General features: G+C 45.0%; 2 protein-coding genes across 2 annotated transcripts; one reads left to right on the top strand and one right to left on the bottom strand.

Annotated features, from left to right (window-relative positions):
- Window positions 1–14,369: 14,369 nt before the first annotated feature.
- Window positions 14,370–35,068, top strand: SERPINC1 (serpin family C member 1). Its single transcript, XM_083157285.1, has 7 exons — window positions 14,370–14,526; window positions 20,915–21,294; window positions 22,914–23,129; window positions 26,676–26,813; window positions 28,033–28,429; window positions 30,132–30,196; window positions 34,819–35,068. Exons 2-7 carry the CDS (start codon window positions 20,917–20,919, stop codon window positions 34,993–34,995), a joined length of 1,371 nt encoding a protein of 456 aa, XP_083013411.1. The 5' UTR covers window positions 14,370–14,526; window positions 20,915–20,916; the 3' UTR covers window positions 34,996–35,068.
- A 13,666-nt stretch (window positions 35,069–48,734) lies between these two features.
- Window positions 48,735–62,836, bottom strand: ZBTB37 (zinc finger and BTB domain containing 37). The gene is made up of 4 exons (XM_083157284.1): window positions 62,697–62,836; window positions 54,989–55,944; window positions 53,582–53,681; window positions 48,735–51,733 (listed from the first exon to the last, which is right to left on the bottom strand). Exons 2-4 carry the CDS (start codon window positions 55,915–55,917, stop codon window positions 51,206–51,208), a joined length of 1,557 nt encoding a protein of 518 aa, XP_083013410.1. The 5' UTR covers window positions 55,918–55,944; window positions 62,697–62,836; the 3' UTR covers window positions 48,735–51,205.
- Between the last annotated feature and the right edge of the window lie 9,253 nt (window positions 62,837–72,089).

Raw genomic sequence — 72,089 nt, 5'->3', positions numbered from 1 at the left:
ATAATCATACAGGCAGCCTGTAATAAGGCTAGAAAACAAGCCTAGAAAACAAAATCTCCAGTTCTGTGAATTGATGCACAACTACTGGGTATTACAGGGGCTCATTAATGTCCTCTGCCCAAGCTCTTTAATCTTGCCCTGTTCATTCTGTGCCAGTAGGACTTCATACAGTGAATGAATTGGCTGGGTTTGTCTGTTCGGTATGGCTTATCCGAGTAGGCCCCGAAGCTCTCCACATTTCACAGGTTGCGCTCTGTACCTATTAATTATTCTGCATTCTATTCTTTCAGGCTGGATTCCGTTTATGATTATTATTATTATTAATAATTTCTTTGTTCTTTTGGCTCATACCAGTCTCTCAGAGACATTCTGCAGCTATTAATCACCTTTTTGGGTGGAGTTAAAAATTTGTTTTTGTTTTTTTTTTGTTTGTTTTTTTGTTTGTTTTTTTAACTTTTTAACTTTTTGATGCATTTTTGCTTGAAAAAGAGCTTGTGATATTCACCAATCTTATTGATTGTTCTGTGACTGTGCCCTGCAGAGGTTTAATAAAACATATAAAAATAGTCTTGTCTTTTTTCTTTCTTTTTAATTTGGGAAGGAAAGCGGTTACCAGTGTATTGCAAAGATTCAAAAGAAGTATTTGATTGTAGCGTGTGTGTTCAAAAGGTTTGTCATTAAGTGATCACAATTCAGGACCTTGCTTATCTGATCTTAAGCATGATTGCAGAGTGGTTCTGTCTATCATGCAAACTGATCTTAGCCAGATTGGCCACAAGGCTGCAAGCAATATCTGTATATTACTATCTTAAAAGAAATCCGCAAAACATGAGAAGACCTTGTTTTCTGAAGTACGCTAAAATAAGGTAAGCCGGTCATTTTTCTTAAGTGTTGTATTTTTCTAATAGTGGGCCAGGGGATGCAGTGTAAATTCCGGCGGTCAAATTCCCGACGCCGGAATCCCGACACTTTCTCCCTCCATGGGTGTCCACGACACCCTCGGAGGGAGAATTAATTAGTGTGCCGAGCGTAGCGAGGCACCGGGCCCACTGCGTGGTGAGCGCAGCGAGCCCGCAAGGGGGGGCGATCCACGTCCCCGTCCCCCTTGTCGGGATTTCGGCGGTCGGGATTCAATAATGAATCCTGGGCCAGATGTATCAAGCTTAAAAAATTGATAATGGGGAGTGATAAACAACCGGCCAATCAGCTCCTACCTGCCATATCAAACTCAGCCTGTAACATGACAGGAGCTGATTGGCCGGTTGTTTATCACACTCCATTTATCACTTTTTGAACCTTGATACATCTGGCCAAGTGTGAGCTACAGAGGACCTGTCTCCTAGAACCAGAGCCACCAAGCTAAACAACCAGTCCATGACTGGTTTAATCCATAACTATGAGAAAATTCTTCATCGGTCTAAGGTTAATGTGCAGCGGAGGATGTACTCCAGATCAACAAGAGTATAATGGCATCTTTCTGCAATGGCATCAGACACATTAATTTTCGCTTTATATAATTTATTTAACTTAACGAGAAAACCGACTATTGCATAGCCAAGCGGCATTCCAAGTAAAAGTGCCACAACTTTTGCGGTTCAAATGGATCTATAAAAACTATGAAAGTAGCGGTTTTCTGCCATTTTGGCTGCAAACCTCTAAAGAGCTGTTGCTGGAACATAAAAAATATGGGTGGCATAATATGGTTAATTCAGCATGAAAAAGTGTAGTTCTCCCTCAAATGTTTCTGTACTTGAGACATTACTGTCAAAAGCCTGTACTAGATCTACTGAACCAAATTTCAGTCTAATTCCTAGCATTTCAATCTATCAGTTTTTGTTGTGAAGCCAGTGTCAAAATACTTAACCTTTCTAAAGATGTTTGAATCTCCTCTTTGTATTCCCCCTGTATTAGATGGTGATATTCATACAGAATTATAGTCCTCTCATGAGCTCCACCGTGCACGGATTTAGAAGTAGAGTGTTTGTCTCCTGTAGACTGGCAGGGAGATCATGGCCGCATCTCTCACCTGCGTTGCTGTGAAAGTGACGCCATCTGGTAATCTAGTTGCCCGTGAATCCGTGCCGCTGGAATTACAGGGGTGTTTCCATGACTACCTCTGTGGTTGTCGTGCACAGCGATAGATTATAAAATGTTCACTGTGGGGGAACTGGCTCTATCTTTTTGCTGAAGGGGTGCCATGTGGTCTCCTGCACGGCTCGCTGTGTACACAGATGGTTTTGTGAAAGACACAGGTGATATGGATGGTTGCTGGAGCTGCTGAGGTACAACCCGGCTGTATAGATCTGCCGGAGCGGTGCTGGTGTTAGAGGCCGGAGATTCTCCAGATGGTGCAGTTTGCTGTTTTCACGGTTGACTGTCAATGTGCCCGTTCTGGAATGTAGACAACCCTTCCAAAGGCTGCCAGGACCAACTAACGCATTTCACTCGATCTGAGCTTTCTCAGAGAGAGTGCATATCAATTTACACAGCAGGCTGGCCAGGCCCTGGTAAAGTTTTATGGGCACGGCCTAATTGCAGGAGAAGTGGTCATGCCCCCTTAGTGATAATAACTTAATAAAAAGTTGTAGAGCAGGGTGGGGGCAGGAAGCCTCTCTACCAGGGGCATCTCTGACTCTGCAGCAGCCTCTAGAGTACAGGAGTGGATGCGGCAGACCAGGGCCCTTGCCAGGCCCGGCCTGCGTCATTAGTCGTCGCCGTTCCCCTTCTCTGCAGCCATGGCAGCAAAAAGAGGTGCCCAGAGCAGCAAGCACTCTCCCCATCACCCACTGCACAGGGACAACAGCAAGGTGGCTGCAACAATGAGAGCAATTCTGGGCACTGCACAGAGGGCCTCAGATGCCCCATGCACACAATTTGCAAAAAATAGCTATTTTTTGTAGCAGTAGCAAAGCCTAATAGCTTTGAAATATCCGTGCAGCATAGCAGCTATCGTGTTTTACTTTCAGCACAATCTAGTTTTCTAGAAACCTTTTCTAGATTCTGCTCTGACCGCTATGAAGAATGGATTAACGCCTTCGCTGAGCAGATACAGGAAAATAAGCACTCCTGTGTCTGATAATTGTGGTATATATATTTGTATTTTTCATAGAAATTCACTAAAAATGGGTTTGGATTTTTTGTACAGAAATTTTACCCCATTATCATTCATACAAGATGTCTGTAGATTGAGGTCTGACAGATTCCATCCTTGCCACCAGGTAAGAAAATTGTCTTGGTGAAGGGACCATTTACTAAGATCAAGATCCTTCCAGCTGAGAATATCTGTTTCTAAAAAAAGGCCTACACACGGGGAGATTTAGCTGAGCAATCTGAGTGATGGATAATTAATTCCAACAATATAGCCAGAGAACATAAGTTAGGGGACTAAATTTAATTTGTGCTGATTTGTTAATCACTTTAGGGGTGTACATGTGTTCAGATTTTGGCAGGAGATTTTGACTAGGTAGGAAATCTCCGAGTAGTTTCCCTGCTTGAGACCAAAGCGTGGGTCCCTTTAAGCCAGTATCTCCTTGCATAGATAGACTTTGCAGGCAAGGTAGTTTTGGCTTGATCATAGACTATCGCTTATTTCAAAATTGCCCATTAGCCAATATCTCACTGTGTGTATCCAGCTTTATAGAGAATAGCAGGTAAGTGTCTGAAACTGAAATAAGTTCTCTGTAGTTTCTTAAAGAACCATAAGAGGGCAGCAGTTCTATGTTAATGAATATTATAGACATGGGGTGCTCAACGCTGTCCCCCCTCCACAGGCACATTAGCCTGATGATCAGCAACATAGTCGTGACCCCAGGCTGAGGCGGTTGGGACCCGCTGTTATAGACTGATTGTTAAGCCTTTTGTTTTGGTGTGCCATTGACAACTTGATTGTTGCATCAATAAACTTATGGAAAATAAAAGTTAATCAGTGTAATTGGTGCTTGAGGATTGCTGAGAGTTTAAATGGGGAAAAAAACATACACATAAGTGTACAGAAATCTATATATCCTGATGGTATCTTATCAGAAAAAGTCTCTTCCTCACATAAGTAACATAATGATATGATGTTTTAAGATCACCAATTTACTGTATGATGCTTCTACAAGAGAAAAAAAAAACACCTGGTACAGAGAACACATTTATTCACACATTGCACTCACAATTTTTACATTTATACAGTACAAGCTTATCCTCACCATCCGCTGATAAAAACAAGGTCAGCTGTGGGTTGGTCTTACCGCGCCACTCCTGTGGCTCTCTCCAGGACCTCAGGAGAACATCAGGGTGGAAGGGAACAGAGACTTGACCGCAGTTTTAGACATACAAATTGGTTGGTTTCCTCCTGCCACCAGCTCAATGCATTTTCATCAGAAGCCTGGTGCACCCTGTGGCAGCAGGTGTTTAAATAGCAGGAGAAATTGGTGCTGCAGCTGGAAACCAGATGGTTAGCAGTGTTTGCGTGTCACCATGCGTTCTAAAGGCCGATTTGGACAATTACTGCTTGGCCTTTGATTGCAGCCAAGAGAGTTGTGCTAACCAAGTGTTTTTTTATTGCCTGAGTAAGTGAGTTGTGACATGCTGGTTATGAAGTGTCTGGATTCTGTATTGTTAGGGGTTATTACTGCATCTACCATGACAGGTCACCGTATGGCAAGTCTGATGCCGTCACTAAGCTCAATGGCGTGTTGCTGGACTTTCCTACTGACACTTGATCTACAAAGAGGAAGTGTCTTCTATAGGAGGGCCTCGGTCTTACATTAGGGGTGGCACTGACCCTTGTTAAGCATGGGAGTTGACAGAGTAGAGAAAGACAAAATGAACAGATGCTGCATAGGCCAGTGTCATCCCATCTATGTCTGATTGGCTTGTTGCCTTTAGTGCATCACCTTACACATCTTGTATTTGCCACTCCACACACAGATTCCTTTCAAATGAAATGGCGAATGTGATCTTAACCCCTTCCCGACATTGCCTTTTATGGTAATTTTTTTTTTTTTTTCCTCCTTGCGTTCAAATAAGCGTAACTTTTTTAATTTTCCGGCTATATAGACACATGAGGGCTTTTTTTTTGCGGGACAAGTTGTACTTTTTAATGGTACCATTTACTATACCGTATAATATTCTGGGGAATCAGGAAATAATTCAATGTGGGGTAAAAAGAAAAAAAAACGCAATTCCACAATTTTGCGCTGGTTACGGTTTTTTTGGAGTTCATAGTTCGTTTAAAATGATGGGTTATCTTTATTCTATGGGTTGTTACGATTCCGGTGATACCAAACTTATATAGTTTTCGTTACATTTTACCACTAAAAAAAAAAATAGAAAATGTTACGGTTTTTCGAATTTGCGTCGCGTCGCCATGTTCTGCGGCTTGTAACTTTTTTATTTTTCCACCTACGGACCTGGGTGAGGGCTCATTTTTTGCGGGCTGAAGTGTACTTTTTAATTAATACCATTATGGGATATGGGCGACTTTCTGATCTTTTAGCTATTTTTTTTTGGGTAGGCGATGCAACCAAAAAACGTAGTTTTGGCGTTGGGGATTATTTTCCGTTTACGCCTTTAACCGTGCGGGATAACTAATGTTATATTTTAATAGATCGGACTTTTAGGAACGCGGCGATACCAAATATGTTTATTTTTTTATTTTTTATTTGGGAAATGGGGAAAGGGGGGTGATTTGAACTTTTAATATTTTTTAATTTTTTTTTTATTTTTAAACTTTATTTTTTATTTTTTTTTTTTACTTTTACTACAAGGCCCCCTAGTGTACTTGACCACTAGGGGGCGCGATCGCCTGTACTAGGTTCAGCCATAGAGCTCTATGGCTGAACGTAGTGATTTTATGCACTTCCTATTACATCCTGCCTCAGGCAGGATATGATAGGTATGCAGACACGGCCAGCACAGGGGTCTACATTAGACCCCTGGCTACCATGGCAACCGATCGGCACCCTCCGATCTCGCTGCGGGGGGCCCCGATCGGCGCCGGAGGGGGGCGCCCCCCCTCCGATCAGCTATTTAAGCACTGCGGTCGCTTTGCCCGCGGTGCTTAAAGGGTTAAACGGCCACGATCGGCGAACTCGCCGCTCGTGGCCGTGAGAGCAGGGACCTGGCTGTAATATACAGCCATTACCTGCTCTCTTTCAAGCCAGCTCACTCCGTGAGCTGGCTTGATTCCCCCGCAACCGACATATGACGTAAATGTACGTCATATGTCGGGAAGGGGTTAAAACAAAAGCAAATTTTGTTGTGTGGGAACTGCACCCTGCAGCCACTATTGCTGTGGCAGTATCACCCTGAGAATCCTTTTTATACTCGCAATGTCATCTTTACAGCCGAACCATGTATATCCTTCAGACGCTCTGGCCCGTTCTGTACTTTAAGTTGCCCCTGCCTCCTCTGCTACATTAGAACGCCAAGTGCCTAGGACATTCTGCAGCATGGCCCTTGTTAATGGATCAGTCCCTCGCCTGTAGATGCTCAGATGATGGAGGGGGTAGTTAAGCCGCAGGAGCGTACATTGGCTGTCTGGTGCAGCATATACACTGGATGAAAAAATTAGATATCTCTCTCATCTTATTAGCCAGTGTGTACAGGGCTTAAGATTCTCTGTAAGGGAAATGTGCAGGCTTTATTACATTGGGCCAATTTATATATTTAAAAAAAATATGTAACTCCTGTCCACCTTTTATTATCAAGGACTAGTCTTATGGCACTTCTGACGGATGGGTGAAAGTATATGCAAGTCTTGTTTCACATACCCTTTCCAATCACAGCAGGGCAGAAGCTGCTGTAGTAGCCAGAGCAGGTCTCCAACTATCCACCTTCCCAACCACAGCAGAGCAAAGGCTGCTGCAGCAGCCAGAGCAGGTCTCCAACTATCCACCGTCCCTTCCTAACCACAGCAGAGCAAAGGCTGCTGCAGCAGACAAAGCAGATCTCCAACTATCCACCTTCCATTCCCAACCACAGCAGGGCAGAAGCTACTATCCACCTTCCCAACCACAGCAGGGCAGAAGCTGCTGCAGCAGCCAGAGCAGGTCTCCAACTATCCACCTTCCCAACCACAGCAGGGCAGAAGCTGCTCTCCAACTATCCACCTTCCCTTCCCAACCCCAGCAGGGCAGAAGCTGTTGCAGCAGCCAGAGCAGGTCTCCAACTATCCACCTTCCGTTCCCAACCACAGCAGGCCAGAAGCTGCTCTCCAACTATCCACCTTCCCAACCACAGCAGGGCAGAAGCTGTTGCAGCAGCCAGAGCAGGTCTCCAACTATCCACCTTCCGTTCCCAACCACAGCAGGGCAGAAGCTGCTGCAGCAGCCAGACAGTCTCCAACTATCTTCCTACCCTTCTCAACCACTGCATGGCAGGAGCTGCTGCAGCAGGAACACAAGATCCTGAAAACCCTCAATGAATAAGCAAACAAGAGAAAAAATTACTGGGGATCGATCGCACAACGATCTATACAATGTTGATAAGTCGCTAATTTCAGTTTGTGAAAAGTTTTGCAAATGTATGGCAGGTCTATGAGTAATTTGGCCATATCGTATTACACCAATTTACAAGGTCAGATAGATTGTTAAATAAAATGATGAATTCATAGCAAATGGCATACTCTGTGCCAGATGTATCAAGCTTCAGTGATAAAATGGAGAGTGATAAACCACCAGCCAATGGCAGATTTTGGTGAGTGCCCCTTGAGCATAGTAGTATTTAGTTATGTATCCTGTGTGTTTACCACCTCACCTCTGTTACTGAATAACCAAGCTTTGCTTATTTACACTGTCATTGTCCGATGGGATGTGTTTGGTAAGCGTTAGGCAAATGTGCAGCGCAGTAGTTCTACAGTGCAATAACTGGAATATGGGATACTGGGGCATTACTATTGTAAAGCGCAGCGGAATCTGCTGCGCTATATAAGAAACTGTAAATAAATAAATATGTATTAAGCCTTAACAAGAGATAAATGCAAGGGTGATAAAGAGAGATAAACGCCCAGCCAATCACCTGCTTACTGCCATGTTACAGGCATGTGTTGGAAAAAGTCAGTTAGGAGGTGATTGGCTGGACGCTTATCTCTCTATCACCCTTGTATTTATCTCGTTAAGGCTTAATATATCTGCCCCACTGTGAGGTAGCTGTATGAAGCAGTGATAAAGTTGCTCGTACTTTATCACCAGCCAATCAGCTCCTGACTGTCCCTTTTAAACTCAGTCTGTAACTTAAGAGTAGTAGTAGTAGTATGTTTATTTATAAGGCGCCGCAAAGTGTCCGCAGCGCCGTACATAGCAAACAATTTACAAGGTAACGTACAGGGTGTGTTGAAAAATGCAGTATAAATAGGGGTATAGCTGGTAGATCTAAAATCAGCATCAGTTCAGAAGTAGGTGTCAAAATTGTCGAGGAGACTGAAGATGAAGTAGAGGAAGGGAAGAACAGGACAGGAGCACAGGTGAGGTAATGAGGTAGGGTGAGTACGTGAGGAAGGAGCACCCTACTCATAAGAGTTAACATACTAAAAATAGGTGGGTGGACGAACGAAAAACAATAGGATAAGTAGGAACGGAGGCAGGATAGGAGGATCAAAAGAGGTTAGGAGGAGGTATAGGCTAGTCGAAAAAAGTGGGTTTTGAGGGAGCGCTTGAAGGAGGTAAAGGAATCAGAAAGCCTGATGGGTGGCGGGAGGTTGTTCCAGTGCAGGGGGGCAGCGCGAGAGAAGTCTTGGACACGGGAGTGGGAGGAGGTGATTAGGTGAGAGGTCAGTCGGCGGTCAGCGATGGAGCGAAGAGGACGGGAGGGAGTGTGGATAGAGATCAGTGAAGAGAGGTAAGGAGCGGTCGAGGAGGAGAGAGCCTTGTAGGTGGTGGTGAGGAGTTTAAAGAGAACTCTGAAAGGAATGGGGAGCCAGTGAAGAGATCGACAGAGGGGGAGGCGGAGGTAGAGCGGCGGGAGAGGAAGATGAGCCTAGCAGCAGCGTTAAGAATGGATTGGAGAGGTGCGAGGCGGGTGAGAGGTAGCCCAGAGAGAAGGATGCTGCAGTAGTCAAGGCGGGAGATGACGAGAGTGAATGAGAATTTTGGTTGCGTCAGTGGAGAGGAATGGTCTGATGCGTGAGATGTTGCGTAGGTGAAAGCAGCAAGACTGTGAGAGAGCACGAATGTGGGGGGTGAAAGAGAGGGAGGAGTCAATGATGACACCGAGGCAGCGCGTTTGGTCGGTGGACGTGATCTCGGTTTCACCAATGCTGATGGAGATAGTGGGAGAAGAGGGGATGTTCGGGGGATGGAAGATTAGAAGTTCAGTTTTAGCCATGTTAGAGTCAGGAGCTGATTGGCTGGTGATAAAATGGCAGGCACTTTATCCCTTATCACGGCTTCATACATCTACCCAAGAGTCACTAGGTTGACCCTATAAGGGTCAACATACTGTACATTAGGTTGACAGGGTAGGAAGGTCGACACAAGAATTTGGTTGACAGTGGGAAAGTCGACAGTCACTTTTTTTTTTTTTAATAACCGGCTTGTGCTGATAGGCATTGCATACCCTACCATCCACTACAGCTGTGGTTCTCAAACTCGGTCCTCAAGTACCCCCACACAGCTCACGTTTTCCAGGTCACCTGACAGGTGCACTCATTATGACACAATTTAAAAGATCCACAGTTCCAGCTAATTACTTCACTTGAGGACCGAGGTTGGGAACCACTGCACTACCGCACGGAGGGAGAATATTATAGTGTGCTGAGCGCTGCGAGGCGTAGTGCCTGAATCATGGCGAGCAGATGCGGTACACTTAGATGGTGACTGTGTCGACATTTGGGACAAAATATCATGAAAAACTAATGTTGAACTTTTGACTGTCAACCTAGCCTTGTGGACCTATTTCAGGTGCCGACCTAATGTATGTTGACCTTCATTGAATCAGCAGTATGACCTATACCACTGTAATACAGGGCCACCAAGTTATGTCCATGTTATTTGTATTTATAAGTCAACCACACGAGTGTCGAAGTGATGTCGTATCTGGTCACATTATCGACAGTTGCCAGGTAAACGTTCATAGTATAGACCAGTGGTTCCCAAACTGTGTGCCATGGCCCCCTGGGGTGCCTCGGAACACCTGCAGGGGTGCCCTGGCTTGGTGGTCCAGGACCAATTCAATATTATGTATGGTCAATGTAATAGACAACCAGTGCTTGTGGCTTCCAATCATAATATATGTGGACCAACAGAAGCAAATCCTGTTCCTCACCACACAAGTGACCCTAAAGGTGACATATAATCACAATTTACTTAATTTAATATATTTTTGGCCTAGGGGTGCCACGACAACATTTCTGATACTATAGGGAGCCGGGATTCAAAACAGTTTGGGAACCACTCGTATAGACACTGGAATGTTAACACGCACCAAGTAACTTCATGTTAATGTTGGCATGTTCACATTGTCTGTATCTGAAATGTTGCCATGCGAAATGCTGACATTCTCAAAATGCTGAAGTTTAGGTTTTGCCGGGAAGCTTAGGGTGTGGGGGTGAGGTCAGAGGCGGGGACTGGCATTAGGTATAGGGTAAGAATAATTAACCTCTTGACAGAATCCATGTGCTTGGATTCTTTTAACAGATGTTTATTGACTTTACAGTAAACACTAGAAAGACAAAGCAGTGGCGTTTGAAGGAACATCTAGTTTTCCAAATGAGCAACTTAAGATCCATACACACTGGGCGACTATGCCCAGCGTGTATGGACAGCATTGATCACATTCACCGCTGGGGGGAAAGCCGCTCAGTGAATACACACTGAGCGGCTTTCCCCCTGCCAGTTGCTGTCAGCAGGGGGGCAGACAACTTTGCATAGCGCATTGCTATGCAAAGCCGTCCTCAAAGCCGCTCATCTGCTGGTATTACCAGCAGATGAACGTCTTTCCCAAAGATGCGGGAGCGCGCAGCAGCACTCACCGCTCATCCCTGGGGCACACACACTGGGCGGCTTTGAGCTGAAAGCCGCTCAAACCTGCTGAGGGGCTTTCCGCTCAAAGTCACCCAGTGTGTATGGGCCTTAAGTCCCTTAGGGGCAGATTTACTAACACACCTTTTAATGTTTCGCCATTTTCATTTCCCGCGGCTAATGTATTATTTTCTGGTTAGTCTTTGTTAATTGTCATGTCTCCTCTGTTCCGAAGACTTCTTTACCTTTTTGTTCGTATTTGTACGTCCCTTTCCCTCTGTACTGTGCATGTTTTTCTTTTTTTTACATTTCATGATTACCCGTGGCCTACTGGTCATGTGTGGCTGTGATGTGATTTCTATTGGCTGATCGAGCTTTGTGCAGCTGCCTCATCACTGCCACGCTGGCTTCCTCTTCCTGGCGCATTATTGTGACTGCGATGTGCCTATCAGCTTATCTGCACAACCCATGTGTGATCTAACAGCCTTGCCTGCAGGCTCCCCCCAGCCATGTTAACCTACATCATGTAAAAGTAATGTGATCACTCATACATTCACTCTCAGGCACCTGCTGCCTGAGAGTACCCTACTTTACATACCCTGGGGAAGATGTATTAATGGGCCTGTATTGTTTTAAAAATAACAGGTCCTGCCTCTCCTGCATAACAAGGTGAAGTGGGCACCTGTTACAGCCTGATGTATTAACACCCCCCCACACCTTGCATCGATAAGCCTGTGTCCACGGCTCTACATATTGGTGCCTCTGTCAGCACTGCGCATGCGCACTTTTAATTACGAGATCTTGCGAATGGCCGGCTGTAATGGGCATGCCCTTGTTATGCAAGGATCTCGCTATTATGCAGGATCTCGAGTGCAGCCCAGAGCCAGCAGCAGGGCTAGCATTGTCCCAGAAGTGGGGATAGGACAGCACTAGCCCTGGGCTGACGAAGCGGGCGGCTTAACAGGCAATGTATGCCTGACAGGCAGTCATATATTGCCAGAGCCGCAAATGGCTGGGGGGGATTGAAGGGGACAGTCGCGGAGAGCGTTAATCTGCAGGCTGTCCCCAGCGCACAATAGGTCTGCTGATCATACATTTAAAAAAAAAAAAATGTTATCCCACCAGCGTTAAATGCAGCATATACACTTAATGCTGGTTAATACATCTACCCCACTGCCTGATGATTACTCATGTACTATCTGAGGGTACCGAGGAAGGATCCTAAAGATTCCTCTCCTGGTAACTTTTGCTAGTCAACCAGAATAAGGGCCATTGTTCTGTCCTTTATTTACATAGAAATAGGTCACTGGCATTATCGTCTGGTATACCACACACCCACACATCGGGTACAGATACAGAAAATATGCCCATTATGTTGTTCTGAATCATGTATCGTGTGTACCAGGAATGACTAACTCCATCTGATGATGACATTAGCTGCCAAGGCCAGGTGATTTTCTTTCTTCAAACAAGACTTCTTTTTTTTTTTTAAACGAGTAATAAAATCCTTGGAGACGTGGATAGGGGTTCAGCAAGCAATGATGCCGTATGTTTATAACACTTCAACTTTCAAGGCTTCATCTAGGATGAAAATCATTAAGTTGAGCAGTATCTATTAAAAACTGACATGTGGTTGGTGTGGGCGACATATCATGATCATTGTCATACCTGGTCATTCACCCTACTCGTGTTGTTTTGGGTGTTGGGATGAGTAATACAGTTTGTGGGCGATTTCAGACCCACTCGCACCAATGTTTCATGCTTTTGCCATCGATGGGAGAGAATCAGATGGATTCCCTCCATCAATGCATGCTCCATACATGCCAACCACAGGGGGCCCCTAGCTAGAGGGGGGGCCAGGGGCACTGACCCCTTGTGCCCCCATTATAATCCGGCCCTGGTGACATTGGAGTGGTTATGCGTGCTGTGATCACTGTGCATGCTGGAGATGGGACCATTAAGAGATTATTAGATTATCTAGTCAGTGCAGGGGCGTTTTAAGAGAGGAGGAGGCCTGTGTGCAGCCTCCACCAGCTGGACCTCCCCTCTGTTGGGAGCAGCACAGTGTGCAGTAGGGTCTGAGCACTAGTGAGCAGACTCCACTGTGCATGCACAGATCACTGGAAAAATGTCTGCCACTCCATTTTTCTGGTGATTTCAGCAGCACTCCTGCAATGGCCATGGGTAGTAGACTTACTCGGCACTGTAATGGCTGTGGGGACAAGGAGGCTGCTGCCAGCATTAGCTGCCCTCCTTCTCAGAGGCTGCGCAAAGCCTGTGCTTTCCAGAGCACTCCCAGAATAATACCTGGCGCCTGTCACAGAACTTGCAAAAGGCAAGTGATGGCTAGACATCGCTGGCTTTGTTCATAGACATAGCGCTTGCACACTGCGGACCGTGCGCACGCACGGTTACCCAATAATCGGTAGGCTGCAAATCATTGCGATCAGGGCTCAATCAGTGCCTTTGGCAGGTTTCTCAGTGCTTAGCACAATACAGGGGATTGTGGACTTTGCATTGGTTGTTTATGTCCTGTGGATGAGGCACCGTTAAGGGATATTGTAGAGACAATATGGTTACAAAGTGCACATCTGTCATTCTGGAAAAATGGTAAACAGTAGTTTTTTTGCACATATAATAGTACCCAGACTGAGACAGACACAGAAGTAATGTAATTCAGTTTTTTGGTACAGTACGGTAAATGTATGAAGCAGTGAAAAGGGAGAAGTGTCCCATGGCAACCAATCAGCACTGAAGTAACATCTATAATTTGCATAATATAAAATTATACAGAGCAGCTGATTGGTTGCCATGGGTCACTTCTCTTCTGGCTCACTTCCCCTCCCTTATCACTTCTTCATACATCTACCCCATGTTGGCACAAGTCCTCATGAAATGACTCAGCCAATGGGGAGCCACAGTAGTGACAAGCTCCACTACTCACTAACCCCTCAGCTGCGGTTTTCCAAAAGAACCTCTGTCAGGAAGACTTCTTTTGACTTTCATCTGAGTAGATTATTATTAGTCCTTGGTGGATTTGAAAAGATTTGGGTATCTGTCCCATCCAATGTATACAGCACAATAATAATATTACAATACTGAACTAGGGGCTCTATTCATGAACAGTGAAGAGACATGAGCCAGTGGCAACCAATCAGCATTGAGGTAACATTTATCAAATGCATGCTATAAAATTCTACGCAGCAGTTGATTGGATATCATGGGCAATGTCTCCACTCTTTTCACTGCCTCATGAACAGACCTCTAGGTGTAGGCACCTTTATGCAGCGTAGCACTACACATCACAGCCAGTTTGAGAGCGTGTTCCTAGTTTATCTGACTTTTGTTCTAGTATCATCCAGCAACACAACAGTTAATTATACGGCCCACCCAAAGCAAAGAGAAAAACTGTGGTTAAGATTTCAACTGGCTGGTCATCAACCTTTCATCTGACGTCCTTGTGCTTCCTGACCCCGGTGGGGGAGTGGGACATTCTGTACCTGTAAGACTGGGTTACACTGGGTACTGTGTCTCCTACAGCACGAAGAGTATCGCTGAGGAACAGAAAGTCCAGAACCAGGTGAGCCATCCAGCTGTACAAAATGATGTATTTTCTGCCAGGGACATATATATATACATTAGTGGTATTTACAAAAACATGCAGATTAATAGGAAATGTAAAATGACTGCTCTAAAAATTGTTGTTTCCTCGTTCTATATCCCTATGCATTTGTACTACTACAAAACAGACCATTTTTGTTAAGTCTGGATTAACAAATACTTTATTTTATTATTTATTACCAGTTATTTATATAGCGCACACATATTCCGCAGCGCATTACAGAGAACAGATGAACATTTACATCAATCCCTGCCCCAGTGGAGCTTACAGTCTATATTCCCTACCACATGTACAAACACACACACACACACACACACACACACACTAATTTGTTGGGAGCCAATTAGCCTACCAGTATATTTTTGAATTGTGGAAGGAAACCGGAGTACCCAGAGGAAACCCACGTAAGCACAGGGAGAATATACAAACTCTGCAAAGTCAGGGCCATGGAGGGAATGGAACCCATGACCTCAGTGCTGAGAGGCAGTTATGCTAACCATCAGTGGTGGATTCAGGGGGGGGGGCACCTGGGCACGTGCCCCCCCTGTCATTTCATTTTGTAGCTGAGGACCAGGGCTTTCCAACAAGCCCAGCTCCGTGTCTCTAGTCCCCCGGGAACCGGAAATATCGCCTGGCAAAGCTGTAACGGTTTTTCCCCATAGGATAATATGGGACCCGGCAATTCCGACCCCCACCTGGTTCTGACAGCTACCAGTTCCCTCCCTGGCATCACATAAATTTGTAGATACCAGGCTGGTCCATATAGGTCAATCGGTTCCAGAGATATTGCGTGTAAACCGATTTTTTTATTTTTGAAATGTAATTTCATTGCTGTGATTACTCTGGAACCAAACGTTCCAGTTTCACTGGACCAAAATCATTCAAAGCCCACTCAAAATTCTTCAATATGATACTTGTCTCATGTAAATGGGTCAGTTGGTTCCGAAGACATAGCCGGTTAAATGAGATAACTGGTTAAAGAGGGGGAGGGGTGGTCTTCTCTCCCCCTCACACCATAAAATGCATGGACTAGGTTGGTGTAAAAGGGGCCAACCTGGGAACGCATTTTCTGGTGTGAAATGGGTATTATTTCAAATAGCCGGGACCTGCAGTGCTCTGAATACAGCCAGGCTCTGCCACTGTCAGTGGCTATCACTTCTGCCTGGCAGCGGCTGTCCCCCAATTACCACGAGCATGTATTCCCCCTTGGCAATAAGCATGTAATCCCACATGGCAACGAGCATGGAACCTCTGGCAATGAGCATGGAACCCTTGGCAATGAGCATGTAGATAAGCAGCACTTATGTAGCATAATTTTTAATAGGCATTATGGTGTTCGGCATAATACACAATGGACATAATGGCGTGTAACTTAACGTGTAATGGACATTACGGTGTAAATGTTTAATGCGCGCCTTTGGTGGACAATGTCCCTGTTTATGAAGCGTATTGTGAATTTTGGCACAATTCATGTGGCATTATGTGAATTCTGGCTCAATCCGTGTGGCATTATGTGAATTTTGTCTCAATCCATGTGGCATTATGTGAATTTTAGCCCAATCCGTGTGGCATTATGTGAATTTTGTCTCAATCCGTGTGGCATTATGTGAATTTTGGCTCAATCCATGTGGCATTATATGAATTTGGCACAATCCGTGTGGCATTATGTGAATTTGGCTCAATCCATGTGGCATTATGTGAATTTTGACACAATCCATGTGGCATTATGTGAATTTTGACACAATCCATGTGGCATTATATGAATTTTGGATCAATCCATTTGGCATTATGTGAATTTTGGCTCAATCCATGTGGCATTATGTGAATTTTGACAAAATCCATGTAGCATTATGTGAATTTTGGCTCATTCCATTTGGCATCATGTGTAAGGGGCAAGTATAATGGGGTCTAGTATTTTGTTGCATAATGTGTAGAAGTTGTATATGGTTTTGTACACTACACTCAAGGACATGTCCCTTGTTGAGTGGCCACACCCCCTTTTCCGGAGCACGCCTTCGGCGCACGCACAACTGCATCCTTCACTTTTGTCGCCATGGTGAGCCTGAGTACTTTAAATGCCAGCGCCTATTTTTAATCCCATTCCCACCCTCTCTCTGCCGCTCTCTTAGCATGTACACTGGCATTACTAACACCGCCCCTCCCCCACCTAAACCCGCTATTATCATGGTGCCCCCCCTGTCATTTTATCCTGGATATATTTCTAGACCCCTGCTTGATTTTCAAAACCAAAGTATGGTGCCTAGGCTTAAGATGAAATGGCCTGAGCTACCTCAGATCTTCTAGAACAGTCATTTTCAACTTTTTTCAACTCGCGGCATACCAAACAAGATGTTAAAATTGCACACCATCAGACCCCCACAGGGAAAAACACATTGGCCCCCACAGGAAAAAAAAAATCACACTTGTTCCCACAGGTAACAAAAATGAAATACATTGGTCCTCACATGAAAACAAGAGGCCGGTGAATAACAATTGAACTGGGGGTGGCTGTAAACCAGGGCTGGGCAACACCGGCCCTCCAGATGTTAATGAACTACACATCCCAGGATGCTTTGCATTAGTTTGCTATGTGGCCATGCTGAAACTGAGGCAAGGCATGCTGGGATGTGTAGTTCATCAACATCTGGAGGGCTGTTGTGGACATCTCTAACTCTAGTAGGACACTTGAGAACAGCTCAAGACAAACTATTGCACCACAGCACACTGGTTGAAAAACACTTTTATAGAGGAACCACCCTGAAGTTGTGGAGTACTAATAACTGCTGTAAATAAGAACATTGTGAACCTGTAACATCATTTACAGTGGGGAAAATAGTTTGAATACTGCAAAATTCTAATATTTTGCACCATAGCTGCCATTAGATGGTGCCATTCAAGTGTTGCTTAGATCGGGCATGTACAGCTACCAGGGCTGACGTGACTGTTATGTTGTTTCATCATTTCTCCAGGCTGGGTACAAGTTATAAAATAAATCACTGCATTTTATAGTGAAATTTAGGGAAAGAGTTTTGCTGCCAAATTTGAAGTTGCAAAGTCCAAAAATGAATGAACTCAAACAAAAGAGTAACAGCAAATAGCATCCGTCCGCAGGGAGGAGGGAGATAGGTAGAAAACCAGAAATATTTCAACTTTGCTCACCCTATAAAAGGGCGTGTGGCATTCGCCTGGTGGAGCCTCAGGAGGCTGGCTGGTGGGTCATGTTACACTGGGGGGTATTCTGGTTCATTCGCTTGGATGTGAGTTTGCATCCTTGCAAGTGACCCAGATCCCGCCTTGCGAATGGTGGTACACCGGCCCATCATTCGCAAGTCACGTACTTATGCAATGGCTGCGAATGGATGTTTTACATAAACATCCATTTGCATGCCACTGGAACCCTCCCACATCTTTCAATGGTCACCATGTATTCTGTTCTCAGTGATTGTCATTGGTCAGCACCCTCTTATGGCACAAGCAGTACATCATTACAGCCTCAGCAGCACATGTCACAGCAGTGACCAATACTATACCCCTATTCTGTTCTCAGTGATGGTCATTGGTCAGCACCCTCTTATGGCACAAGCAGTACATCCAATACAGCCTCAGCAGCACATGTCACAGCAGTGACCAATACAACACCTCTATTCTGTTCTCAGTGATGGTCATTGGTCAGCATCATCTTATGGCACAAGCAGTACATCCAATACAGCCTCAGCAGCACATGTCACAGCAGTGACCAATACAACACCTCTATTCTGTTCTCAGTGATGGTCATTGGTCAGCAACATCTTATGGCAGAAGCAGTAGGGGTATGGGTCATAAGGTCGACAGTCAAAAGGTTGACACATGAAAAAGGTTGTCATGCATTAGATCGACATGGTCAAAAGGTCGACACAAGCAATAGGCAGACGTGTAGAAGGTCAACATGAAAAAGGTCAACATGAAAGAAGGTTGTCGTGTTTTTTGTGTCTATGTTGACATGGACACCGTATATGTGTACCGCTTCGCTTGCTATTCTCAGCACACTATTATATTCTCCCCCTATGTCCATGTGGATAGTTCAGTATGAAAAACCGCCTGTAAAAAAAAAAAAAAAGGTGAGAGTCATGTTGACCTTTTCCACATCGACCTTTTGACCATGGCAGCCTTTTTCATGTGCCTACATTTTGTCTTTCAAATAATAGTGGTCGACCTATTTACTGTGAACTTAATTACAGTGGGTTACACTAGATCGCTTAGAACATGCCCCTACGTTGCTCCGTGTGTAGGGGCCATAGCGATGAACACTGGTCCTGACAGAACGCTCAGCACACATCGCTGTGTGCTGAGTGATCTTGCTGAGCGTTCTGAGCGATCTAGCATTGCGCAGAACGCTCAGCAAACCGCTGTGTGTGTAGGTCCCTTTAGAGGGAAATCCAGAGGCAGAGAATTTTGTCCCTTCTGGGGAACCATAAAAACCGTAGGGATTGGTTTGAAATCCCGATGGTCAAAATCCCGACCGCCGAAATCTGACAAAGGGGGGACGTGGATCGCCCCCCCTTGCGGGCTCGCTGTGCAGCGGGCCCAGTGCCTCGCTACGCTCGGCAAACTAATTTATTCTCCCTCTATGGGTGTTGTGGACACCCACTGAGGGACAAAGTGCCGGAATTCCAGCGTCGGGATTTCAACTGCATCCCAAACCATGTAGTAAACACAAAGAGCACTAAAGGGCAGTTATTTGATATATAATTTATTGTACATTGTGTTCAACTGCAAGTACTGTAAAGTACAATATACTGTAAATATAATGCAGTGAGCAACGGCATACTGTAAGTTTTACATGTCTAAGGGCACAGTCGCTCGTGAGTCTCATTACACTAGCGAAAACTCGGTTATGGGGACAAGCGAGGTCCATAGTATGTAGCAGGCCTGACTCGAGTGCCAAGCAACTTAACAAAATGGCCACTGCCCGTGAACCTGCTGCCTTGTGGAAGCCACGTTCCATGGAGCGAGCGACGGCATCAGGTTTACATGTCTAAGGGCACAGTCACTCACAGGTCTCATTGCGCTAGTTAAAGCTCAGTTTTGGGGACAAGCGAGGTACATAGGGGGTTATTCTGTATTGTTCGGAATGGGGCAAATTCGGTTCGGTTGGGATACTGCGCGTGGTCTTTTATGTGAATGGCTTCGGCAACTTGCATAGTCGCCCAAGCCATTTCTCAGGGAGCAGGGTGGGCTGTCCATGGGAACTAGCTCCATAGATGTGGGCTCACATTAAGCCCTGGCTGAAACCTGGTAGCATTTGTTAACACACTCAATGCTCGAGTGTAGCCTGCTTGTACTGTATGTCATTCCTACTGTAGTGTAATTCTGTATTTATCTAGTGTAGCGTAATGAGACGCACTTACAGCAGTACCCTTACACAAGTGTAACCTATACTGTCGCTAGCTCCATAGATGTTCCCATGAAGCCCTAGTTGAATCCCAATAGCCATTTTGTTAACCCGAGTCAGGCCTGCTACAGTACATACAACTAATCAGCACCATTCCAGCCACATAATACCCATTCTGTACTCCCTTCACTGGCTGCCTATAAGATGGCGAATCATTTTCAAGATTGGCTTACTGACTTTTAAAGCTCTACACGACCAGGGCCCAAGGTACCTGCAGCAGCTTCTGATCCCTTTATTGTCCCACTCGATTCCTGTGATCGGTTGATGAAGGACTACTAACAGTACCCAGAATTTCCTTGAATTCATCTGGGGGTCGAACTTTCAGCGCTCTATGGAACTCACTTCCCCACTCAGTTCGATAAGCTTCCACTCTGGAAACATTCAAAAATAGACTGAAGACTTTCCTGTTCACCCAAGCATTTCACTAATGTCCCTAGTTAATTTGTTAAGTTTGTTTTGTATTTTGTGCTGTAAAAGGCTAATGCAAGCACTTTGAGTGACATCTGGTGGATAATTGCTGGTATTGCACTCATCCAGTAACGCCATACAACATGCTGTTCAACTTATTGGGTCTAGAGGGAAGACTTTGGTTTAGGCTGCAGAGGGGGTAGGTTAAGGTTAGGCAGCAGTTGCGGGAGTTACGCACTAGTGGGGCAGGGTAATGGTCGGGGGGGGGGGGGGTGTAAATATATTTACCTGACCCTTGTTGGGATTCCTTTCTTCGAGATGCCAACATTTGTATTTGGACCACCGGCATCCTGCTGACCACCACTCATCCGTAGGTATCCCTTTTTTTACATTAATTAATCTTTGTTGTTATTTTTACCAATCTAAGTAATTTTATGAGGGGGATCATCATGGGAACTGGTGTTTGGTCATCCAATCCTGAGTCTTGTCCTTTATCTTGTATCATAGATATGAATCTCGTTCCATTATTGCTATGCTGCCTGCTGGGCTTGGTGTCCTCCCAAACACAATATCCTGACATATGCATAGCTAAGCCGAAAGACATCCCTCTGGAACCCTTGTGCATTTATCGCAAAGAAGTTGTAGAGACAGAGGAGAAAGTGGAGGAGAAGGAAGCAGCCACTCAAGAAAAGATTCCCGATGCCACTAATCCACGAGTCTATGAACTTTCAAAGGCGAATTGTAGGTTTGCCATGGACTTGTATAAATCTGTTGCTGACTCCAAGAGCAACGCAGCAAATCTCTTTATGTCACCCCTCAGCATTTCCCAGGCCTTCACCATGGCCAAGCTTGGTGCTTGTGATAACACTTTAAAGCAGCTTATGGAGGTAAGACATTCATATACCAGTACATCCCCTAATCTTACTAGGGGGAGGATGCACTAAACCTCACCAGTGCTTTCCTGCACGCATCGCATGGACATCGCACTGATACTAATCGCATATGTACGAACATATGTGATAAGTACCGCAAATGACAGCTATTCCGATTAGAGCTGCCCTTTGCGATGGCCGCATGTCCCTCGACTTCCGGGTCTGTGATTTGAGAGTTCTACTGCGTATACCTTCGCAGAGTGATGCCAGTGGCCACAGGGAATGCTGGGATGGATCAGTGTTGTATCCCTAACACAATGAGAGAAGCTCATAGTCTTCTATGGGGTAAACATGGAAAAAAACAGGGTATGCAGCGCTCAATAATAATAAATTTAATAAGCCATCTGGCTATACATAATAATACATTACTGTAAAGGATTAAAAAGATGCGTTAATGCAGAATATTGGTAATTATAGCTCTGTCCTTACTGTCCGTTCCTATATGCCTGGAGAATTATACGGACCAACTCTGTGTTTCAGAGTAAATATAGTTACCGTCCACCTTGTTGGATTCGTGGGGTGATAGATTCTAATGGAATGAGGAATTTCCCTTTATGTCCAAAGTCCCATATTTGTATATCCAAATGTGGAAGATACCACTTGGTGTCGGCTGGTGTAAAGGTTTTATCAGTCCGTCCAGGCTGGTTCGGGCAGATTTGGGTCTCAGAGGTTTGGCTGGAGCTAATAGTCCACTTCTGCTGAAGAGTAGGTGTCCCACTTACGCGTTTCGCTGTTAAAGCTTTTTCAAAGGTAGCATGGATTACCATGCAACCTTTGAAAAAGCTTTAACAGCGAAACGCGTTAGTTTGCTATGGACAACTTATCCGCTCTTTTTCCAACTTGATACGTAAACCTGTAAGTCTCAAGGATCTTGGACCGAAGATCCTGTTGTGTAGTCTCTATCCCACAACCCAATTCAGCAAATTTGCTTAACTTTATTTTTCTTTTATTAGTGGATGTCTTAGCATGGACAGAATATAACACATTAATATCTGCCACTTTATTTCCATCATGGTTTATTTTTGATGCTCAAATCAAGTTGGTTTATCCATGTAAATTAGTATAAGTTCCTAGGTTAGACATCATCACATTTAATAGACTTAGGGGGTATGCAATCCAGGGTCACGGCTGTCAGTCCCTCCCGACAGCCCTGATCCTGGCCTGTTAGCTGTTTGACAGACAGCAGATCGGCAGGTGGGATTCAATGTCCCACCTGCCAATCGGTGAAAAGGGGGCGTGGCCACAAAAACGCCCATGGATTGTTGATCTGCGGCCGGGATAGCGACAATCCATGTCCGTTATCGGAAGAACGGGCCCGACAGTTTCTAAAGTCGGGCTCGTTCTGCCGTGATCCCTCTTCAATGCTGTCAGCATTGAAGAGGGAGCCAACGCTATTACCCCCGTTGGAAATAGTGGCGGTAGATTGCATAACCCCACTAAAAGGTCTATTGATTAAGGAATGGAAAGAGTGGAGTCACATCTCTGGTCTTTTCATTGCTTCATGAATGAACCTGTCTGGTTTTTAGATCTGTTCCACAAATAACCATGTCAGTATCATCTTCTCTCTATGACAGGTTTTCCACTTTGACACCGTTTCTACAAAGGCATCTGATCAAATCCATTTCTTCTTTGCCAAACTGAATTGTCGACTTTACCGCAAAGCCAACAAATCATCAGAGCTGATATCAACCAATCGTCTATTTGGGGAAAAGTCTTTGACCTTCAATCAGACTTATCAAGAGATTAGTGAGGTGGTTTATGGAGCCAAATTGTGGCCTCTGAACTTCAAGGTGAGTCTGCCTCCATTTCTTGCGAGTATGTGTGACCCCTGTCTACATGTCTGTAGCATGACAGTGTGTTTTCCAATACTACCTGGGACTGCTTAAGTTTGTCACCTGAATGTAGCTCAGTCTTTTCCATGTCAGGGTCATTTAAGTGTGCTAGAAAAGGCAGACTGAATCGATGTAATTTAGACATAGCAGGTGACATACTGCACAGATGTCACTGATGGAATATAATAGGATCCAGGATCATAATAAAATAATAATTACTTGTTTCCTAGCACGGCGCCCAAGATTTCCATCTTATGCCACTGCATGCATCGCATGACATATAGCCGCATGCGATGCGATTTTTAATTGTATAAGCACCCTAATGGGTGCTTACAATGTTAAATGCACCCCCATGCCACCCCCACTATCAACGCGAACCTGAAGCGTGCCGAGCGCAGTGAGCCCGCGAGGGGCTGCGGTACATGTCCTCCAACCTTTTCATACCCCCACTATCCATGTTGGCGTGGAATTGATTTTATATAGTGTGGCGAGCACAGCGAGCCCCGCGAGTATTCCGCGTCCCCTCGCTGCGCTCGCCACACTATCTAAAATCAACTCCACGCCAACGTGGATAGTGGGGGTATGAAAAGATTACCGCCGCCGCTCGCCACGCTTCGGGTTGGCGTTGATAGTGGGGGGGGCATTTAACGTTGTGAGAACCCATAAGGGTGGTTGTAAAATAAAATACCATCGCATTGTATGGCATACAAAGCCATACAATTTTTATTGTACAACATCGCGTCGCATCGCATACCATATTTAGTCTTATGGTATACGATGTGATGGGCGCCGTGCTAGGAAACAAGTACCATTAAAACATATATTATCTTCAAATCTCAAAACACTGACTAATAAATGATTTGTCCACACCTTTATTTACATCCTTCACCATCGCATCCACCATCAGACTGTTTGGGTGACAACAGATTCTGTTTTCTCAAAAGCTAACACTCACTGTGGAACTGCCATGAACCTCTCACAGATTGGGTTCCAATGCGACCGCTGTATAGGGATGTATAGGGATTTTTTTCAATTCTGGGATTCATGATTTAAAAATTCTCATACCCAGGATTGAGTTTGTCAACATAATGACAAACTAACCCCCCTCCCCCCCATAAAAAAAGGGTACCCCACAGTGTTACATATCTTATGCGGTGTGGGCCCTGTGGCGGTTGGCAATGGTGCACTCCCTATGGCAGTTGTGAGTAGTGCGGGTAGCATGGCGGTTGGGAGCGGTGCTGCCCATATGGCAGTCAGGCTGTGCAGTGTGACCTCTGATTACGTTGCGCTGCACAGAGCCACTCAGCAGCATCTTTGCATGCACAAACTAATCCCGGAATCCCAGGATTGGAAGCTTCAATCCTGGGATTCAAATTCTGGTAATTTTAGGGATAAATCCCAGGATCCCAATGATTCCCAGGATTGGCCAACCTAAAGGGAGTCTTCTGTGTTTTTTTATCTTAGACCATTCATCCCAAACTCCAGGCGACCAGCGCTCAAGAACATTTTCTCCCCCAATACCGCTACCATATTACTTTCAAATATGTCCTCAGTCCTTTTCTGATTGCATCATGGATCTGTGCTAATGGGCAGTCACAGCTTGTGTCATCTGCAATGGCTTTCACATCCCAAGGGCTAGATTAAATATAAAACCTATAATACGATATTAATGAGGCAGTTACGCTACAAAGCTCACAGCTTACCGAGCGCCTATAATGCTGCCCTGCCGAATACCCCCTGCCGCTATTTCCCCTCGCAACTACGCGAGGGGATGTGTAATGAGCCGCCACTGCAGGAGAAATCATGCAGGTGCCGGGACCACCCCCTGACAGGCATCGGCCAAACCGCATACCCATGGGAACGTCCATAAAATACTGGGTGTTCCAATGGTCCAGCGCCGTCACCGCCCCTCCCTCCAATCTTCGAACTTCCCGGCGAGTGAATAACTCGCCACGGCCGTTCACAGTTGAGGTTTGCACATGCGCAGAAATGTGCATACACAAACCAGACCATTGGGGCAGGGGGCAAATTCGGATCCCTACGAGTGATCCTGAATCAGCCTCTATGTGCAGAACACAGCGCCTAAAACAGATAAACATTGGCCAATAACTATTTTTGCTCTACACAATTCCATTCATTTATAACCGGTCATCAATTTTCATCCGCATTATTTTTTGACATAGCCTACATGATAGAGAACTCTGGATATATCCTGATCATCTGGTCCTGAGAAATCAACGGATCTGAATGAAATTAGTTAGAAATTGTTTTTTTTAAGATAAAAGTCTGGGCTTTTACATCACAACAATAAACCTTTGGGCCTTATTCAGAGGTGGCCAGTTATCACGCAGCTGCTGTTGTACCTTTGTACTCATCAGCTGTGCGTGATTATGTATAAGCCGGAGTAAAAAAGTTAAATAGTAAGTGAATAGACGTCTCCTGCCAGGGATGTAGCAACATATTGAAAGGGGCCCTGTCCAACTGCTTCTTGAGCGACACCTCTCAGCAACAGTTATTCATTTTATGCCCTATCATTTTCTGAACCACAGTAGTGTTTTTTTTTTTAAATATGCCTCATAGTAGTACACCAGTTATAAATGTGCCCCATAGTAGTACTCTAGTTACAATTATACACCATAGTAGTACCTTATATAATATTATGCCCCATAGCAGTGCTTTAGTTAATATTATGCCCCACAGTAGTGCCTTAGTTTATATTATGCCCCATAGCAGTGCTTTAGTTAATATTATGCCCCATAGCAGTGCTTTAGTTAATTTTATGCCCCATAGTAGTGCCTTAGTTATGCCCCATAGCAGTGCCTTAGTTATGCCCCATAGCAGTGCTTTAGTTAATATTATGCCCCATAGCAGTGCCTTAATTTATATTATGCCCCATACCAGTGCCATAGTTAATATTATGCCCCATAGCAGTGCTTTAGTTAATGTTATGCCCCATAATAGTGCCACAGATATTATGCCCCATACCAGTGCCATAGTTAATATTATGCCCCATAGCAGTGCCTTAGTTAATGTTATGCCCCATAATAGTGCCACAGATATTATGCCATATTATGCACTAGCTTATTATATGTAATAAATGTAATTCCATAGTTTATATGATATCACATTGTAAGGCTACCAGTACACATTGTGCCACACAGTATCCTTAAATCAGAACACAAGGTGACAAACTGATCACTAGAGTTTACAATCTAGAACTGATGGAGCATTATTCTTAATTTGCTACAATGACAAGTTTGGGAAACAATTGGGCCAAGTTAAATACAATGTATGAATACCTATAGATCGCATATAAGATACAAAGTGTCACAATGGAATGTTATTATAATAGATGCCAAACACGACACTGCTTTATGACATGGCATGCTTGGCAATGCCCTGTTCCTGAGATACCTGCACAGCATGTGATTCCAGCCCTCTCCTGTGATCTATATAATCTGCACGTTCTCACTAATCTCATCCTATTTATTCCTGTGGTTTCAGGAGAAGGCAGATGAATCTCGGGAAATTATCAATAACTGGGTTGCGAATAAGACCGAGAAGAAAATCACTAATGTAATCCCAGAAGGAGCGATCACAGAGAACACCGTCCTGGTCCTGGTGAATGCCATCTACTTCAAGGTGTGATCAAACAGCATAAAATCTGCCCGGAAGGGTCTGAATTCGTCCCGTTACGATTGTTGAGGAATGCCTTCGGCGAGTATCACACGTGCTCAGGCGTACATAGGGGTAGGGCTTATGGGCGTTCCGCCAGGAACGCATGCAGACCTATGCCTGTTCGGAGTAGACGGCTCAAGTCAGCATCCACCACCTTTTCGGCCACCTCCGGCTGAAATAAAAGTCAGTTTTTACTGACTTTTATTTCTGATGGGGAGAGAAATCATTCGATGGTCAGTGACCATCAAATGATTTCTCCTGCCTTCGGATGCATGCGAGGGGATGTATACCCAGGCACATCCCCTCACATGTTACCTAGGGAAACATAGAATTTGACGGCAGATAAGAACCACTTGGCCCATCTAGTCTGCCCCTTTTTTAAACATGTTACCTCAAACCATATTTGTTCCTTATTTTTTTGTAAGGATATCAATATGCCTATCCCAAGCATGTTTAAATTGCACTAATGTATTTGCCTCTACCACCTCTGATGGGAGACTGTTCCATTTATCCACTACCCTTTCTGCGAAGTAATTCTTCCTTAAATTTCCCCTGAATCGTCCTCCCTCTAGTTTAAGTCCGTGTCCTCGTGTCCTGTTGCTCCTCTTCCTGTGAAGAATGTCTCCCACCTGTACCTTGTTAAAACCCTTGATATATTTGAAAGTTTCTATCATGTCCCCCCTTTCCCTTCTCTGCTCTAAAGTATACATATTAAGATCTTTTAGTCTTTCCAGGTAAGTTTTGTGATGTAGGCCATGCACCATTTTAGTTGCCCTTCTTTGCACAGTCTCTAATTTATTTGTATCCTTCGGGAGATATGGCCTCCAGAACTGAACACAGTACTCTAGATGAGGTCATACCAATAACCTATACAGTGAATGCTGGTGGCGGGAGGTTGCAGTTGCGGTGCTTACACGCTCATTACGCAGCAAATATACGCTGTCTAACGAGTAGGTCTGAATTAAGCACAATGTTGCCTCCACTATGTATAGATAGCTGTCACACTTTTAAGGCTGGCAGATAGGAGACGTATAGTGCGAATAGTTGGAAACGGGAGACCAGTGGCTACATTTACAATGGTTTGAAGTGAACACAATACATATTTGTATAAGCGGTTAGGAGTCAAGTTTAGAGAACAAATCAAGCTACAGAAAGTTTATACATAAGATCTGATTGTTTGCAGGGACTGTGGAAGTCGAAGTTTGATTCGATAAACACAATCCTGGGAGAATTCCATGTTCCTGACAGAACCGAGCCGTGTGAAGCCCCAATGATGTATCAGGAGGGTATGTTCCGTTATGGTGCCTTCAAAAATGATGCCGTCCAGGTCCTTGAACTGCCCTACAAAGGCGATGACATTTCCATGGTATTGGTGCTGCCGTCAGAGAATACCCCGCTGGAAAAGGTGGAGCAGGCACTGACTCTAGAGAAGTTCACGGAGTGGATACATAAAGCTCAAAGTGTTCAACTGTCCGTTCACCTTCCTAAATTCAAGATTGATGATTCTTTCAGTGTTAAGGAGAACTTGGAGAAACTGGGGCTCGTAGACCTGTTTGATCCAAACAATGCCCGGCTTCCAGGTTTGTTGCTTCATCTTTAGTTATTTTAGAAATATCAGTGAACTCCACAATATGCTATGAACCAGGAGCGTCTCCTAGGTCAGTGGTTCCCAAACTGTGTGCCTAGGGTCCCTGGGGTGCCTCAGGACACTTGCAGGGGTGCCTTGGGCTGGTGAACCAGGATCAATTCATATTATAAATGGTCAATGTAACAGGTAAAACTAGTGTTGGTGGCTGCCAACCATAATATATGTGGACAAACAGGAGCAAATCCTGTTTTTCTAAATTTCTCAATAAGAAACATTTGGCCTAGAGGTGCTTTGAAAACATTTTGATGCTCTAGGGTGCCGTGATTCAAAAAAGTTTGGGAACCACTGTTCTAGGTACATAGAGCAGACTACAAATCCGTGAGATGTATGAGAGTACACATGCTTATGTAGTTACTAGGACTGATACTGAATTATGAGGCCTACACATGGGGGGGTTTCAGGGAATTTTCTAAACAATCTCACTAACTTGCTTAGATAATGCCCCAACATCGTTCCGTGTGTATAGGGGCCACAGTGTATGCTGGATAAATCTAGTTAATCGCCTCTCACAGGAGAACACTGGCCCTGACAGATCACCCAGCACACATCGCTGTGTGCTGAGCGATCTTGCTGAGCGTTCTGAGGGATCTAGCAAAAGATGTGCTAAATAATCAGAGCCTGTCATTTTTCAAACGGGTTGGGATTGTTTGGTCATTAGATGGACACCGTTGTGTCAACAGGGGTCTAGGTCAACATGGGTCAAGGTAGACAAGGTCAACATGGGTTAGGTTGACAGTCAAAAGGTCGACATGTGTTTTTTGACAGTTTTTGACTCACATGTCGACATGGACACAATTTGAAGTGCACCGCATCCCCTCCCATGGCTCTCTGCACTCGCCATGCTTCGGGCACAGTGCCTTGCTACGCTCGGCACACTATTTTATTCTCCTGCTACGCCCTAGTGGATGGTAGGGCATGAAATACCACCTGTCGGCTAAAAAAACCCCAGTAAAATAACCCATGTCGACCTAATGCATGTGTAGACCTAGACTCCTGTCAACCAAACGGTGTTGACCTAATGACTGTCGACCATCTTATGGTCAACCATTAGACCGTATCCCTTTCAGATTCTGTAAAGTGACAGACACTGATTAGATGGTACTTTATCTTTCTCCATTTTATCGCTCTCCAAGATTTGATATTTATGTGCTGTGCCAAACAAATGATTCGGCTCCCAAATGGTTGTCGGTGCACACCTGCCAAGGTACCTTTGAGATACCGCACGTGGTGATGAATCAGTCACAGAGTGATTGACAGTGTGACAGAAGTAACGTCAGACGTGACCATTTCCAGGGCGCCTCGTCTGTCACATACTGGCACTCAGTTGATGTTCCTCGCGGTTGCTGCAGAGTACACAGTTGCTGAGCATGTTGTGATGGCTTTGGTGGGTGGGGCTTTGCGCTTCCGATGCCTCGGGGTTCCATTACTGAGAAGGATTGCTACTGCATTGGCATTGCAACCACAAAGGGTTGTGTGCTTTGTATGGACTCCCTATAATTCACTGGGAACTCGCAACATAAAAAATGGCTTCTTCATCTCTGTGAAAGAGACAGGGCCACTTTTTAGTGTGATATATATTGATCAGCTGTAATCAGTAAGAGATACATGCATTTTGCATTTTCTATTTTTTACAGGAATTGTTGCAAGCGGAAGAACAGACTTGTATGTGTCAGATGCATTTCACAAAGCGTTTTTGGAGGTGAGAACTGAGAGTAACTAACACTTTAAGTAATGTTCAAATCTGATAAATAACTGATTTAATCATTGCCAATTCCCATACGTGCGTCCACACGGTGCATTCCTGCAACTAGCCTGATTCTGAATCACATGCAAATTTAAATATGACTCACTGTAAAAAGCCCTCGTCCACTACAGCGAAGCATTGCATGCCGTACCCCGCCATCTCACGCCACAGGATCGCATACGATGTCCTTTTGCATACAATGTATCATTTGTAATCATTTTCCTGGCTGCTGGATCCTTGGTGCAGCAGTGACTATATCCGACACCAATCCAATGCACACAGGACCGCACATTGGATCGGAAATTGGAAGTTAAACACATGCGATTTGGACCTTTTTCATCCAAGTCCTCAGAGTCAGATGAAAAGGGCCCAAATCGCACTAGTGGATGGGGGCCTTTACAATGTAAGATAAACGTTCAGTGGGTGTGTAGCCAAATCCTACTTATTTTAAGTCATGTATATGCAAAGTGGGTGCTATATTCACCAATATCTCTTGAATTTATGGCCTAATTCAGACTGGATGGCAAAGTAAATTTTTTCTCTAATCAGAAAAACTATGCTGCACTGCAGGTGGGGCAGATGGAACATGTGCAGAGAGTTATATTTTGGGAGAATTATTTTGTTTCTGTGCAGACTAAATACTGGCTGCTTTATTTTTACACTGCAGTTTAGATTTCAGTTAGAACCAGTGGCGTAACTTCCCCAACATTTAATTATTAAAAAGATCCCGCTGGGGCTCCTGAAGGCTGGGAGTCAGGCAGGCTGAACATCGGGTGCGGATGGACGGATGGGTGGGGTGCCATTACCCACTGCTGCTGCTCCTCCACCATCTTCTCTCCCCTCTCGCATGGACGATCCCACCATGCCATGCGTGATGTCGTCATGCCCTCACTACCATCCTGAGCAGATTGAAGTGATTATGGTGCTGGGTACAACCCCAGAATGGCCAAGGATGTGGTGCAGCAGGGAGGTGTAGGGCAGTAGAGGTGCTCTCTCCGCTTAGCATCTTCCGCTGTCCCACTGCTGCCATACAGGCAGCAGATCAAAACACCTTAACGACATATACTTATCAGGCAGGGTTAGGTATTTTAAGGGTGCCCCGCAGACCCCGCCGGCGCTGGCTCCCCCAAGCCACTGCGGGGTCTGCGGCACCATAGTTACACCACTGGTTAGAACACACCCCACCTAAATGTAACTCGATCTGCACGTTACATTTGCTCCGCCTGCAGTGCAGCAGGATTTTGTCCATTTGAGAAATAGTTGGCTTTTGCAATCAGCTCTGAATCAGGCCCTCAGTTGGGTTAGATAAGTTTGTTTTGTATATTATTGGAATTGCATTACTCATTCACATGATTGTGCAAAGGTGTGCAGAAAGATTCCTGTTTGGGTAAGTGAGAACCACACGCACTGTCACTCATGGGCAAGGTATGATCTCATCAGCGAAACACAGGCAACCTCTGATAATATCCCTGCTCTCCAGTCCTTCCTGTCACTACACCCAGTGCCAGATTAAGCCTTCGGGGGGCCCGGAGCACTTTAGACAGGGGGGCCCCCTTGCACTTGTCATTACTGGCCGCAAACTGCATGGGGGAATATATCACTGTCAAAACACAGAGTAAAGGCAGTATAAACTTGGTCAATGGGTAACTTCAGGGGATATATATATATATATATGTATATATATATATATATATATATATATATTTTTTTTTTTATACATACATACATACATACCACATGAAAAGCCTGTGTTTGTCCCTCTGCACCTTACTCTGTAGGAGACCTCACAGTCCCAGTGCTGCCTCTGATTAAAAACCCTCCCATGACTAGGCTGCTGCTGCTGTTATCCATGGGCCTGAGAAGCATGTAATGAGCTCCACCAATCAGAGCTCAGCACAAACGTCTCAGCCTCTGCCCTCTGGTGCAAAGTGTCTTGGGACTTAGTCAACTCCCAGTAATGCACTGCACACTTGGCTCCCAATGCTCAGCACCATTAATCATTGTCACATTGGCAGATAGGTGAAGCTGCAGCACTACCCCACTCCCATGCACAAAACCTTTAGCTAAAAAAAATAAAAAATTAGTTTTGAAAAATACATGCCAACCACAGGGGGCCCCTAGCTAGAGGGGGGCCCAGGGGCACTGACCCCTTGTGCCCTCATTATAATCCGGCCCTGACTACACCCCTAGTCTGGCACATGAACCATTGATATTGATCTGGAGTTCCCACACAAATTTGCAACATGCAGGAATACATTGCACAAGAGCAACCTATGGAAATGCTAAAGCAGTGCATATGTAACCCTGCTGGAATCTTTCTTTCCACTTCATTGACGCCAGGAGAAAAATGCAGAATTTCTGGAAGAAGACAGGCTTCTAAATGCATAGTTAGCATGTAATGAGCTCCAGTCTGCCCCACACAAAGTGCAGTTTATGTAATAAAATACTTTATACAGATGCAGGCCCAACGGTCACAATAAGCCACTTACCAGATTCTCCCCCCGACGACTGAGCACTCAGAGGATTGTTTTTGGTCCCTCAGAATTTCCTACAAAGGGACAAACAGGCACTGGTGTGGGTTGAAATCCCAGCTGCTGTGCAGAGGTGGGGTAGTTAGTCCCACTGTATGGAAAAGGAGCAAGAAAATATAGTAGCGTAGTGCCAATTTGAGGAATGAGTTCTACTAAACACCATGGGATGTAAAACACAAATATTTAATCTTATTAAAAACACACTTTAAAAAGGATAATTGATAACAATCAGAATTTTAGAGGCAATAATAATAGCAGCAATTGTATGGCAAGGTTTCAATTGGGATAATACCGTATGGACTGTCCAATCTCTCACAGGGTAGGCAATACCTGTGTGGATTTCAGTCAGGTTCCTATAGTGACCTCCAGTCCATATCAAGGGGGTCTCTCCAATGTTGATCCCAATCACTCACTAGTTATAGATCCACACTCGCTGGGTGTTGGTTGGAAGCAAGGAGTTCCTGGAGTGGAGGGGTGCTTTCTGCAACCGGAGATCCTGCCTCTGGGCATTTGCAGATCCATCCCACTCCTTATACTGCAAGTAGTGGCCCCCTGGCCAGGCCAGGCTTTGGGGAAGGGTGGTTCCCGAGCAACTGGAACAGCTCCCCTTGCATTTGCCTATATGATGTAAGCCGCAGTGGATATAGAAGTACACAGAGCTGCAGCAAAGTGCATCCTGTTCTTCTAAAAGGTTCTATGTAGACCAAATGCTTCAGTATCACCTGTGTATGGCAGATGGGATGTAAATGGGTAGGTCTAAAATACTCACCAGAATCTGTCAGATCCAGACCATTGGTTTCTGCTATGGGGGATGGGTGTGCAGTACTGAGCCCCCTGTAGACAGGAGCCCGTGTGCACTACTCACCCTGCACCCACTGTAGGCGAGACTATCCTATGCATGACAGCAGAATGCACTTAGCAGGTATTAGCATTTTCTGTTACACTTAGGAAGTGATCAAAAATTTTGGTAAACATTATGTAATAGTGGCCTTAGGAGCGCCCTCTCTTTTTTCCACTTTTTCCTTAACTATGTAACAGATTATTCAGCCTCATAATCAAAAATTGCCATGTCAGCATTCACAATGTAAATATGGGTTCAATCTGTTCCCAGACACCAAGTCAACATCAAAATGCTGATATGCCCAGTATGCCAACAGCTAGGGTTAGGCTGCGGGGTAGGAAAAGGCTAGGCTGCAGGGTAGGGGATGGGGTTTGGGTTAGCACTAGGAAAGAGGTTCCTAAACTCTGCTATTACGGTCCAGGTTTTAAAGCTATCCATGTTTGAGCCCAGATGGCTGACTTAAATTGACTGGTGTACTAGATGGAGTCACATGTGCTCAAGAATGTATAAACTCTAAATCTGCAATGTAATGGTGGCATTACGGATATTCTGCACTAGGGGCGTGGCCAATATGAATCACTATTATTCTACTAATACAGAACTTTCTTCAGTAGGATTCAAAACTCTGAACAGTCAGAATGAACATAATACAGTACAGAAACAGGCCAATAGGTTGCAGACTGGGGCTGGAGATGGTATAATGCAAACTGTAGCTTTAAATCCTAAACTCCTTGCCCATGCAACCCTATAATGATGTAACCCAGTGCAACTATCAAACAAATCAGTAGGGAAAAGAATGAAGACACAGGGGAACGTGAGGAAGGGAACCCATTATCCCCGCACCTGCGGAAGAGCAAAGGATTCAATACCACTTTCTCTAGCAGCAAGTGGACCATGGGATGGTCAATAGCTGCCCTCAGGCAAATTCCAAATAATGTTAAGATAACCTAAATTACAACCAGGGCGACATGGGGGAGGAGTTCAGGATTTAAATCGTTAACATTAAGTAACTTCTCTAGCCCCAACCTGCATACCCATATCCCAGTGTCCCTCAGCCTTGCCAAAGAGAGGGCAGGCTCTGCTTTGTCATCAATGGTACATTTACATCCACTGGAGAAATGACCGAAGGGGCCAAATTATAATCTTATTAAAAGTATAGTTACTTGTTTTTAATTAACTCAAACTAATATGTGTTTTTACCCCAGGTCAACGAGGAAGGTAGTGAGGCAGCGGCAGCAACATCTGTAATTATGTCGGGGCGCTCATTTAACCCAGTGCGGGTCTCATTTAGAGCCAACAGGCCTTTCCTGGTCTTCATCCGAGAAGTTGCAATCAATGCTATTATCTTCATGGGTCGAATAGCCGATCCCGGCTGTGAATAACCCCAGCATAAAGATCACGATTAAAGGCATTCGAAAGTCTGTCCTTGCGGCTTATTAAAGGCTCATGATGGTTTGTCTCCTTTCTGTATTTTCCTAATGAAATTAATGTCCAATAAAAATCCTGTTGCAGGGTTCACAAAACGTCAATAAGTGCTTCTAATGCTGCTTAGCTTTTTATTACATACAATACACAGAAGCCAGAGATGTTGGAACTGGGAGCCAAAATAAATAAAGGTGGTATGGGTGAGCACTCACCTCCAGATCCCCATGGGTGGCGTCCGCTGCTTCAGGGTGCTGTCCCATCTTCTGTCCTAGCGATCGGTCTCTTTACTGATGCATTACTGGGAGGAGGTGTAGCTGGGATCTTTTGATGTCCCAGCGGGCTAAGCATGCCCACACCTGTTTCCAGTAATTCATCAGTGAAAGTTCAGTGCCGTATTCAATTGTTGTATTGCAGCAGAAATTACATGGAGCCCAACCGGAGCTATTCAATTGTTGCTCCTAGACGATCCAAAAATATTGTCTGATGTATACCCTAATGAATATTGCTTCCTAAATTATGTTTTTTTTTTCTTTTTCAAAACCCACAATGGTTAATTCAAGTAAACACTAAGGGGGGTTCAATTTAGCCGTGGTAACTTAACGCGACTGTTTGACACCTCCCTCAATTTGCCACATTAGTCTGAGGCTGGTGGGAAACAAATCCCAGATACTCTGCCCCAGTTCTGTAATGGCAAAGCTGGATGTCAGTGTGAAGTGCTGGTTTTGCCTGCGACACCATCCAAATGCACAAGGAGGAGATGAAAGCTTTATGGACAAGAACCTGCCAACAGCATGTAGCTGGTACTCTATAGGTGCATACAAAGCATGATTATTTGCATTTATGTGGACCTGGACTGTTTAGACCAGGCATGTCCAACGTTGGCCCTGCAGATGTTGTGAAACTACACATCCCAGCATGCTTTGCAACAGTTTTGCTATTCGAGAATGCTAAAACTATTGCAAAGCATGCTGGGATGTTTAGTTTCGCAACATCTGGAGGGCCAACGTTGGACATGCCTAGTTTAGACCCACTATGGTAAAAAAAAAAAAAAGGTATTGTCTCTATCATACAGTTATAAAATATATGGAATAAAATTGCTTCACACTGCCCATAGCTTCTGTCTATAGGGTTGGTAGCAATTGAACTGTGCGAGTGGCACATCTAAACCCTCAATCATGAACAGAAACAATTACATATTGGCCCTTATTCAGATCTGATCGCAGTACAAATTTGTTCTCAAAATTGGCAAAACCATGTGCACTGCAGGTGGGGCAGATGTATATAGAGAGATTGGTTTGAGTTTTGTTTCTGTGCAGGGTAAATACTGGCTGCATTATTTTTACACTACAATTTATATTTCAGTTTCAACACACTCCACCCAAATCTAACACTCTGGACATGTTAACATCTGCCCCACCTGCAGTGCACATGGTTTTGCCCATTTTGAGAACAAATTTGTACTGCGGTCAGATCTCAATAAGGACCATTGCCTCATCACTGGGATTGATCAAATTATCTACTACATGTATCAATGCCATCGCCACGCCTTCATAAATTATGTATTCTCACCGTGTGTGCGAAGATACCTACACGTGTATTTGCACACTGCATAAATCACTCATGACGCACTGGATCTTGCACTCACATATATCTTTTATTCATTTTCTTGTGCCAATTTAAAACTCCTTGTGAGACGCCTGGATACAAAGCTCCAAAGTAATCCAATAGGGATAGTGAAAATACAGTCTTCGTTCACTCCACATGGACATGATTATCAAAAGACATCTCCCCCCCCCCATTTAAACGAGACCAGTATCCTGATGTGTGGAGTTATTCCGTTTTCGGTCAAGGTTACAAGAAAGCATACATTTCACAGTTGTATAAGAATCTAGGAGTCCGATAAAAAACGTGTTCATTATAAATATGCGATAAATGGATGTAGGGTTCTTACAAAACATACTCGTTACTCAAACACAAAAGCATCAGTCAGGCAAACAAAATATGTCGTGTTTCACTTGAGTAGTCTTAATGCTGCAATAATCATCATTAATGCTGCAATAATCATCATTAATGCTGCAATCATCATCATTAATGCTGCAATAAAGGGTTCTCGTTTCATGGACTTGCATGCAATGTCAAAATAGTCAAACAAGGCTTTAAACCGATATGCCCGATAACCCTTGGATCCAGCGATGCAGCCACTTAATACGGGCCAGCTTACAACAGATCGGCGTGATTTTAAAAGAATTCCAGAAGAAAATTATTACTTGGTTTTATATTTTTATAGAACGGCTATTCCGCCTTGTAGTCTTTCACCCCTGTCTTTACCAGTCCAATGAAGGACTCCCTCAATGGTCAGGCCACCACGAAGGAGAAAAACTGCCATTAAATTGATTACTTGTTATTGGTTTGAGACCTTAATGGGATGTACACACGGTACAAGTACTGTGAGATGCGATCAGATCGTATCCCACAGCATGCATGCGATCTCCATACAACTTTGACTATATAGTACAGATCTGCACTATATAGTCCAGGGCTGGGCAATTACGGCCCTCCAGAGGTTGAGGAACTACACAACCCAGGATGCTTTGCATTAGTTTTGCTATGTGGCCATGCAGAAACTGATGCAAGGCATGCTGGGATGTGTAGTTCCTCAACATCTGGAGGGCCGTAATTGCCCAGCCCTGATATAGTCAATGCAGCCAAGACTTTCTGCTTGCGATACGTGAACGTGCATCGGGATCGCAAGGGTTAAAAACCATTAGAGCCCAATGAGATTTTGACTATATAGTCAAAATCTCATGCTGATTGTATCCGTGTGTACATACCATTAGTTATCATTACTTCAGTGAGAATAGTCAGCGATACCCAGTGCTAACTAGGTCTATGCACAAGAGTCCTATGTAGTGACTTGGTTCCAACAGGTGTCTTAATCCAACCCCCCCCCCCCCCCCCCCCCCCCCAATACTGGTTAAAGGGGGCCCCAGGCATAGACTTCGGCATCTGTATTTTCACCCAATAGGCTGTTTACCAGTTCAAGTGAGAACAAAGTACATTTTATGGATAATAATTTTGTCTGGATACATATAAATATGAACCGTAGTCTAAACTTCACCCAAAAAAACAAAAAAAAATTAATACACAAAATCCAAAAATGTAGTAATGGAAGTTTCGTTTTTTTTTCAGCCAATTGCAAAATACACCAACTTAAAAACTTAATTTCTACCCAAATATGTTACAAAAGTCAGTAATGGATTCCCATTGTAATAAGTATGTGGAGCATCAGCTGTACTTACATAATATGCTTGCTCAGGTTTTTGAACTGTGCTAATAAGAGTTATTAAAAAAAAAAAAACCTGTAAAAGAGGTACATTTAAAATATTACATAAATAAAACCTCATTCATTTGGCACCGCGTCATCATCCAATCACTACGTAGGTAGGCATCTAACCAGCCAATTGAATAAGTGCCTGTGAGCGGCACTGCCTGTCTCCAGAAAAAGAAGTAGAAGATTATAAATATGCTGCATAAATAAACAGGCATTAGCAGTGCCATATTTCATTCACATGAATGGAAAATGGAAGGATAGATTTTGCTAAAGAATAAAAAAAAAAAAAAAAAAGTGCGGAAAAAAAATCCAAAAGATGCAATACAGACAGAATAATGACTATGGTGCCAGATCAGGTCTCTATTCCCTATGCACACAATTCCCACAGACAAGTATAAATCCATATGAGTTATCTAAGTTTGTCTCAAATCTGTTGTTGACGATAGACGAGAGGCAATAATCCCGGCCAGAGGTCAGCAATTCCAATAATGTGACTATGGCAAAACACACCACAGTCTTAGCAGGTGGGATGATGAAGCAGAAACAGAGTAAAGTATAAACAACCCCTACCTCCGATCTGTCATCTGCATTGGTAGGACAGCAGTGTGTACTGCCCACATTTCTCACCACAGGGATCAGCAATGTGTCTCACTGGCGATCTGACTATATTTATCATGCATGCAAGATCTACATCACCCGGCGTCAGAACACATGGCGCCGCACATCGCTATGGCCCCTACACACAGAGCAATGTAGGGTCATTTTCTAAGCGATCTAGTCAAATTAAGTCCGGTCGCTTAGAAAATGACACAAAATCACTACATGTGTAGGCCCAATAAGCCCACATCTTTCCTCTGTTTACTGGATAAGACGGGACCCATCGGACAGATTCACATAATGCTTGTGCGTACACACCCCTTCCGCAATCCAATAGAAAACCGCTTTCAGACCTCACTGTGGGTTGGGGCTGTCTGTGTCTTGTAGCTCATTTATTGTGTCACACCAAGACATTGTTACTCAGTGTGGACTGACAAATACATAACACGGAACTAATACTTCTGCAACAGTGAGAGGTAAGACAGGAACTGGATCCAGTGTATTCTGGCTGAAGGAGTGGGGTTCCCTTCCACTCTAGCGGAGAAATGTATCTGGACTATTAAGAAGGTCACAGTGGCTAAATTCACATACTTTAATGCTACAAGTGTTTATAAATGAGCTAGAAGACACCCAAAATATCTATTGTTCACCTTCACTATAGCTTATAGAAAGGAAGGCAAATAAACACCCCCCACAGTCCCATTGCAATCCATGGAGAAGCTGCTCTCTGCACATGTCGGATGAAGACTGCCGGACACACTGCTATCTGAGCAGCATCCTGCATCATTCCATCCTAGTGGAGAACGCCACATGGTCTACAACAGCAGTATAAACGTATGGCATATTTAATAGCCCCATCGATAAATTTTCACATGGCAAAAAAAAAAAAACCAACCGTATTATCGCGATTTTTGACCGAGGTTTCGGGCCTACAGGTGTGGTCATTGCAGACTTTTCGTGTAACAAAATACCCAATCACTGCTGGCACCGGGGACAAATGAATCACCCTAGAAGTAGGTAGGCCCCAGTACTTGGCCCCTATCCACCCATTCCAGGAATAGATCTAAAAAAATAAATAAAAAAAAAAACCATAATCTTACCCCCTCTTGTGGTCCATGCTCCATCTCTCCACATGCTTCAACACAGTGAATGACTCAGCACTGTGACTGGTGGATAGCTGGAGCAATCCACCAATCAGTACGCAGACAGCCATTCATTGTGTGGCTTCAGGAAGAGAATGCTGCCTGGCAACTCTGAGTGTGTGACCACCACCTGCCCTTGCTCAAGGCCCCTAGAATAATGAGGCCTTGGGCAGCTGCCCAGTGTGCCTATAGGTAAAGACATGCTCCCATTCTTACATAGCTGCCAACAAGGCAGATTTTTGGGTCAGTAGCCTCACCTGTAATGTGTGCAGTGTGAGTGGTCATAAATAACCCAATGTGAAGTGGGGAATGTTGGCAGGCATGCTCATACTAATAGCGTGTTTTCATTGCCATTGATAATTATCAGTAATCACTATTACTATGAACCATACAGTTGGACTAGTCTGACAGGGCCCCACGTTACTCTATACTGCTGGAGGCAATGGGGCAGATGTATTAAGTCTTATAAAGAGATAAACGCCAGGGCGATAGAGTGATAAATGCCTAACCAATCAGCTCCAAACTGGACATTTATCATTATCACCCTTGTGTTTATTTTTGTTAAGGCTTAATAGTATTCATTCTAGTACCCTGCACCTTTCAAAAACCATGCAGTTCCTCTTTCCAGCCTGGGGTGTCACTGTCGGCTGTAGTGCCTTCCCACATTGTAGCCTGTATCTCAGTACAGACCAGACTATACTAGAGGCACCAATGCAGACAGCGACACCCCAGGCAGGAAAGAGGAACTGCAAAGGGGAAACAGTCACAGCGCTAACACTTGCATATAGAATTGGATTAATCATATAAATATTCTTTTTGCTACCCAATACCAAAAGGAAAGATGAACTGCACAGGTTTTTAAATGTGCAGGGTGCTAGAATGAACACTACTTAATACATCTACCCCAATGTTCCATCCACCATGAAATGGTAAGCCTGCGCCTTCACGCTATCACCATTGCACATCATGGCACTGCCCATTGGCAGGTACAGCCTTTATTTCACTTACACAATCCAATGAATGCGCAGGTTACAGATGCCCACAATACAAATACACTGTGCTGCTGCGGCCATCCCTGTGATCTGCTTACACGTTTATCCCATCCCTCCTATTTCACAACCAACTCACAAGAACACTGATGTATAATTACAATAGGTAAGAAAACTAGTGTTCATTCTAGTACTCTGCCCTGTCACAAGCCTGCAGTTCCTCTTTCCTGCCTCCTGTGTCACTCTCTGCTCCGGTCTTCTACCACACCCTGGTCTGTATCTTAGCAATGAAATACAGACCAGAGTGTGCCAGAAGCTTCAGAGCGACGGTATGATCGTTCGCTTGACAAGTTTTAAGTCGACAGCCATTCGGTCGACCCCATTTGGTCAACACATCAAAAAGGGTGACCTGCAGTAGGTTGACATTGTCAAAAGGCGGACACAAGCAAAAGTTCAACATTTTAAATGTCGACATGAGTTTTTTTTATGTCGACATGGACACTGAGTAAGTGTACCACTGTGCTAGCCATTCTTCAGGCACACTGTTATGTCCCCCCTCCATGTCCACTGGGATGGTAAAGCATTAACAGGTCCTTTTTTGGAAAGAAAAAAAAAAAAGTGAAAAATTCATGTCAACATTTTTTAGAACAACCTTTTGCTTGTGTCGACCTTTTGCGCAAATCTATGCTGTGAGCTCTGTTCCTAGCAACAAGAAGATGCTATTATCGATGTTCTCTCTCCTCACTGATGTATGCAGCTATTGCATGTCAATGTGTGTAAAGGTACCCACACACTGGAAAGATCTGCGATCATAAGATGTGTGCAAAAAATTAGCCTTAAAATCTTTTGTCTGTCCTGGACCAAAGATTTCCGGCAAGAGCACATCTTTACCAAAGATTTTTCTCAAGATCCCGTGTGCGTTCCTATGGATCTTTTGTTAAATCTTCTGATCTTTCATGCAGCACGTAAGATCAGAAGATTTTGCAAAAGATCCACGGGAGCGTGCATTTGCGACCGATTATCGGACGATATATCGGCCGATTTATCGGAAATCGGACAAAAAAAAAAATCGTTCTAGTGTATGGGCACCTTAACTAAAATCTCATCATGTGCCAGTGTTGGAGACCCACAGCTGATAATACGCGATCGTGCTCTCTGTAATGCTTTGTGGTTACAGTATACTGGTAAATAACTCTATAAAACAAACATTGGCAGAATGATAACAGACTACTTAGCAGTAATAATATTCACAACAACTTTGCCTTGCAGTTCCTTGCATTTTGACCTACAGCTCCAATGTAGATTATTGCAGTTCTGAACAATTTACTTTGGACAATACAGTATATTAGGTCTTCCAATGCAATGAGTATAACAACATAGTAACTGTGCCCAATCTATTGTGATTACAGGGATGTTACATGGGCATGTAAAAAAAGATCCCTCTCAGTCACTGCAGCTGTTTTGTGCACAGAGCCCATTCATGGAAAGGTATTTTATCCATTTCAAAGAATACCAGTTTAGTCCAGTGGTGGCTAACCTTGACACTCCAGCTGTTGTTGAACTACACATCCCAGCATGCCCTGCTATAGTTTTACTATTTGGTCATGCTAAAACTGATGCAGGGCATGCTGGGATGTGTAGTTTGACAACAGCTGGAGTGTCAAGGTTAGCCACCACTGGGTTAGTCCATTGGGAAAATATTTCATAATCCTGGGCAGCTTATTACAGCTAGAAAGCAGGTTTGTTTTAGCTTGTACCTCTATGAGATACAAAACGTAGAACTGACAACGCAGGTTAAATCACAGAAGGAAGCCATCTAGAACAGGTGATAAACTTTAATGTTACGCTGTCCTAGTTGTGGTTCTATTAGGAAATGGAGATCAATGTGAATGCTAGGAACGATTTTCGTACATTATGTCAACATGTTCAGCATGTCGGCATTTTGTCTTATTCAGGTTCAGAAGAATTTGACAAAGTAGGAGTGAAACTAGGCAAGCAAAACTTTTTTTTTTTATCAACACTGAGTGCCGACGTTGCTGTGAGATCCTCAAAATACCCGTTGAAACTGCCATCACCAGTCACAGCGACTGTCTTTTTGTTGGGTGCAATACTTTAACTAAACTTCAATCACCTGACTTGGCTGTATTTGTATTTATACTAAAAGAACAGTCGCTGTGAGTGATGCTGGCATTTTTAGCGGCTATTTTGAGGATCGCTCACAGCAATGATGGCGCTCAAAGGAGTAAGATCAACATTTTAACCATCCTGACGTTACAGACGGAGCAGTTCTCGTCGGAGCTGCTCCTGGACATCGAATCGCCAATCGCCGCCGGAAGGGGGCATGGGTGCGCATGACACGCTTGTGCTCCCCGTTCCAACAGAGCCCTCTGCCGGAGCGCCCCCGATGCCCGCAGCTCGTCTCACTGAAGCAGCAACGAGCAGGGAAAGTGCCCCCCGCCCCTGTGTTGCGTGTCCCTGTCAGATAAAGGAGTGCAGGACAGGATCCAGACAATCATTAACCCGACGTCGGGATCCTGACTGCCCCTTGTGGGGCTTTGTTACGCTGTCTGAGTCCGGCCAGTCGGGATCCCGACTGTCGGAACCGCATACCACACCCAGATAAAGAGCCTCTCCGTCGGCGATTCCCAGCGCTGGCTGTGCGGCGCTCCATCTGTATGATGGCTGATGATCTGGTGTCCACAACAATCGTCAACAGTGTGACTGCATAGCCAATAAACTATAGGAGCTGGTCAACGTGTAAGGTGTTACATGCCATGCAATCAATACAGTCAAGTTACCTCTGAGCGCCAAGTGAATTTGTCAAAATAGGTGTGAAAATTGATAAGCAAACATTTTTATTCATCCTAATGACCTGTAATTGTTACCTTATATAGGAAATCTCTTTTTTCACCCAACATTTTTATTTGAATTTATATAACAAATGTGGGCGACGCTGGCATTTTTACCGGATATTTTGAACATCTTTCACAGAGATGTTGGCACCCAAAGGGTGTAATATATACACTCAGTGGGGGTAATATTCAGCATCTGAAGCTGAATTCAGAATAGGATGATTGATCTTTTAAGGGCATTTCCCCGCCATTCCATCCTGATACATTAAACACATCACTGGGCACTGTCCGTACAACAGTAAAAATGCATTAATATCCATCCCTAAAGTGCACTTTAGTTTTCCCAGTACACCAGTGAGCCAGGAGTCTTTATAAAATATAAACCGTATGAGGCAGGAAGTTTGGGGTGCAGAGAATAAATGCCTACCCTACGGATGTCAAAAGCAATCATTTTATATGAGCTCACTTTATTTAATCCCCGGTCAAATTGCTCATATTTAGACCAGGCAAGCTGTTCAGACCCTCCTATGAAATATATATTAAAATAAAAAAAAAACGAATGGATTAATTACTCCTAAAAATAAATCAGTAATGTTAAATAGAAAATAATCCGTTATCATTGGATTCTACAGCTGAATTTGTTCAATTCAGGGACAACAATCTTGCCTTCAAGGACAAGTAAACCAATGACGTGGTGGTTGTGCGCACAAATACATTACTTATTGCAATCAGCAGGGGCGGACACATGTCCTGAGGTTAGCTGGCCATTGCCCGGAGACTTATTGCAGCTATTACATTGCCCCCGTTATGTAGGAGGGGATACTCATCAATGGTGGGACGAATCAAATGCTTTCTTCCCTAATACACTAAACCAGTGCAGCACAATGCCTAAGGGATACGGTCATTAGGTCTACAGCAACTAGGTCGACAGGCATTGGATCAACACCACTAGGTCAACAGACAACAAGGTCGACACAAGCATTAGGTCGACACAAGCATTAGCTTGATATGGGTTTTTTCACAGTTTTTTTGAGCCGACAGGCGGTATTTCATGCCCTACCATCCACTAGGGCGTGGTGGGAGAATAAAATAGTGTGCCGAGCGCAGCGAGCCACCGTGCCCGAAGCATCACGAGGGGATGCGGTGCACTTCAAACTGTGTCCATGCTGACTGTGTTGACATTCCAGTCAAAAAAAAACATATCGACCTTTTGACTGTCGACCTAATGCTTGTGTTGACCTAGACCCATGTCGACCTAACAACCTGCCTAAAAATACCGGGTTTGGCCTTTAGCTGGAGTGTAACTGTATGTTGCAATAAACATATTTTTGAAACTTGCACAGTACAATTGAAGACGTTATTATTTACAGTTTGAGAAAAATGAGTCTTAAAACTACAAAGCTTATAAAAATAAATAAAAAAAAAAAAGTTATGGATGGAGTGTGTTAGGTTTCCCTTTGTTAGCCTGTAAGTTATGTGAACAAATGTAAAAAGCAATTACCACAAGCCACAATGCAATCAACGGTGCCCTTACATGGGTAGAGGCAGCCACTTGAACCATGTGCCCAGATCAGACAGACAATTTGGCCAAACAAGTGTCCACATAAAACTGATCCAGTCATCCAACTCCAATGCCAAGGCCCACAGGGCACAACACTGCACAGACAGAATTGATGGACATCTAAATGCTCCAATCAGATCTTTCTGGGATAAATATTTGATTTGTTGCCATTTTGAACCTTTTAATCCTGTAGTAGCCTCAATGGCTGATAAAAAACCAACATATATGGGCACCTTAAAGGGGTTACAAGAAACCTCTGTCTGGATGTGGAAGTAGGACGTACCCAGCTGCAGAGGCCAACTGTACATAGAATCCAACCCTGGGGTGGCATCTTTAGCAGGTTACATCCGAATACTACCAGGTCCCCCACGCAGGTATACCATATAGGGTCTTAATGGGCGTGGTTTAACAGATCTACAATAAAAAGATCAGACCGCCAATCATTCAACCCTGATTGGTTGACAGGTAAAAGGTCGACAGAATCAAAAGGTTGTCACAAAAATGTTTGACAGAAGTTTTTCTGTGTCCCAATATTTGAGCCATATTAGCAAAAACAAGGACAACCCTCTGAGGTCGACCAATTGACTATGTTTTTATTGTCGCTCTATTAATCAGACATCGGTCCTAATTAATGCAGAAAACTCAGCAGAAACTTTTTAGGAGCCGGAGACTTCTCGAGCCCAAACTAAACAAAACTAAAGACTGGCCAATGGTACTGTAGCACCCGGAGTTCATCTTCTGCTGGATCATCCCTGTATCAATCTGCTAAATATTCAGCGATGTTACAGACTGTCCATCATCTGTTCTTGGTTGAAGCATTGAATTACGATGTAATATGACTTGTACAGCAGGCGTCTGTATTATTGCAATGATCACTTTACATTACTGCAGTGTATTAGCACCTGTATCGGAGAACCTACATGGGGTCTTCTCAGGCGCTTTATTGCCTTAGGAAGAAGGCCAGATTGTACTTAAAGTGCTATGTTACAAATCATTACAAAAGGTTTCTTGCCACATCATTAAAGAACACAGTTAAGGGTTTATTTTAAACTTCCCATTGGATAAGAGTAGCTTAAAGTACCATACTCTCCCTGATAATTAGATAATATTGGAACCATTTGGATTTCATAGAATAGAGCAGTCGCTGTTGTCCAGCACAGTCCATTTAATGACCCTGAAAGCTAAGCACTCCCTTTCCCGCAATGTGACGCTATGCAATGCTAAATATTACTAGAAAAAAGACCAATACTTTTACCAACAGAGCTTATGGGGCGTATTCAATCCGGGATTCAGACTGCCGGAACATCCTGACAATTGGAATCCCGAGTCTATATCGCTCAGCTCGGCTGTTGCCGGTCAGAAAGTGGGCGCGTCGGTGAAACCGGCCGCGGATTGTAAAAAAAACAGCTGTTAATTCAACAATCCGTGGCAGTTTCAGACAAAACAGATCCGACGTGTTTAAGGGGGGTATTCAATGTTTAGGTCACGGCTGTCCCATTCTCGGTCCGCTCGACCGAGAACATGCAGGCGGGATTCAATGTCCCGCCTGCCAGGGAGCGAGAGGGGGGCGTGGCGCCAGTTGCGGCTGGGAAGAGGCGAGCTGCAGCTGGCAGCTCGTCACTTCCTGGCCGAACGAGCCCGACAGCTAGTGAAGTCGGGCTCGTTCTACCGAGAAACCCTGCTCAATGCTGTCGGGAAGACAGCATTGAATAGGGCCCGGCGACCATGGTTGCCGGCGATTGAATACCCCCCTAAAAGTCTGATCTGTTTTGTTGTAATCTGCCTTCAATAATGTCGGAAACGACAGCATTGTATAGGTTACGGCCGCTATTTCCACCGCCCTATATCTTACAGTCAATCAATGCAGTGGTTGTAGAGAATAGTCCCACCTGGTTCTGTTGTTCACTGCATCTAGAGGGTACATTTACTAAAGCTTCTACAAATGAAAAGAGGTGATAATGTCCATAGCAACCCGATTCTGTCTATTATATCTCTATTGCACCCTAGAAACTTATACAGAATTTGATTGGTTGCTATGAGCAATATCTTCTCTCTGTTCATTTTTAGTAGCTTTAGTAAATGTACCCCTAGAACAAGACGTGGAAAGTGGAGTTGCTGATCTTGGGTTTTGCTGTCTAGGGTCTTTTCTAGGTACTTCCAATCCATACACATACAAGAAGGAGAGTAAAGCCACACTATCTGCGCTTCAGTTATGATACAGCTTCTGCCAGAAAGAAAAATAGGAGAAAGATAAAGCAATTCACCTATGAGCATAAAAAGGAAATCCGAGGAAACATATAGCTGATGCTTCTATATTAACACATTTCTTTCCCTATTCTATATACTCACAGATCTTATAGTGTCCCTGTCCACCTACATACACACTGACACATCCGCCAAATGAGATGCACCAGGTATTATGAGACTGCAGCAAGGACACAGAAACTGTGTGATTAAAAAGCAAAAACACTGAATACAGTCAAAGTAAATGGGGACAATATATATACACATTTACTAAACGTATAAAAAACAAAACCCAAAAAAACAAAGTGATACGTGTGCAATAGTTTGATATAGCTTAAGGAAGCCGTTGTTTTGAAGACCAGGTCAGGGAATGCCAATCCATTTCTGTTGGCTTTTAAGAGCTGTCAAAGTACAGACACTTTGGGCCTCGTTTGGAGGCAGCAAGAGGCGTAGGCGTAAGTAAAGGACTGGCAATTTTCACAATTCGCACAACTCAGAAACAGTAGCAATTTCCCTAGATCAGGGGTCCTCAAACTATTTTGCTCTGGTACCCCATCAGACAATAAAATGAATTACAGGACCCCAGCAAGTTACTGCAGAAGGTCATCACACCACATGTGTAGTCCGCAGACAGCACATACATGGCAGCATTGTGGAGGCACAGAGTGATGGGAGGAGTCTAAAATAACAGACAAATAAACAGATTTTTCAGACTCCTTGAATCACTGACTGAGATTAGAAAAGTCATCAGCCTGATGGTCAGCAACATGGAGTCACGACCCCATGCTGAGAAGGTCAGGACCCACTTTGGGGTCAGGACCCACAGTTTGAGAACCACTGTTCTAGACGTACGAGTGCCTATACCAATGCCTAATAATAGCATAAAGATACTTCTTGACAGTGTTAACAGTAAATGTTAAAGCCACATTACCCTGTTTGTACACAATATAATGTTATGAATAATGTGTATTGACCGTTATAAAAAAAAAAAAAAAAAGCTGCATCCCCCTCCCATAAGAAAAAAAAAAAAAAAAAATCTACTTCCTTTGTTTACATTTCAAAAAATTAATTGGCATTCATCTTTGGCGAAATGCGACTTGATATAAAATAGCCGCAATGCTAAAGAATTATCAGCTGGATAGGCCGATAAACAAGCAACCAATCAAAAATGGTAGTGCTGTGGATCACCACCATGAACCTATCTGTGCGCCAGTTCTCCAGTACCTGCAAAAGACACGCCTCCTATACTGGTGATGCGTCCTGTCTAATTATGTTGCACGTATGTGAGCGTGCCATTACTGTAATCCATTCACACTGACCCACCTCTTCAATGCAAGTGCGCAATATGCAAATCTCGGATGTGCTACTGTATACGACAAAATCCTTACTCTGAAACCAATTAGCATTTTCGTTATTTCAGAAAAAAAAAAAAAACAGAAACCTCAACTCAAAACAGTATAAAACAAAATGCTGCTCGTTCAAATATGAAAAACTATGTGTTGCTGGTAACAAAATAAAAATAAATATGTGAAATACTGTTATAAAACTCTTACATGCCGGGAGATGGGCAAATTGGAGTTCTGTATATGTCTATGGCATGTAAGAAGCACACTGATAATGTACAGTGAAATGTGGCTGCGTTCCACGGATCTCCCTTGTTCACCAATGTGAAGAAATCAAGGCAAAACTGAAGCATAGGAGAGAGGATTAGCGCTAGTCACTTATAAATATACAATACAGATACAGGGACTGTTCCGAGAGATTTGTTGAAAAGCCTCCGCATTGTGTAAAGATATTAGCTTATTGCACAGGTTCTCAAACTCGGTCCTCAGGACCCCCACATAGTGCATGTTTTGCAGGTCTCCTCGCAGAATCACACGTGAAATAAATTAGCTCCACCTGTGGATCTTTTAAAAAGGTGTCAATGAGTAATGTGTGCACCTGTCGGGTGACCTGGAAAACGTGAACTGTGTGGGGCCCTGAGGACCGAGTTTGGGAACCCATGGCTTAGTGCACCTTAATGGGATGCAGTCCCTAGGTAGACAGTAATTAGGATAACAGCCGATAGGTGGACACATGAAAAAAGGTTGACATGCATTATGTCCACATGGTCGACACAAGCAATAGGTGGACATGAGTTTCATTACCCCCCAAAAATGTGGTTTTTTATACTATACTATCCAAGTGCGCATCGAGTGTGAATAAAAATAGTGTGCCGAGCACAGCGAGTGGAAGCGCTACACTTATACGGTGTCCTTGTTGATAGACACACAAAAAAACATGAAAAACTCATGTCAGTCTATTGTTTTTGTCGACCCTTTGACCATGTCAACATTTCCGTGTGTCAACCTTATGACTCACGCCCCATCTTAAATTATAGCAAGCAGATCGAGAGAGAGAGATTTGGGAAGGCTGACATCGAGGTGGCGGCTGGGAAATAAGAGATCACTTTTAAAGCTCTGAGCCAAAGCCAGATTTAGCCACAGACACTGTGTGCCTAGTAGTGGCTGCCGGCCTGCTCATGTCAAACCCAGATCTCAGCAAGTGCGGGGAAACTGTTGCATTAATAGAGTGTCTGGATGATTATCCACGCAATGTGCGAATTGCAGTGTATGTAACTACATTCTGCTCCAATACCACTGGCAAGGCTGCAGAACAATCACATCAGAGGGGTGTGGCTAGTGCATGGGGTGGGGCCATGGGGGACCAATGGCTAGGCTCCTAAAAAATAAATCCAGCCCTGCCCAGCGATATCCCATAAACATTTTAAGTACAATAAGTTGGGGCAACTATGAACTCCAAAGGGTAGATTATTGCCGTGCCAACAGCTAAAAACCAGATTTCTGAGCTTGATGTAAAACTAATATGGAAGTGTCTTTGACTCTGCTATAGAAGTGTCTTAAGCACTTTACTAATATGCCTAAGTCAGCACCATCAAACTTCTACGCAGGCCAGGACCAGAAAGCGCCATCTGCCAAGCACACAATTCAGAAGAAAGCTTAATTGACAAAGGTGCAACACGCCTCCACTGAGACACCTTACAATGTAACTGCAAAACATTCAATTTCACCATGTACACCAAAATCTCCGTTAGTCACTAACTGCACTTGAAAAAGGGCAAATTCACTTTAAAAAAAAAAAAAAAAGAGCTCTTTTCCTTCGTACAGCGGTCGATGCTTTGATATAGAATGGAAACTACGGTTCTTTGAAGTCTAGAAGAACTGAAGCCCAGAGGAAGCGAATACAATTTTCTCTTTGTGATTTTGGCAATGAAATTCGCACACTTCCCAAATTCTGCATTCTACAAATGTCCCAGGAGCCAATCTCGCGAGACTGGGGACGAGAGAGAAGCAGGAGGGAAGGATACAATGTTGAAGTTTTGCTGAGGTAAGGGGGGAGGGGAGGAAACTAGTTTCTGTGTCCTCCTGTAATATATATTTTTGTTTGTGTCTCAGTCCGGTCCGGTTGTGGACACGGAGCCGTGAGCAGACTCCCCGCCATATGTCACCTCGGCCGTTGCTGAAGGAGTCACTCCACCAGCTTCCTCGTGAGGTGGAGATTCTTCACCTGCTGGACCCCTGGAGGTGACAACAGTGGTGGTCTCGGGAGAAATACTGTGAGGCCCTTCCAGAGGAATACAGCCAGGGTGATTCTTCCGAAAGTGCTGATTGAGGATGGCCTGGAAGGGGAAGCTTTTCCCACACACGTGGCAGTGGAAGGGCTTGTTGCCTGTGTGCTTGCGGATATGGTACTCCAGCTGATCCTTGCGGGTGTATTTCTTCCCGCACATCCGACATACAAAAGGAGTGATGCCCATGTGAAGCCGCATGTGCCGATCCAGGCTGCCCTTCTGATTAAAAGATTTGGCGCAGTAAATACAGGTCAATCGCGGATTATAGCGGAACCACCGCTCCGACACCTCTTGCTCACGGAGATATTCTACGTAACCGCTCACTCCGATAACGCCTGCTTCATCTCCCTGTATGGAAACATAATACAATAGAAGCACCCAAAGCCAACAGTATATCTGTAATAAGTTCATGATCACCATGTGAGAACACAGGGGCCGCTGCAGAGGTGCTTGCACCAAGAGGGCAACTGCGTGGCTGTAACTAAGGGCCTGATTCAGTGTTGTTGCCACCCAAGCGAGATATAGATGTGGGGACAGTTCTCTATGATATGAAGAAATAATACATAATTCCACTTCGTCTCGCTGTAATGATACCCTCCATAGGCTGCTGTCCCAGAAGACTCCAGCAGTCCATCCCTGCTCTGTCCCATATAGAACTGCTTCTGCTGGCAATTCCAATGGAAGCACACTGCTGCCTGTAGTCCCCAATTGTACAGCGCTATTGACTATGGGCGGGGCCAAGCAAATAAATGTCAACAATTACACTAACAGAAACGGATTGAAACGTCTTTTCAGATTTGAGAGGATGCTAAACACAACATAATTAGATTTATATATATTTTATCACAGCAAAAAGTAGAATTTAAATTTTGAGTGGATTTCTTAATGATGTCAAAACCTTGGCTAAGTGACCTCCAACATAGGGGCCGATTCGATTCAGCGAGATGTGCCGGGAATTCGGCAGCGCAAAATAAAATAGTGGTAAGTCATCAACGCAAAGTTCCAAACTACCTGACAACCGTCAGAGCAAAATCCCGTTTGTTCTAACACCCTTAAGAGCAAGAGAAGATGGGGAAAGGTTCTATTTTAGGTAAAGAACATCAGGAGCCATAGCACTAATATGTGAACGCAGCAGAAGGCACAACGCTGCCTACATGTTACCTCCGGCTTGCATTGGCAATCTGAGATGTTCGGCGGACGGCTGAATGCCCCAAGGGTTCGGGCTCAAGCCGACCACAGCAAATTCGACACAGAAGCCACAAGATCTCCATCTTCTGACAGAGATCCTGGCAGCACACCTGAGTTTTGGAATACTACAGCAGACTCGTGATCACCGCTGCCAATCTGCGTCTGATGTTACAGACCCGTACTACACACGCACAGTTTAAATTAGCTAAATGATGTTGGACATGTACGTTGAGGTGTTATATTAATGGGTAAGCGCACGTTAACCGGCAGATGGGAGTTTTTTTTAATGTTTCCCTCCCCCCAACAATTTACAACTTGTATAAATATTTTTCAAATATCTAAAATATGTAAAAAAACAACCATTGCACATCCAATACTTTCTTATAAGGACTAACAGTCTTTGTATACCAGCCTGCTATACTATTTGTCATTGCTTGGGGGGGTTCAGGGTGATTTCCCACTGTTTCATGCACTTCTCTCACAGGTTGGGCACTGTAGAATTAGCGCGCTACATCACCGCACAGAGCCCTTCAATGCGAGAATCATGGGAGAAAATTCCATGCATGGGAGTTGCATATCGCAAATATTAAAGGTGCAAATTCTAGCCAGCAAATCCATGCAGAATTGATCGGTCCCATCGTACTTTGTATGTATTTATACTTCCTGTTTGTCTAAAAAAAACATAAACAGCTGTATGATGAGGACGGCTCTGCAGAGACACCATGTAAGTGTGAACGGTTCTGCAGCAGGCAGCGCATGTTTGGTGAGATCAAAGTGGTTTCCATGACAATGAGAGATAAAAAAGTGACAACTAATTTAGGCCCTCCATTGTAAAATGCATCAAAGCATTGTTATAGATGATTAACGCTAGCATTTACAATGATAAAAACTCTTCATTCAAATTTGAAGATATTTTATAACCTAAATATTAACCTCCTGTATTTTTTTTTTTAAAGTGACTTTGCTGTCCTTACGGGTGATTGGAGTCGGCGCGGGTGGAACACTAACCTGGGAGCTGTGCTGCTTTGTATCCTCCAGCCGCCGTGGGGACTCGCTCTTGGCTCTGTGTCTCTCTGGCATGGTGCCCACACTACCAGATGGGCTAAATCTTTAGTAAGAAGGTGGAAGATAAAGATCAGAAACAGTCACGTGGAAATATGAAACGGCCCTATACCCTTATGTAAAATCCACATAGAACACTGTATCCAAACTTCCCAGGGCAGGAACCCCAGAACTTAGCATGAACAAGTCTTTCAAATGGCAATAAGGATACTAGGTAAATCTTTACAGAAAATGTACAAAAAAAACCCCAACATTTTTCCTTTAAGAAAAAAAAAATTACAATAACCAATATACTGTAGATTGTGAAAGCGGAATTCAATTGCTTCGCCCTGGCCATATCCGCAAAACACCCACCGCACTCTTTGGCAGTATGATATAGCTCAGAAGGGTTTGCTACATATACGGCAGTGAGCGCGTTTAAGCAAATAAAGGAGCGAATCAGCTGGGTGTAGGGTGCGAGTCGAGCTGCTGTTACTGGCGTTAAAATGCCACAGCAACAACTAGACCCCCTTCGCCTGCAATCGAATCCCCCCCTACGTTTACTTGGATCTTTTCACAAGTGACATCACGACCGTCTGTTATAAAGCACCCTGTTTGTAAAACTACAGCTTTCAGATTGTTTGAAGAAACCCACCAATGAGCTATACAACTGAAATGCATCCCATTGTGCATGGGAAGGGGGAGGGGGGTTTGACAGCCAATCACTGCGAAGGGAGGAGATTGTGGAGAATTTCTCCTCTACAAAAGGAAAAGGAGGTACTCCTACAAAGACGAGAATGTATCTATAACTGTGCTGTCTCCGCCCCTTTATGTCATTAAAAAAAATCCTGTCCTGCAAAAACCACTCACGCCAACATTCTATGAACAACTGGGTGTAGCAGGACATGTCAGATTGTGACTAGGGACCTGATTCATCAGCTGCGTTAGCAAAGCAAAAAACCACACAACTGTGAAACATATGCTGCACTGCAGGTGGGGCAGATGTAACTTGGGCAGAGAGAGTCAGATTTGGTTGTGTTGTATTGTTTCTGTGCAGGGTAAATACTGTCTGCTTAGTTTTATACTGCAATATAGATTTCAGTTTGAACACACCCCACCCAAATCTAACTCTCTCTCCCTCTCTGCAAATGTTACATCTGCCCCACCTGCAGTGCAGCATCATTTTGTGTTTTATTGCTTTTGCTAACAAAGCTGAACCAGGCCTGCTGATTGACACCTTTGTGGTCGGTAAACCTTTGATGGCACCACAGAACTAGTACTAATGAATGGTCCGATTTTTTAGCGTGTGGAAAAAAAACCCAACAAGTTTAGAAATGTAGTGTATATCCTATTACAGACCAACTTCCCACTTACCTGTCTATCTCACTGCTTGTTGGCCTGGACACTTTCGTGCCAGAAGACCCCAAGTTATAGCTCTCCTGTCCTGCAACACTGGGCCCTGTTGTATCAATCACCATGGCAGTCACTTCTTCTGCACTGCTTCCATCTTCTCCAGAGGGTTGGTTCTCTGGCCCTAGCCATTCGTCCAAGTTCTCCGACTTGATACGAAGGCCCCCCATCACCCTGACGTCATCATCGCTGCGTTCCCCTCGGTCTGCCGATCCGGTTTCCACATACCATTGTCCTGCTCGGTTGATTCGAAGTATGGGCTCCCTGCCCTCCACATCCGACCCCTGCTCCACCAACTGAGGACTTGTGGACTCCTCGGCAGGACTCAGCTCTCTAATGTCTAGTACAGTGCTTACCTGACCCCTGCGATTCCCTGAGGTCCTTGGAGTGCTGTGTCGCGGACTCAAGGAGCGAGACAAGCTCTGGGTGACACGGTGGGTATCCTGTATCCTCTCTTGGTGTTTAGGTCTACTCTGACTTAGTTCTTCCTCGGATTCCGGTGAACTGATCTTTAAATGTATGCCCTCAAGAATCTGCGTGCACTTGTCAATAATGTGCTGCATCTGTAAGAAGCTGGCAGCGGTCAGATAACTTATGATGTCAGCGAGTTGCAGGCAAATACGACCGGTATAGCAGAAAGACAGAAGTTGTTCAAACACCCCGGGATTTTTAATGACCGACAAAGATACCGCGCTCATCTCGTTTAGGGACATGTGGTCTCGGAAATAGGGCGAGCTGGCTGCCAGCACCACTTTGTGTGCCCGAAACGACTGTCCTTGCACATTGACCACAATGTCACACAGACGCCCTTGCATCCGCAGCTGGTTGAGGTGGCTCAGCACGGAGTTGCTGTACTCTGGGATCTCCAGCTGGATGTTGCCTCCCTTCTCCATGGCTGCCCCTCTTGTAAGCACTCAACCCTGCAGGAGTAAGGACAAGAGACAGATTCACTGATACAATAAGGGACAAGTCAGACAGCAAGCAAACAATGGTTATTATATGCAAATAAGGTAACATTACATTAAGCACTGTTTGCAAATAAGTCCATATATAAAGGCCCTAAAGAGTCCATGTTATCTAGGAACAACACAGCGGATGATTCACATCCATAGCGCCACAATTGTGACAACCCTCCATTCAAAACAATGTCATTTCTAGGGATTGCCATCGATAGTTAACAACCATCGATGGTTTGCAAATGTTCTCTGCCATCAATTGGCAGAGAGGCAGGCAAAGGATTTTAGTTTTTTCTTCTCGCATGGCATCTGGGGTCCACAAACTAAAGCTCTGTCCTCAAGTGACCAAACCCTTCATGTATATAAATCAGGGCTGGGCAACACCGGCCCTCCAGATGTTAATGAACTACACATCCCAGCATGCCTTGCATCAGTTTCAGCATGGCCACATAGAAAAACTAATGCAAAGCATCCTGGGATGTGTAGTTCATTAACATCTGGAGGGACGGTGTTGCCCAGCCCTGATATAAATGAATTGATACAATGTTCCCTAAACCACCTTATTCTTATGCTGGGTACACACCTACAGATTTATCTGTCCAATCTGTCTGGTGGGAACAACTCTGCAAATGTATCTGAGAAAAATTACAATTGCTCCCAAACACTGGAAAATTGATCAAAAATATTGTTTGGTTTAATTTGATAAATCAAACGACTTTAACCAATTTATCTGAATTACTTTTTTTAGCAAATGGTTGAGTCTCATATGCTTCCATACATTGCCAAATTTTTGTTCCCACCAGATAGATTGGACAGATAAAGCTGTAGGTGTGTACCCTGCATTACACTAACATGGTAACTGCCGCCAATTAGATCAGGCATGTCCAAACTATGGCCCTCCATCTGTTGTGAAACTACAAGTCCCATCATGCCTTGCCACAGTTTTGCTATTAGGGAATGCTAAAACTATGGCAAGGCATGCTGGGATGTGTAGTTTCACAACAGCTGGAGGGCCACAGTTTGGACATGCCTGAATTAGATTATGGCTTGATTCTGATTCACACGCAAGATTGACATTGACAGAGAATATATTTGCTACTGCGTGAATATCTGCATCCTCAAACAGTGCATGCGCTACACTGGGTGCTTGAACAGCGCTGCAGCAGCGAGCAATCTGGGGATGTACAGAATGTAGTCTTATGGGCGTTGAGACTTTTGCAGGCTTGTCACTGGACGGATTGTGAAACTAGGTGCATAGCACCATTGGGGGCCATACTCTGACAGAGAATCGCATCCAGCATGGAGCAGTTCCCATGATGTGATGGACGGCTGCATCTAAAGACTCACCAAGTGGGTGTCCCAGTTCATGCACATTGATAAGTAGGCTTGTACACCAGGGTAGGGCTGCCACCAGCATTAGCACAATGGTGCAGATGTGACCACAGCATAAGATGCTATAGCAGTCAATGTAGTGTGCAAATCAGAATCGAGCCCTTAAAGTTGGCATCAATTGGAGGGTATGGACTGTGCCAAGTGGGGGTAACACCAAAATGCCGGCGTCTCCACAGCACAGTGACTGGGAGCAGGGTCCTGCACTTTGATGTTCCTGTGCATCACCCAGCTCCTGCCACTGAGGAGGAGGAGCTGGCAGTGCATGCAGAGTCTCCAAGGCAGCAATGCTGGCCACAACCCCCAGCGGGGTGTGCTGCGAGGTCACACCCCTTTTCAGAAGCATACTTTGGATGACCTATATGATGCACCGGGTGCCAGTGACCTCAGGGACACCACTGGCACTATGGACTCTACCGTTTGCAGAATGTTGGAATATAATGTATCTAATATGTTCTGATGCACTTTTGTGCATATGGAAATGGTGATAGGCAAGGATGACATAGGTGAGATTTGGAATAGAAATAAAAGCATATTGGTATTTTCACAAGAAAATGTAGCCTTGACACATTGGAAAAAAAGGGAGTGGGGAGATTAGGGGCCCGATTCAGACCTGTAGACAGCGAATTTGCAGCCCTGATTATTAGACGACCATGCATGTGCACGGTTACTATCACCTGTGGTGAAACAACTTTCTTATCAATTAACCTGTTCAGAACAGGTGATGGCAATCATACACAAGAGGGAAGTCCAGGAACAGAGCATGGTGTCCCTCCTGGAATGGGTCATGTTGGGATGCATGCTATTATCATAGAAATGCGTTACTATGCCCCATTCAATTAATGTTGACCGCTATTCCCAGGTAATATTCTCATCATCCAGCCCACTGCATGGTGAGATCCACCTCTCTGGGAGCCCACTGGATGGCGAGATCTACCTCTCTGGGAGCCAACTGGATGGCGAGATCCACCTCTCTGGGAGCCCACTGGATGGCGAGATCCACCTCTCTGGGAGCCCACTGGATGGCGAGATCCACCTCTCTGGGAGCCCACTGGATGGCGAGATCCACCTCTCTGGGAGCCCACTGGATGGCGAGATCCACCTCTCTGGGAACCCACTGCATGGTGAGATCCACCTCTCTGGGAGCCCACTGCATGGTGAGATCCACCTCTCTGGGAGCCCACTGCATGGTGAGATCCACCTCTCTGGGAGCCCACTGGATGGCGAGATCCACCTCTCTGGGAGCCCACTGGATGGCGAGATCCACCTCTCTGGGACCCTGGGTGACTACACACCAGACACCCCCGTGTATTCTGGCTGTGCATATCACAGCTTCTTATGCAAAGGGATATTTGCTCATTTTCCTGTGCTCCCTTGTGTGCCCAGTAAAGGCCCATACACACTAAGCCGTTTTGAGCGATTTTCAGCTGAAATTCGAATAGTGTGTATGCTCCACCGATGGCCGACTAGCAATGATGCACGCTGCCGCATCATCGCTAGCGAGATGGACAGTTGGCTGGTTTTACCAGCACATCTAGCGAAGGCTGGTATTTCAGCCATCATCACTAGGTGTGTACGGCTGTCGGGCTGAAAGATCAGACACTTTAAGCCTGGCTGTCTATCCCGCTCCAACCCCCTGCTCCAGTACACTCACACCACCCTGTTTCCACGCTGTGTACGGATGACCCGCTCCCCCGCCCGGCCGAACGCCTCCGGCTGACTGCTTGCTCCGATGTAGGCCAGTGTATGCTTCACACAGTTTGTATAGATTACTGGCTCCACTTGTCACCAATGTTATTTATAAGCCAGTAATAAATAAATATATATTTTTTATGATGGCAAGACATACATTGTCATATAACAGCATTGTATAAAATACTGCCACCACTGGCCACCTGTGCGTATTTTATTATGGCGGTAACGTATACATGGCTGGCGCAGACCAGCCATGTATATGTTACTGCCACCACTGGCCACCAACGTATATTTTATTTAGGGTTACCACCTGTCCGGGATTACTCCAGACACTCCGGTAATTAAGTCCGCTGACCGGACGGGTGGTGTTCCCAGACTATAGAATGTCCAGCAGCGGCACCAACACTAGTTGCGGCCGCTGATGCGGTTGCGCTGAGAGTGAGACAAGTTGTGTGCGCATGCAGCCGGGAGAGATAGCCGGACTGATGAGCAGGACTGCAGCTATTTCACAGTGTTGCGCTCTTGACCTGGCTGCTGCTCTCACTGCTCTTAAACTTTCCCATGGCATCTAGCATGAAGGCCTTGGCATTGAGCAAGTAACATGTAGGTAAGCAGCACTAATGTGGCATAATATGTAAAAACCATTATGGTATGTGGTATAATATTTTTCCCTACGTGCACGGCTGCAAATAAAATCATAGCCGTGCACATGGGCGGGATGGCATTTACCTGATCACTGAGCTCGGAATATATGCAGCCCAGTGATCAGTTCTGAATCAGGCCCCAAGAGCAGAAATGCATTGAATAAAATGGCCCCTGCTCCCACCCTTGGAATAAAAACCCCGCCCATTATGTAAATAGCCTTATAATGAAAGACTTTCAGCAAAGTCTTTCACCTCCTGAAAATAACTTGCTCTTTGGGAGGGCCACCACTGTACCATGAGAGGAGTTGGGCGGATGGATAATGATGATGGGGAAAATCACTGGGCTGAAAAACGCTCCTCAGTGCATACATATTGGGCGTTTTTTGCTCTTCCCCGCGATTAGCGATAGCAGGACGCTATGGAAAGCCGTCCACTACCTGGCTCATCTGCTAGTAATACCAGCAGATGAGCAGCGGCCAGCAGCAATGATGCGGGAGCGCGTATGAGAGCTCACCGCTCATCACTGCCCCGTACACACGAGAAAACTGAGCGGCTTTCACGTGAAAGTCACGCAGTGTGTACGGGGCTTAAGTTAGACTAAGATCAGGCTACTTAAGCACCAATATGATTATTTCAATGCAGTAAATGGGCAAAGAGGTTAAATGAGAAATAGATGGTAGGTCAACAATGTCTAGGTTGATGCTATATGGTCCATATAATCAAAATGTCAACATAAGCAAAAGGTTGACATGGCTATGATCAACACAATAAAAAGTCGACGTGAGTTTTTTTGGGGGCGTTTTATTGCCATAGTTTACCATCCACGTGGACTACCGGTTGGGAGCGCGAAAGTGTGCTGAGCGCACCGTTAGCTGAGTAAGGCACCTGCCACGAAGCATGGCATGCACGGGGATGTGGTACACCCACTGGGGTCTGCATGCTCATGCGTCGACACAGACATAAAAAACGTGGATAAGTAATGTCAACCTTTTTATGTGTTGAACTGTTCCATGTTTACCTTTCGGTGTTGGCCTAATATACTACACCCAGGTAAAATCAGGCCAACTAGCATGTTTGTGACATCCAATCCGATGCCTGGTCCTGTGCGCATCAGAGCTGGAGATCATACGTGCTGTACACAAGATCTCCGGGTTGGACCCCCTTCTGGTGACAGGGACTGGGGATCGCATGTGATACATTGCATGCAGAAGTACCGCATGCAAACCTGCAGCCCAGGAAGGTCCAAGGCGGCTCAAGGGGGATAGGATGCGACTTCTAGGGGTACCAGTTCTTCCAGATCCTTCTACATGTAGGGGGAAGAAAGGAAGTGAGGGGGGCTGAGGACAAGCGGTTGGGCAGTGTTATCTGAACTAGATGGAGGGAGTGTGCCCGGAGCGAGAGGAGCCAGTACTGTGACTGTGGACAGATGAAGGTGGTTTCCATGGTCCCTGGTATTATGGAGCAGCGTGTGGAGGGCAGCAGTATGCAGAGATCAGTGGAAGGAACAAGGGGGATCTTTGACTAGAGGTGTGCGTCTCGGGAGAGGACGATCTGGGTGAGCGGTTGGCCCACCATCGAAAAGTCCATGAGAAATTCCTTTAAGAAAGAGAGAGAATCCCCAGCGAGTAGGGGAGAATGCACCAAAAAGAGTCCCAGTTTGTGGCTCCCGCATAACTGATACCCAAACACACTGGTATGTTATATACTACTGTCCCATCATTATTATTCATGAGAATGAAAGAAAGGGTTGGACTGATGCAAATTGATGTAACAATTACAAGTGTAGTGCTGGAGAGAAGAGCAAATGTGATTTCTGTGATAACCTTGTTTGAATTAAAAGAAAATATTTTGCTGTTTGTAATGAGATGGCCTGGCACCCAATTCTTATGGCACTGCACTGGCATTTGCAAGCAAACGCCTAAATATTCAGGCGCCCACGGCCAGCTTGAGCAGCGTAAAGGCCTTATTCTGGTTGATTTGCTCTGATGCAAATTCGCATCCTTAACCGTCACCCTAACCCCGCCTTGCCGGCGCCACCTACTTGCATGCGGGATTCGTTCGCAAATGGATGTTTACACGAACAGCCATTCACATGCCAGTGGGAACATACCCCATCTTTCGATGGTCACTGACCATCGAATGATGTTGAAGGCGCACGCATATGTAAGGGTGCTCCAGACCACCCTTAGATATGCTTGAAGAATTGCAGGGAATAGGGTGGGCAGCTGACATCCACTTATATCAGCTGTCCGCCCCCCGGGCGTGCGTCAATGATGCATTAGCATGTGTACGCCCAGCGTTTTCCATGACACGCTGGGTGTTCACATATGCTAATGGCCCAGCCCAGTACCCCACGCCCCTCTCCATCCCCACTATATGCAAGGCTAGGTGCATGCACCCGGTGGACAGACTTTTTTTCACCAGCTTGCGCAAAACATCCTTGTGCGAATGAGCGGCTGCTGCAAACAAACCACAATAAGTCCCTAAGTGTGTCAACTGTGACAAGCAGTATACGGGGTGTTGCTGGCTGGGCTTCTGCACCCATTTATTAACAGATAATGCAGATACAGACAGTAGTATTTGCATGAGTTGTGTTGTTTTGGAGCCATTTAACCTAGTAGAATGTTTTTACTGTTTGGGAGGAAAACTGGAGCAAGCATGGAGAGAACATAATCAAGAACCAAAATCAGGGGCTGTGGGGCAGCAATACTAACCACTACACCACTGTGCTGTCAGTGACTGACCATGCACAACAGGGAAGAAGTTAGTAACAGACTATTTGTGCCCCTATGAATAGTGACTGGTAGCACCGAGCTCATCTGCCTTTACCCCGAGATTACCTATGGGGAGGCCAGTGCAGCAGCTGATGGGGTGGGCTGCCTGGACTGGGGTTGAGCCCACACATTTACGGTGGAATAGGATGAGCGCCATTCCCTGCCTCTCCATCCGTTATCCTCCCTTCACCCATCACTGAATATTGCCACTTACCTCCGGGGGCGCGGACGGGCCGGGACGGGGCCACCGCCGGAACACAGCGCTCCGGAAGTGCTATGTCAAAATACCTCCACTCGCCCGATTCGATCACCCGGAAGTGTAAGTTGTCGTCTTTTTCATGACGTCCGTCAGGGGAAAGCAGCCATCTTGGGTGGGGAGCAGTAGGCACAGCCACCCACAGCCACATACTGTACATAGTGACTGTGGGTGTGGGGATTTCAAAAGGTGGCGGAGAAAACGTCTCCCGTTAGCCCTGATAGACCATGGGTGTGCAGCATACCTACCAACATGGCCCTCTACAGGACGGACACAATGTACTGTTTCTGGACTTCCCTAAGAATATATGATTGCTATCACCTTTTTTCAACAGGTTAATGGATAAGAAAGGTGTTTCCACACATGTGATGGTAATCATAAATTAAAAGGGAAGTTCAGGAACAGAGCATTCTGTCCTTCCTGGAGAGGGTCATGTTGGGAGGTATGGTGCAGTGTATTCTGGGATTTGCAGTTCCAGAATAGTTGCTAAGAATTATCTATTGTTGGCATGAAAAGTTGGGAATCTCATACATTGAACACACTATGGCCCGCCTTAATCTGGTTGATTTGCAAGGCTGCGAAATTCACAGCCTTGCGAGTCCCTAAGGCGCCGCCTGCACGGCCGACCGCGCACCCCCTCTTCCTCACATGCCAAAAATCATTTGATGGTCGGCTACCATTGAGTGATTTCTACAGCACTCTCAGATCTGATCTGCGAGTGTCCTGTGCGGAAAGCCAGAGGGCAGCTGCCGTCAGCTGCCCGCAACCCGCGTTACCGGCCGATTTGCATGGGAATGCCCATGAAAAGCAGGACTGTGCCTCCCGTTCGCTGTACCCGCTCGCACCCTGCATCTGCACATGCACAGAAGTGCACAGATGCAAAATATTGGTCCCCCGTGCGAATGTGCGGTGGACCAATTAGATTAGAATGGCCCCCTCTATCTGAAATTATGCACTAGATTATTAAATATGAAATAAAGGCACTTTTTGTTTATGGCTAACGAGTAAAGTGATACTGCACAAGCACATTAAGCAATTGGGTGCCGGATGACTCACCGATAGATGGGATTCTGATGGTCGTTTCTCTGACATTGGAATCTTGACTGTCAGGAGCCCAACAGAATCCCGACTATTTTCCCATGAAGGGAGAATAGAATAGGTGACGAGCTGCAGTGTGGTGAGTGCGCCGGTCCCTCAAGGGACTTAACAGTTGGGAGTAGGGAAGACCATCGGTGCCTTAGCCATTGATGGTTGCCATCGATATTGTAAAACTATTCAATGTGTAACCATCGATAGTTTAATATATTTATGGTCCTCTATTATGTTTGAGTAATTGGCCTGTGGGCCAATCAAAACATGTGGGTTGGGCTTTGCGGGTGTCAGGGGGGGGGAGCTATGCTCTGTGTCCCGGCACTTTGCAGAAAAATAGGTTTTACTGTGCCATCGATCCATGTGCCATCTGGTTCTCCCCCATTGATGGCAAAAGTATTCAACATCGGCCATAAACCATTGATGATTTTGAAACATCGATGGTCGATGGCCATCCCTAGTTAGGAGTCCAATGTCGGAGAGATATACCATACCCAAAGCAATTTACCAAGAAGAATTCAAACAAAAAGTATGAAGCCCATGAACTAATAACTTTTTTGGAACTTGGTAAAGGGGGCATATTGTCTTTCGTTATTGTACAGTGGGGGTGATTCTGAATTCGGTGGACCCCAGGAGTGAGCGGCTCCAGTGAGTTTCACATCCGCGAATCTGTTCTCTCCAGAAGGGGCAGGGCATTCCCCTGGAAATGCAGGCAGGCCAAAGCCTGCCGGGGGCGGACAGCTGCCATCACATGACATCAGCGCTCTCCCCCTCTTCGGCAGACTCCACAAAAATAAAAGTCAGTTCGGACTGATTTTTATTTCCGAAGGGGAGAGAACTGTTTAGTGGTCCTGTATCACCCCCAGTGTGTACAGGGCTTTAGAACTGAGGTCGGCAGCTTGTGGGTTTTTTCAGTTCTGGGAAACTTGAAGGCAAGCAATCGGCATAAAGTGGGGTCCGTTCTGCCGAGATGCCTCTTCAATGCTGTCGGGGAAGACAGCATTGAATAGGCGCCCGCTATTATTTCCCCCATCAGAAATAGCAGCAGGGGATTGAATACTCCCCCTTAGTCCTTCACATACTCCCCTTTCAACTATTTACATATGAAACACGTACACAGCAACGTACACAAACATCTCTTCTTCTGAGTGATAATGCTGCTGTTCTATAGACATGACTTCCATATTGGAGCAGAACCAAAACCAAGCTGCATTTATCAACAGGTTTTTTTCTACTTTTCAGGAAAAAAAGGCCAATAATGGCTTCTGTCACTGGATTCGATCCAAGTGTGGCAGAAGATAAAGTGATTATACCTCACAGTCTATGTACAATAATAGTCAATGCTTTCCTGTGGTTATTAAGATGTATGGATTGGGGGAATGTTATAGGGTCCTGTTTTGCCAAAGTACCAATATGCCTTTGATATTGCTATATTTGCAGCATTGTTATCAATTCTTTTCAGAGCTGAAAACCCCACATGCATTTATTTTTTTTATTATATGCAGCAGGTATCAGGAGCGCACGTAGCTGCAGTAATCCAAAATTGGGCGCTATGGGCATGAGCAGTGGCGTAAGTTCGCCCCAGTTGCCCGGAAGCAAGATAAATATTGCTGCCCCCCATATAGCTCAATCAGTAAGGTGTCTGTCTCCAGTAAGACAGGTCATGGGTTCTAATACAGGAATACAGGTTGTGACACTTGCAAAATGATATTATGAGGGGGAGACAGCCACAGAAGTGATATCGATGGCTTTCAATGAACTGATTCCAACTGACAGGAGAGGAGAGGTGCCCCCGTGGGAGCAGGAGCCTGGCGGCAGATGACTTCATTGCCTCCCAGAGTTATGCCTCTGGGCATGAGTTTTTTTGTTTATGGTTAAAGCTTGTACCCAGTCCAGGTTTTAGGGATAGCCATACTTGAACTCTAACAGTTCAATCAAAGAGAAATGTACAATTCTGAAGCTGAATCTTACATTACATTTCAAAGTTTGAATGATCTGGACACTGCAAAGTCTAAAGGGCATTTCTCACTCAGGGCACAGTCTTGGGTCCTCTGCTTTTCTCAATCTATACCTCATCTCTAGACAAACTAATCAGCTCTTTTGGATTTCAGTATCATCTGTGCACAGATGGTTCTCAAATCTCTCTATCCACCCCAGACCTATCACTACCTGTATTGGGCCTGGTTACTGAATGCCTTCCTGCTGTTTCATCATGGTTGTCATCTCGCCACCTCAAACTGAATATTTAAAAAACAGAATTAATTATATTTTCACCAACCAATAGCAGTTACCAACCTGATATCTATATCACTGTTGAGAGCACCACAACTATCTTACAAGCTCGCTGCCTAGGTGTCATACTTGTCTCTGAACTGTCCTTTGTTCCCAACATTCAATCTGTCTCAAAATCATGTTACATACATCTAAAAACATATCCAAAATATACCCATACCTTACACAAGACACTGCTAAAACTGTAATCCGTGCTCTCATCATCTCCCACATTAATTTGAGCAATGGCCTCCTTACCGGTCTTCCCCAATACAAACTCTCACCACTACAGTCCATCATGAATGCAGCTGCGAGGCTGATATTCTCACCAGACGTTCATCGTCTGCAAAGCAACTCAGTCACTTCATTGGTTACCTGTATTCTACCGTATTCAATATAAAGTACTTTTACTAATACACAAGCCCACACACCAATGTCCATCTCTTATCTCAACAAATCTCCCATCTCATCCTCTTCGCTCTTCACAAAAACATATGTCTCTCATCCACACATGTTACCTGCTCCCATTCATGGTCGCAATGCCTTCCCATGCACAATAAGACTCTATACTATGTTTTACAGTGTGAGGATACCAACATAATAGATCCCACACAGTATAGAATAAATGAATAATTAGATCAAACTACTGTCTCACATTTTTAGTAAAGACTAATTAAGTATAATTGCTATGTGAAAAATATATCAAACACTGAAATATATACGGTACTCAAATCAGTGACGTTTGATGTAATCATTTTTCACATATCAGGACTAATCATTCGATTTCGTCCACAACTGGCCGATAAATCAAATGATTGTATGCTTTTTTTAAGGGATCACTCAATGAAGATGCGCGGGCACGCTGTCAAATGTTGAGTTCATAGATCTTATGTGCTGCACATAATATTTATCGAAATGCAGGAGCAATCTCGTGCGGTTTTTAACCAGTCTGCTGGTGTGGGGCAGAGGGAAAGCTTTCTGAGGTGTGAAGTTTGGGGAGAGGGGGCTGGAGGGACCGCTGAAGGCATGAGATAGGGGGGGCAGAGGGTGGCGGACTAGTGTAGTGTTAGAAGTAGCGCTAGTGGGCAGGTGGCGGCAGGATTGTTTAAAACTCTGGGCAGCCCTCTGATTGACTGACTCTGGGCAGACCTCTAATAGGCTCTCGGCCAATCAGAGGACTGCCCAGAGTTTTAAATCATTCTGCCGCCACCGTTGACCTCTGCCACCCGCTATCGCTACTTCTAGCACTACGCTACAACGCCGCCCTCTGCCCGCCCTCTTCCAGCACCCGATGTGCCATCTCAAGGGGCACTTTTTGCACCACAAGATGTGATCGGATTCGATGGACATAAGTGTATGGGTAGCATAACTGTCTTATTTGATCCCCTGTTAAGTTAGCCAACAGAGGACTACACTGGAGGATTTATTGTTGCACTATGCAAAGGCATTGAGACAAAGTCTTCTGTAACAAATGTATCAAGCCTACCACTGTGTGGATTCCCGGCTGAATGACAGCAATTTAGATGACATTTGAAATTGAGTACAAAAGGCAATGAATTTACCAGTGTTCGGTACTTTTTTTATTTTTTTTGTGGTTTTTTTATGTGTGTTTTTATTATGCTACTTATTCTATCGCTACTATGCATTTTGCTGTAACAATGTGAATGAGAGTGAGATGAATAAAGGATTTCTATTCCAAACCATCAATGGTTTATAAACATTGATGGTCAATGGCCATCCCGACAATGCAGCACTGTGCACTGACAATCATAGGTGTGCGCACATTGAGTGTTAGGGGTGCACAGGCACCCCCAAATGCTGTCCCTACCCTTATGAATAACTCCCTGCCGCTAGCAATACCAGCAATACCTTTTACCAAAGTCTTTTGGTTTTTAGACCTGTATTCCGTTAAAATTAGTGCCCATCAATCAATTGTGTGTTTTGCATTGTTAATTGTACTAGACCGTTGTCATATCACTACATACCTGCATAATCCATATATTTTTTTTTACTTTATATGCATGCACTGTTATACAGAGTAATAAGAATATTAAAACTGAAATAGGCCGGAGATTATGTTCTGGGTGAGAGACATTTTATATTTTAGCGAGTACCAATAGATGATGGTAATCATGCATGATTGGCAGTGTTAGACACACTAAATGGGCAATGCTAGACACGCCCAATAGGTGGCGCTAGACACACCCCTTTGACGGTGCACCCCCTAATAAAATGGGCTGCGCACGCCTATGCTGATAATAACCCTGGCTATACCAACCCAACCTCAGAATCCAAGCTCTGCTTTAGGCCCTTATTCTAGTTGAATCGGTCGGATGCGTATTTTCGGACAGGAACCGAGTGTTCTTAGCCTAGCCTTCCGTATGGATCTCTTACACCGTCCGAATGTGGTAAGACGCCGACCGAACGGACCGCGAGTGGATTTTTCATGTGAACACCTCCTCCATCTGTGGGATCCTCCCCCATCATTCGATGGTCGCCGACCATCGAATGCTGGACCGAGAGGTCAGGCAGCACCAAGTGCTCCAGACCACTCTGGCATTTCTCCGTGCAAAAGCAGGGATATGGGCGGGCAGATGGCATCCGGATATGTCATATGTCCGCCCCCCACACGTGCGTCACGGCCGGATTACCATACGCAAGCCCAGCATTTTCATGGGAACGCCCATGAAATGCAGGGCATACCAGTGGCAAACGCAGGATTTTCAGAAGGGGGTTTCCAGAGGGGCGGAGCAAAGCACGGAGATGGACACTTAGGTGACCCAGTATATGCCGGGTCATTTAAAGTATTATAGATAGACCAATATATATATATATATATATATATATATATATACATACAGGGGCGGCAACAGCAGTGTAGACCCCTGGGCATAGCAATGTATTGGGGCCACTACTGATCCTCCAGCGGTAGGGGTGGGGGAAGCTTTGATGTCCCACGGGTGGTAGGGGGTATTATATCAACTGCTCAGCATGTAGGGCCTGGATCAGTAATTTCCATTAATTACCCCTTTACTGTACAGATGGTGGGAGATGGGGTGGGAGAAGAGGGCATTGGGCTGAATGAAGGGGCCCTGACACATAACTTCCAGGGTGGTAGAGGATGTTTAATATGCAGAGGAGGGGTGTATAGTGGAGTGGGCATATTATTCATAATTTTCTGGTGGGAGACAGCTTGCTTGACTGCAGATATCTCCAGTTCCCAGAAATACATTTATTAGATTTTAATGGATTTAAAAACTAGAGAATCCCACCTACCAAATGGCACTGGGGACTAGGGGATCAGAGTTCAGGAGGCAGAGCAATCTGCCAACGAGAATATAAAACTACATACCAGGTGTGTGGAGCTGGAGCAGTAACCAGCTGCTGGAAGGCTGATATCTCTGGTTCTGGGAACAGTAGAGACAAGCTACTAGTGTCCCCCAATGGGGGAGAGTCCCAGCTTTTGGAATATACCCTCAGGGAAACTCTGAGTCAGACAGAACCTGAAATATCTGACTTGGAAGAGCAATTAACAGACTTGGATGGGGACCACTGCTTTGAAGTCAGATATCTCTGGTTCCCAAGGGCCGATTTTTAAAATTCTTGTACCCATGGAAAGAGGGGAACCTCAGCTTTCAGGCTAGGGCCCTTAGACTCCTGGGGGGGGGTTTCTGGGTACCCAGAAACCCCCCCTGCGTGCGCTACTGGGGCATACTCATATGGTAATGAGGCCAAACATACCTTCACGCCCCTCTCCCGTTCTCAAAATGGGCAAAACCATGTAGACTGCAGGTGGGGCAGATGTAACATATGCAGAAAGAGTTAAATTTGGGTGGGGTGTGTTGAAACTGAAATCTACAGTAAATTGCAGTGTTAAAATAAAATGTGGCCAGAATTTACCCTGCACGGAAAAAAAAATAACTCGCACAAATCTAAATCTCTCTATACATGGTACATCTGCCCCACCTGCAGTGCACATGGTATTGCCCATTTTGAGAATAAATTTTTACTGCAATCAGATCTGAACAGGGCCGGCGCCACCACTAGGCAGGACTAGGCATTTGCCTAGGGCGCCGGCCACTGGAGGGCGGTACTGAGCCGCCGAGGTACCATAGAGAGGTACCAGAAAGCATCCCATCACATCCCGCCCGGCGTGGCTGCTCCCCGCGCACGCCGCCCGCTGTCTGCTGGGGGATTTCAGCGAGGATGGAGACGCTGCCCCCCACGCGAGCCGCCGGCTTCCTGCAGGGGGAATTCAGCGAGGATGGAGACGCTGCCCCCCGCGCGAGCCTCCGGCTCCCTGCTGGACGATTGGGACTCGCAGCTGCATATCAGTACAGCAGGTACAGCGCTCCGGGGGGGTGCGGGCACCCGCCGCAGTATCGCCCGCACCCACCGTGCCATAGTAAGTGCGGGCGGGCGGCGCTGGGGGTTTTTGCCTGGGGCAGGCGGGGGGCTTGCACCGGCCCTGGATCTGAATAAGGGCCTATATTTGAGTTCAAATAAACGGTGTTAAAATAACACAGGCTTGTTAAGCAATGGAGTATTACTGCATTAGTCTGTCAATTGAGAATCTTGGACAGTCCTATTAGGGACCTGAGGCATTTGGTCTCAGTGTGTAGTATAGCTCATATGGTGATGGTATCTGTGCTGGTCTGGAGCAAATGGATGGATGATGATGGGCTAAACACGTTTCGGTGTAAGCTAACGCCTTCCTCAGGAGCATTGTATGCACCTAAGGAAGGTGTTAGCTTAAACCGAAACGCGTTGAGTTCATCATCATCCATCCATTTGTTCCAGACCAGCACAGATACCATCACCAATCAGGACCCGGCTGTCACCGTTAATCGCCTGCAAAGTGCCATTTGCTAACAAACAGACTGTCACGGTGACGGACGGACTGCCACCCATCCAGTTCCAGGGCATCCACGTCAGAATAAAAAGCTGGGTAATATACCGGAACCTTCTATTCTTTCCATCAAAGCACATGGTGCTCACATATCTGCTCTACTCCACTCTGAGACCAAATACGTCAGGTCCCTAATAGGACTGTCCAAGATTCTCAGTTGACAGACTAATGCAGTAATACTCCATTGCTTAACCGGTATGGATCATTAGGTCACCACAATGTTGGTTGACAGTCACTCCGGGCTACCTCTCGCCTGCCTCGCCCCTCTCCAATCCATTCTTTTTTTTTTTTTTTTTATATTGAAGTTTTTATTGAAACACCAAGAATACAATAAAGTGATACATGTACAGTCATAAAAGTTACATTATAACCTTTGAAGTCCAGGCTTGTACATATAATAAAACTTTCATTTGAAACAAGTCATCTGTCTGCTGCATATTTTACCAATATCCGTATTTTCTACAACAAATGGATTGTTAGTGCAAAACTGTTATGAGTACTTCAGTAGATGATCGACCATGGCCCAGGGGGTAGTCCAATGCTGAATGACTGTTATCTGGGGTATGCTTTACGATTCTAGTCAAGTGCTTTCCTCGGACAGAAGCACCGGCGGGTCTCCTGATATCAGGCGCAGCAAATACCATTGTGTGTTCTTAAATGAGTTATGTAGTTTAGACCTGAGCACCAGTGGAAGGGTGCTTATATAGCTTTCCCATGTGTCAAAGAATTTTTTGGTAAGCCGATCCTTATTTAAGAGACATTCTATCCACTCCATATTGAATATGTGAAATAATTTTGTTTTGAACAGTTGAAGGGAGGGTGGGGTGACCTCGATCCATGCCTGCAGGATAGCCTTTCTTGCCGCCGCGCTAACCACCAGTGACAGGCGCCTACAGCCTCTCTCTGTCCTCTGCCCTTCCGGCATAATGCCAAATATAGCCCATTGATCTGTAAACGGGACGTAATTTACTAGATGGTTTATCGTGAATTTCCGTACTTGCAGCCAGAATCGCCTAATTAACGGGCAGCCCCAAAAATAATGATATAAGTTAGCCTCCTCCTCATTACATCTCGGACACGCC

This window comes from Crinia signifera, chromosome 8 (assembly GCF_055691185.1).
Source record: "Crinia signifera chromosome 8, ASM5569118v1, whole genome shotgun sequence".
NCBI lineage: Eukaryota > Metazoa > Chordata > Amphibia > Anura > Myobatrachidae > Crinia > Crinia signifera.
The sequence above is the reverse complement of the archived record's forward strand: the minus strand, read 5'-3'. Positions and strand labels throughout refer to the sequence as shown.

Excerpts from the sequence above, each read along its gene's own strand:
- SERPINC1 (XM_083157285.1), top strand. The coding sequence starts at position 20,917 with ATGAATCTCGTTCCATTATTGCTATGCTGCCTGCTGGGCTTGGTGTCC. Across the intron at positions 28,430-30,131 it reads AAACAATGCCCGGCTTCCAG|GAATTGTTGCAAGCGGAAGA; the intron begins GTTTGTTGCTTC and ends TATTTTTTACAG. Across the intron at positions 30,197-34,818 it reads TTCACAAAGCGTTTTTGGAG|GTCAACGAGGAAGGTAGTGA; the intron begins GTGAGAACTGAG and ends TTTTTACCCCAG.
- ZBTB37 (XM_083157284.1), bottom strand. The coding sequence starts at position 55,917 with ATGGAGAAGGGAGGCAACATCCAGCTGGAGATCCCAGAGTACAGCAAC. Across the intron at positions 53,682-54,988 it reads ACAAGCAGTGAGATAGACAG|ATTTAGCCCATCTGGTAGTG; the intron begins GTAAGTGGGAAG and ends TTCTTACTAAAG. Across the intron at positions 51,734-53,581 it reads CAAAGCAGCACAGCTCCCAG|GGAGATGAAGCAGGCGTTAT; the intron begins GTTAGTGTTCCA and ends GTTTCCATACAG.